Consider the following 70,552-nt stretch of genomic DNA (forward strand, 5'->3'; position numbering starts at 1 on the left):
CGGCCTCCTGAAGTGCTGGGATTACAGGCATGAGCCACCGCTCCCAGCCAAGCATAGACTTATAAGGTCTATGAAATCAAGAATAGAAAATAGAGAATGGAGGGGAGGTGATATTTGTTTAATGGGTATGGAGTTTCATTTGGGAAGATAAAAAATGTTCTAGAAATGGATAATGGTTGCACAACAATGGGAATGTAATTAATGTCACTAAACTATATACTTAAAAATGTTCAAAATATTTTTTAAAAAGGCATATTTGACCACCTAAGCATAAGGATATGGAAAGGGTGAGCTTGAAAAAGTTACACCAAAAGCAAGGTGGTATTTCTGCATTAATAACCAAACTTTAAGACGAATCATGGTGAATTATGCATGTAATCCCAGCACTTTGGGAGGCTGAGAAGGGAGGATCACTTGAGCTCAGGAGTTCGAGACCAGCCTGGGCAACATGGGGAGACCCCATCTCTACAAAAAATCAAAAATTAGCCAGGCGTGGTGGTGCAGGCCTGTAGTCCCAGCTACTTGGGAGGCTGAGGCAGGAGGATCACTTTAGCCTGGGAGGTCAAGGCTGCAGTGAGCTGTGATCATGCTACTGCACTCAGTCTGGGCAACACAGCAAGACCCTGTCTCAAAAAGACCAAATTAATAACAAACTTTAAGACGAACAACATTATTAGTGTAGAGGTGGTCACTATGCAGTAATAATAAAGTGATGACAATGTTTAAAAAAAATTCACCAGCTAGATATAACCATCTAAATTAATATGTGCCTAATAAAATAGCCTAAAATATTTAAAGCAAAAATAATTAAAGCTACAGGGGAAAATAGACACATCTATCATTATGGTGTGAGATGTCAACAAATGTCTCTGAACTATGGCTACATCAAGGCAGCAAAACATCAGGAGCTGGCGGCAGCAGAGACCACTGGCCTTGGTAGTAACTGAAGTATAGAGCACTAGATCAAAGCGAACCGATAAGCAATTTGATCCCTAGGTCCCCTCCTCTACTCCATGCCACTGGCCAACTGCCCCTTTCTTAGTCTAGCATAACACTGGAGATTCATTCTCTGGAGAAGGCAAAACAGAAGGTCTTTGGGCCAGTAGCTGAATAAGGGGGTTAAGTGATTGTATACACACTGAAATCCGAGACCTCCAACCCTCTTCTGTCACTTGTCAGCCAAAGTGGCAACTCACTCAGTCACCAGGAGGGTAAAGACAGACTTTTACCCTCCAGACAGCCCCTCTATGGGACTCTGGCCAACCCAAGAAGAGAGATCTAAGACGAATGTTACCCAACAAAATATCCATCCAGCTCAAAGTCAACATGCTTGCCATCAGTTTTTAAGATCTCGCTCTTAATAATGAGCAATCAAGGATTATCAGACAACTAAGGAGAACCTCTACCTTAAGAGAGACCAAACCCAGTAAGCAGAAAAAAAGCAACTTGCAGGAAACAGAGCCTCTGTAGAAAAAAGAAGAGGAGGTGAAGAGGAGGATGAGGAGAAGGAAGGCAAGGAGGAGGAAGAAGGAGAGGCATTAATAACCTCAGGATGAGAAAAGAAGGTATTGCATTCATGAAATAATAACCTGATTCTATGAAAGTAAACATTCACAGAACAACAAAAACTACTGGAAAATAATATATTATTTAAAAGCATGATGGTAGAAATGAAAACAATGAGTAAGGTTGGAAGACACAGTTGAGGGAATATCCTTCAGAAAGAAAGAAATGGAAAATAGTGAAAAGATTAGAAAAGTAGAGAATCAATTTAGGAGATTCAATATCTGAATAAAGAAGCAACAGAAGAAAATGAATGAACTGGCCAGGCATGGTGGTTCACACCTGTAATCCAAGCACTTTGGGAGGCTGAGGGAGGCAGATCACAAGGTCAGGAGTTTGAGACCATCCTGGCTAACACGGTGAAACCCCGTCTCTACTAAAAATACAAAAAATTAGCTGGGCGTGGTGGCGGGCGCCTGTAGACCCAGCTACTCGGGAGGCTGAGGCAGGAGAATGGCGTGAACCCGGGAGGTGGAGCTTGCAGTGAGCCAAGATCTCACCACTGCACTCCAGCCTGGGAGACAGAGCAAGACTCTGTCTCAAAAAAAAAAAAAGAAAAGAAAATGAAGGGGGTAAAGCATCAAATAAATAATTCAAGATTATTTCCCAAAACTGAAGTATATGAGTTTTCAAATTGAAAAAGACCACCTTAGCTGGACATGGTGGCTCACATCTGTAATCCCAGCACTTTGGGATTCTGGTTTATAAAAAAATTAGTGTTATACTGTAAGATTTTTTATTTGCTTATATCAGGCTTCAAAAATATCCATGTTAATAGTTCATTCATTCAGCAGTTATTTGTTTGGTATTTCTTTGCCTGACAGTCACTCTTCCAGGCACAGGGTGTATAGCAATGAGCAAAACAAGGCCCTGCCCTGTGAGGTTTACATTCTAAGCTTTATAGGGCTTACAATGTAATAAAAGACATTAAAAAGAAATAAAAGACACAAATAAAAGAGAAATCAAAGACATAAATAGAAAATAGTGATAAAGTCTTCTAGAACTTTTTTTTAACTCAACATTATATCCAAGACTTACCTTATTTTATGTAACTATAGTTCTTTTTTTTTTTTTTTTTTTGAGACGGAGTCTCACTCTATCACCCAGGCTGGAGTGCAGTGGCACAATCTCAGCTCACTGCAACCTCTGCCTCCGGGTTCATGCAATTCTCCTGCCTCAGCCTCCTAGGTAGCTAGGATTACAGGCTTGCACTACCATGCCCAGCTAATTTTTGTATTTTTAGTTGAGACAGGATTTCACCATGTTGGCCAGGCTGGTCTCAAACTCCTGACCTTGTGATCTGCCTGCCTCAGCCTCCCAAAGTGCTTGGATTACAGGTGTGAACCACCATGCCTGGCCAGTTCATTCATTTTTATTGCTGTATAATATTCCATGATAGGACCATAACTGTGGTAGGATAAAAATGGCCTCTCAAAGATATTGAATCCTAATCTTTGAAAACTGTAAATGTTACCTTATATGAAAACAGAGTCTGTAAAGATGTAATTAAGTTGAGGACCGTGAGATGGGGAGATTATTCCAAATCATTGGAGTAGACCCTAAATGCAATCACATGTATCCTTATAAGAGGGGGGCAGAAAGAGATCTGACACAGACAAAAGAGGAAAAGGCACAAGATGGAGGAGTGTTGTGGCCAAAAGCCAAGGAGTGCTGGCAGCCACCAGGAGCTGAAAGAGACAAGAAATGGATTCTCACCTGGAGCCTCCAGAGGGAGCATAGATCTACTGACATCTTGCTTTAGGCCCAGTAATACTGATTTTGGACATCCTGGCCTCCCGAATGGTGACAAAATAAGTTTCTGTTGTTTAGAGTCACGTAGTTTGTGATAATTTGTTACAATTATCATTAAAAAAAGTAATGCAGATTTTGGAACCAAGAGTGGAGTGCTGCTGTAACCAAAACCTAAAAATGTGGAGGTAGCTTTGAAATTGGGTAATGAGTAGAGACGAAGAATTTTGGGGAGCATGACAGAAAAAGCCTAGGTTTCCTTGAACAGAGTGTTAGTAAAAATATGGATATTGGCTGGGTGTGGTGGCTCACGGCAACATGGCAAAACCCTGTCTCTACTAAAAATGCAAAAATTAGCTGGGCATAGTGGTGTGTGCCTGTAGTCCTAGCTACTAGGAAGGCTGAGGCAGGAGAATCACTTGAACCCAAGAGGTGCAGGCAGCAGTGAGCCAAGATTGCGCCACTGCACCCCAGCCTGGGTAACAGAGCAAGACCTTGTCTCAAAAAAAAAAAAAAGAAAAGAAAAAGAAAGATGGCTATTAAGGCTCTACCAGTGAGGACTCAGAACAAAATGAAGAAAATGTTACTAGAAACTGAAGGAGACGAGGTCCCTGTTCTATAGAGGTAGAAAGTCTAGCTATACTTTGTCCTACAGTTGCATGGAAAGCAGAATTTGTGAGTGATGCACTTGAATATTTAGCTGAGATGATTTCCAAGCAAAAGAGATGGGATCTTCTTTTGTCATCCAGGTTGGAGTGCAGTGGCACAATCCTAGCTCACTGCATCCTCAAACTCCTGGGCTCAAGTGATCCTCCTACCTCAGCCTCCCAAAATGCTGGAATTACAAGTATGAGCCACTGTGCCTGGCCTGAGTAAATATATATACACACACACACACACACACACACATACATACATACACATATATGTATATATATACACAATATATATAGTGTGCATATATACATATATTTGTATATATACATATATATGTGTGTGTGTGTGTGTGTGTGTGTGTATATATATATATATATATTCTATGCCTAAAGAAAAGGATCAGATGTCAGTGCAAATGGTATAGTAGAAAACTTCAAAAGTCCCTAAGGGCTTTGAAAAGCTCCTACATAGTCCAGGGAATAGAGGTGCACATGCGTGCCTAGGGCTGGGTGCATGCTCAGAAAAGACCTGAAGGGGTCCTAAATTCCCACCTCTACCTGATCTTCAGGCTCTCTGTAAGCAGAAGACAAAGGTTAAGGCACAGTTGTAAATTGCCTGGCTTAGAGTTGAAGGTATGTGCCAACACACATACAGAGCCATTCTGCAAAGACTGGAAGATTTTTACCACTGTTCTAGGTATTTAAGAAAATCTCTGTCAAGTCATTAGCTGATCACTAAGCTAATGAAACAAAGACTTCAGTGGATATACACAAGAAAAAATACAGACTTTACAAAATTAGTTCAGAAAAGTCACCAAAAAACAAAACAAAACAATACAAAAAAATCCCAACAAGTACTACAAGCCTCAATAACAAACTCTGGGGTGCTGGGAGATTTCAGATTTGATTTCCAGAGTTGCTACATTTAAATATTAAAAATGTCCAGTTTCAAACAAAAATTATGAGACATTCAAAGAAACAAGAGAGCATAGTTTATGTGTGGGGAAAAAATAAATTAATAGAAACTGTTAGGTCAGGTGCGGTGGCTCACGCCTGTAATCCCAGCATTTTGGGAGGCCATGAATCACGAGGTCTGGGGTTCAAGACCAGCCTGGCCAAGATGTTGAAACCCCATCTCTACTAAAAATACAAAAATTAGCTGGGCGTGGTGGCACGCACCTGTGATCCCAGCTACTTGGGAGGCTGAGGCAGGAGAATCGCTTGAACCCGTGTGGCAGAGGTTGCAGTGAGCTGAGATTGAGCCACTGCACTCCAGCCTGGGTGACAGAGCAAGACTGTGTCTCAAAAAAAAAAAAAGAAAGAAAGAAACTGTTTCTGAGGAAGCACAGACATTAGACTTTATAGATAGACTTTAAATCAACTATTTTATTGTATTAGTTAATTAATTATTTTTTGAGATGGAGTCTTGTTTTGTCACCCAGGCTGGAGTGTAGGGGCACTATCTCAGCTAACTGCAACCCCCACCTCCCAGGTTCAAGTGACTCTACTGCCTCAGCCTCCCGAATAGCTGGGATTATAGGCACCTATCACCATGCCTGGCTAATTTTTGTATTTTTAGTAGAGATGGAGTTTCACTATGTTGGCCAGGCTGGTCTCAAACTCCTGGCCTCAGGTGATCCACCTACCTCGGCCTCCCAAAGTGCTGGGATTACAGGGGTGAGCCACCACACCTGGCCTAAATCAACTATTTTAAATCTATTCAAAGACCTAAAGGAAACCATGAGAACTATATCTCACTAAATATAGAGTATAAATAAAGATAAATTATAAAAAGAAAACAAATAGAAATCCTGGAGTTTTAGGTATATGCCAAGAGGAACATTTAAAAAAGAAAAAGAAAAAAGAGAAAAATAAATTCTGGAGTTGAAGAGTATAATAACAAATAAAAATTCGCTAGAGGAGGTCAATATAGATTACAGCAGGCAAAAGAAACAATCAGCACACTTGAAGATAAGTCCACTGAGATTAACAATCTGAGAAACAAGAATGGAGAAAAGCAAATGGAGTTTAAGAGACCCATGGAATACCATCGAGCATAACAACATATGCATAATGAAAGTCCCAGATGGAGAGGAGGCAGAGAAAGAAGAAGACAGAATATTTGAAGAAATAATGGCCCAAAACTTCCAAAATGTAATGGAAGATTCAGTCTTCACATTCAATAAGTCTAATGAATCCCATGTAGGATAAACACAAAGAGATCAAAACCAAGATACATTAGAATCGAACTATTGAAAGACAAAGATAAAAAGAGAATCTTGATTTTTGTTGTTGTTGTTTTGAGACAGAATCTCACTTTGTTGCCCAGGCTGGAGTGCAGTGGCACGATCTCAGCTCACTGTAACATCCGCCTCCTCCGTGCCTGGCTAATTTTTGTATATTTAGGGGAGACAGGGTTTCGCCATGTTGACCAAGCTGGTCTCAAACTCCTTACCTTAAGTGATCCACCCACCTCGACCTCCCAAAGTGCTGGGATCACAGGCGTAAGCCACCATTCCCTGCCTGAAGAGAGAATCTTGAAAACAACAAGAGAAAAGTGACTCATCACATATAAGCTAATCTCAATAAGATTAACAGTTTATTTCTCATCAGAAACCATGGGGGCCAGATAGTGGGATGATATATTCAGAAAATGCTGAAACCAACAAACAAAAGAGGATTAAGATTTCTATATCTATCTATATATAACTAAGATTTCTATATCTGGCAAAGCTATCCTTCAGGAAAAAAAGGAGAACTCAAGACATCCTCAGATAAACTAAAGTCGAGAGAGTTTGTCGCTAGTAGACCTGCCCTATAAGAAATGCTAAAGGGAGCTGTTCAGGTTGCTACTAAAGGACACTAGATAGTAACTCAAAACCACATGAAGAAATAAAGAACATCAGTAAAATAAATACATAGGTAAATATACATAGATAAATATAAAAGTTAGTATTACTGTATTTTTAGTTTAAACTCCTCTTTTTTCTCTTATATAATTTAAAATACATCTACAATGACCATAAATCTATGTTGATGGGCATGTAAGGCATAAAAATGTAATTACTGACAATAAAAACATGAAAGGTAGGGGATGAAGCTATAGAGGTTCAAAGATTTTGCATGCTATTGAAACTAAGTTGGTACTAATTAGAATTAGATTGTTAAATATTATTATTTAAATTTTTTGTTGTAGTTGCAGTTTTTGAGACCAGGTCTTGCTCTGTTGCTTGGGCTGGAGTGCAGTGTTGCGATTATGGCTCACTGCAGCCATGAACTCCTGGACTCAAGTGATCATCCCACCTCAGCCTCTGAGTAGCTGGGACTACAGGTGCACATCACCACATCTGGCTAATTTGGTGGGGGGGTGGCTAGATATGGGGTCTTTCTTTATTACCCAGGCTGGTCTCAAACTTCTGACCTCAAGCAATCCTCCTACCTCAGCCTCCCAAAGTGGTAGGGCTTGAGTCACCATGCCCAGCCAAATTGTTCAATATCCAAGACAACCACTAAGAAAATAACTAAAAGAAAAGAAAAGAAGGGAATCAAAAGAAAAAAAGAGAATCAAAATGGGGCACTAGAAAATATTTAACACAATAGAAGGCAATAATGAAGGAGTTGAGGAACAAAAAAACAAAAATATATAATGCATATAAAAAATAGCAAAATGGGAATAAATCCTTATCAGTAATTACATTAACTGTAAATGGATTGAATTATCCAATTGAAAGGCAGAGATTAGTAGAATTGATTTTTTTTTTAAAAAAACATGATCCAGTGCTCACTTCAGCAGCACATATACTAAAATTGGAATGATACAGAGAAGATTAGCGTGGCTCCTGTGCAAGGTTGACATGCAAATTTGTGAAGCTTTCCATTATAAAATTAAAAATTTTTTTTAAAACCCACATGATCCAACTATATATGCTGTCTACAAGAGCTTCGCTTTAGCTCAAATGACCCAAATTGTTGAAAGTGAAAGGATGGAAGATATTCCAGGCTAGGGGCAGTGACTCACGCCTGTAATTTCAGCCCTTTGGTAGGCTGAAGTGGGAGGATTTCTTGAGGCCAGGAGTTCAAGACCAGCCTGGGCAACAAAGTTATGCTATCTACTAAAACAAACAAACAAACAAACAAAAAAACCTGGTATGGTGGCACACACCTGTAGTCCCAGCTACTCAGGAAGCTAAGGTGGGAGGATGGATCCCTTCGGCCCAGGAGTTTGAGGCTGCAGCCACTGCACTCCAGCTTGAGTGACAAGGGACTCTGTATCTAAATACTACATATATTCCACGAAAACTAACAAAAAGAGGGCTGGAGTGGATATCCTAATATTATAAAAAATAGACCTTAAGGCAAAAATTGTTACAAGGGACAAAGAGAAACATTTTGTAATGATAAAAGGTTCAATTCATCAAGAAGATAAAACAATTATATATTTCACCTAACAGGAGAGTCCTCAAAGTATTTGAAGCAAAAATGGACAGAATTCAAAGTAGAAACAGGCCAGCAAGAATAGCTGGAAATATCGGCCGAGCACAGTGGGTCACGCTTCTAATCCCGGCACTTTGGGAGGCCGAGGTGGGCAGATCACCTGAGGTCAGGAATTCAAGACCGGTCTGTCCAACATGGTAAAACCCTGTCTCTACTAAAAATACAAAATTTAGCTGGGCATGGCAGTGTGTGCCTGTAATCCCAGCTATTTGGGAGGCTGAGGCAGGAGGATGGCTTGAACCTGGGAGGTGGAGGTTGCGGTGAGCCAAGATTGTGCTACTGCACTCCAGCCTGGTAACAGAGCAAGACTCTGTCTCAAAAAATAAAAAAAAGTAATAAATAAATAAATAAATAAATAAAAAGAATAGTTGGAAACGTCAATACTTCACTTTCAATAATGGCTAGAACTACACACTAGATAAGGACATAGAAGACTTGAACAGTGTTAACTCTACCCAACCATAGCAGAATATACATTCTTCTCAAAGTACACATAAAACATTCCCCAGGATAGACCATATGTTAGACCACAAAATAAGTCTTAATAAATTTTAAAGATTTGAAATCATATGAATTATCTTTCCGACCACAAAGGAATGAAATTAGAAATAACAGAATTAAAAGTGAAAAATTCACAAATATGTGGGAATTAAGCAACACACTCTTAACTGCCCCACAGATCAAAGAAAAACTCACAAGAGAAATTAGATGAGATGAATGAAAATGAAAATACAGCATACCAAAACTTATCGAATACCGCAAAAGCAGTACTCAAAGGGAAATTTATAGCTGTAAAAACCTACATCAAAGAGAAGAAAGATCTCCAATTAATAACCTAAATTTCCAATTTAAGGAACTAGAAAAAGTAGAATAAACTAAACCCAAAGCAAGCAAAAGAAAGAATAAAAATTAAGAGTGGAGATAAATGAAATAGAAAAGAGAAAAACAACAGAAAGAATCAATGAAAACAAAAGTTGATTCTTCAAAAAGATCAAGAAAATTGATGAAACTTTAGACTGACCAGAAAAAAAAAGAAGACTCAAATTACTAAAGTTAGGAATAAGGCTGGAGTGGCTCACGCCTGTAATCTGAGCACTTTTGGAGGCCAGTGCGGGGGAATTGTTTGAACTCAGGAGTTCAAGACCGGCTTGGGCAACATAAGGAAACCTTGTCTCTGCTAAAAATAAAATATTAAAAAATTAGCCAGGTGTGGTGGCACATGTCTGTAGTCCCAGTTATTTGAGAGGCTGAGGCAGGAGGATTACTTGAGCCCAGGAGATTGAGGCTGCAGTGAACTATGATCTTGCCACTGCACTCCAGCCTGGGCAACAGAGTGAGACCCTGTCTCAAAAAAAAAAAAAGGAATGAAAGTAGAAAAATTACTACTAGCTGGACATGGTGTCTCGTGCCTGTAGTCCTAGCTACTGGGGAGGTTGAGGCAGGAGGATTGCCTTGAGCCCAGGAGTTCAAAGCTGCAGTGAGCTATGATCGTACCACTTCTCTCCATCCTGGGTGATAGAGCAAGATGCTGTCTCTAAAGTAAATACATAGGCTGGGTGCAGTGGCTCACGCCTGTAATCCCAGCACTTTGGGAGGCCGAAGCTGGCAGATCACCTGAGGTCGGGAGTTCGAGACCAGCCTGACCAACATGGAGAAACCCTGTCTCCACTAAAAATACAAAATTAGCCAGGCATAGTGGCGCATGCCTGTAATCCCAGCTACCCGGGAGGCTGAGGCAGGAGAATCACTTGAACCTGGGAGGTGGAGGTTGCGGTGAGCCGAGATCATGCCATTGCATTCCAGCCTGGGCAACCAAGGGTGAAACTCTGTCTCAAAAAAAAAGAAAAAAAAAAAGTAAATACATAAATGAATGAATAAAAATTAAAAATAAAAATGTGGCCAGGCATAGTGGTTATGCCTGTAATCCTGGCATTTTGGGAGGCCAAGGCGAGAGGATTCCTTGAGCCCAGGATTTCGAGACCAGCCTGGGCAAGATGGTGAGACCCTATCTCTACAAAAAGTTTAAAAGTTAGGCTGGGCGCGGTGGCTCACGCCTGTAATCCCAGCACTTCGGGAAGACGAGGTGGGCGGATCACTTGTCAGGGGTTTGAGACCAGCCTGGGCAACATGGTGAATCCTTGTCTCTACTAAAAATACAAAAATTAGCGGGGCATGGTGGCACTTGCCTATAGTCCCAGCTACTCAGGAGGCTGAGGTGGGAGAATGACTTGAACCCGGGAGGTGGAGGTTGCAGTGAGCCGAGAATGCACCACTGCACTCCAGCCTGGGCAACACAGCAAGACTCCATCTCAAAAAAAAAATGTAAAAATTAGCCAGGCACTGTGGCACGTGCTTGTAATCCCAGCTGCTTGGGAGGCTGAGGCAGGAGGCTCCCTTGAGCCTAGGAATTCAAGGTAGCAGTGAGCTATGATCACACAGCTGCACTCCAGCCTGGGTGATAAAGTGAGATTCTGTTTCTATAAATAAATAATAAAATAAATAAAACATTTTAAAAATAAAAACTACTACCAACCTTACAGATAGAGAAAGAATTATAGAACACTATGAAAAATTGTATGACAACAAATTAGATAACCTAGATTAAATGAACAAATGCCTAGAAACCAAAACTTCCTCAAGAAGAAACAGAAAACTTGAATAGACCTCAAACACAAGATTGAATCAGTAATCAAAAAACTTCCAATAGAGAAACGATTAGGAGCAAATAAAGAATAAATGCCAATCCTCAAACTGTTCCAAAAAATAGAGAAGAATATACTTCATAACCCATTCTCTTGTGCCAGTATTATCCTAAAACTAAAGCCAGACAATATCTCACAAGGAAAGAAATATAAAGACCAGGCTGGGCGCGGTGGCTCAGGCCTGTAATCCCAGCAATTTGGGAGGCTGAGGCAGGTGTATCACAAGGTCAGGAGATCGAGACCATCCTGGCTAATGTGGTGAAACCCCATCTCTACTAAAAATACAAAAAATTAGCCAGGTGTGGTGGCAGGCACCTGTAGTCCCAGCTACTCGGGAAGCTGAGGCAGGAGAATGGCGTGAACCCAGGAGGCGGAGCTTGCAGTGAGCCGAGATCTCACCACTGCACTCCAGCCTGGGCAGCAGAGCAAGACTCCGTCTCAAAAAAAAAAAAAAAAAAAGAAGGAATATACTGACCAATATCCCTTATGAATATAGATGCAAATATCCTCAACCAAATACTAGCAAATCCAATCCAGCAACATGTTAAAAAGATTATACATCCTGTCCACGTGGGATTTATCATGGGAATGCAAGCAAGGTAGTTGAACATATGAAAATCAGTGTAAAGGCCAGGCATGGTGGCTCATGCCTATAATCTTAGCACGTTGTGAGGCCTAGGCGGGCAGATCACTTGAGGTCAGAAATTTGAGACCAGCCTGGCCAGCATGGTGAAACCCCGCCTCTACTAAAAATACAAAAATTAGCCAGACATGGTGGCATGCTCCTGTAATCCCAACTACTTGGGAGGCTGAGGCAGGAGAATCGCTTGAAACCAGAAGATGGAGGTTGCAGTGAGCCATGATCGCACCACGGCACTCCAGCCTAGGCAACAAGAGCAAAACTCCGTCTCAAAACAAACAAACAAACAAAAAACACCTGAGCTCAAACAATTCTCCCTCCTTGGTCTCCCCAAATGCTGGGATGACATGCATGAACCACTGCACCTGGCAAATTATGACATGATCTTATATGTAGTAAACCCTAAAGAATCCACACAAAAACTATTACAGCTAGTAAATAAATTCAGCAAAGTTACAGGATACAAGATTAATATACAAAAATCAGCTGTATTTCCATACATTAGCAATAAACAATCTGAAAATAAAATTAAGAAAATAATGCCATTTACAAAATGGAACTTTATTCTTATTAAAAAGAATAAGAGACTTAGGAATATTTTTAACCAAGAAGATGCAAGACTTGTACACTGAAAACCCTACGACAGTGGTAAATGAAACTAAAGAAGACCTAAATAAATGAAAAGACATCCTATGTTCATGGATTGGAAGACTTGATGTTGTAAAGATGATTAAGTGATCAACAGATTCAGTATAATCCCCATCAAAATTCCAACTGCGTTTTTTGCAGAAATGGGCAAGGCGATCCTAAAATTCACATGGAATTGCAATGGACCCCAAATAGCTAAAACCATCTTGAAAAAGAACAAAGTTGGAGAACTTACACTCCTGGTTTCGAAATTCCTACGTAGCTACATAATTCAAACAATGAAATATTGAAGTGACATATAGCTCAATAGAATTGATAGTCCAGAAATAAACCCATATATGTATTATCAATTGATTTTCAACATGTATGCCAAGACAAGTCAATAGGAAAGAATATGCTTTTCAACAAATATACATGGACACCTGGATAGCTACATGCAAAAGAAGAAAGTTGGACCTTTACCTCAAATGATACATAAAAATTAACTCAAAATAGGTCAAATTCCTAAATGTAAGAACTAAAGCGATAGAATTTTTAGAAGAAAATGTAGGGGTAAATCTTCATGACCTTGGATTTGACAGGGTCAAAATTTATCTAAATTAAAATTTTAATGTTTAAAATTCAAAATGAATTAAAAACTTTCATGCATCAAGGAACCTCCTCAAGAAAGTAAAAAAGATGATCTACAGAATGGGAGAAAATATTTGTAAATCACGTGCTTGATAATGGTCTAGTATCCAGAATATATAAATAATTCTAACAGCAACAAGAAGGCAAACAATCCAACTGAAAAAATGGGCAAAAGACTTGGATAGACTTTCTCCAATGAGGATAAACAAACAGCCAATAAGCACATGAGAAGATACTTAACATCGTTTGCCATCTGGGAAATGAGAATCAAAACCACAATGAGATACTACTGCACACCTACTAGGATGGCTTTAGCATCAGTAAATATGTAAACACTACATACATAAGTGGAAAAGGTGAATTTTACAGGACACGGATTGCCCCTCAATATTAAAATTATAAAAAAAAGACTGGAAGGAAATACATCAAAATGATAACCTTGTTTGGGAGTTTGTTTTGTTTTGTTTTAAACTGCTCTGTAGTTTCCTAATTGTTTATAACAAGCATTTAGTCCTTTTGAAGTGTAAGCAATAGTCTTAAATCTCTCTTATAGTTGTATAAAGCAGGCATACATGAATCTTCCTCCCCTCCCCTCCCTTCCTCCCTCCTTCAAAATAAATTAAAAACTTTTGTGCATCAAGGAACCTCCTCAACAAAGTAAAAAAGACGACCTACAGAATGGAGTCCTCCCTACCTCCTTCCCTTCCTTCCCTTCCTTCCTTCCTTCCCTTCCTTCCCTCCCTCCCTCCCTCCCTCCCTCCCTCCCTCCCTCCTTCCTTCCTTCCTTCCTTCCTTCCTTCCTTCCTTCCTTCCTTCCTTCCTTCCTTCCTTCCTTCCTTTGTTGAGACAGGGTCTTGCTCTGTCACCTAGTCTGGACTGCAGTTCTGAGCTGGTGTGATCATAGCTCACTGCAGCCTCAAACTCCTGGGCTCAAGCAATCATCCGACCTCAGCCTCCCAAAATGTAGGGATTATATGTGTGAGCCACTGCACCAGGGCAGATTCTGCATTGGTAACAAGCTTCCAAATGATGTAACTGGGCCCCAGACCTCAGTTTGAGAAGCCAGGTTCTAGAAGTCAGCAGCAGGAAGGAATGGACCAATTAAGCAAATCAGCAAAGCAGAGGGACCACAGAAAAAAGGACGATGCTCCCGGGCCCCTCCCCCGGGACATATTTACACTAAAAATTATTCACTTTTCTATCTGAAGTTCTTATTTGCCCGACTGTCCTGTAGTTGTTTTGCCAGGATGTCATCTAATGTTTGTTTTTGTTTTGGACACGGAGTTTCGCTCTTGTCAACCAGGCTGGAGTACAATGGTGCAATCTTGGCTCACTGCAACCTCTGTCTCCCAGGTTCAAGTGATTCTCCTGCCTCAGCCTCCCCGAGTAGCTGGGATTACAGGCATGCGCCACCATGCCTGGCTAATTATCTTTGTATTTTTAGTAGAGACGGGATTTTGCCATGTTGGCCAGGCTGGTCTTGTATTCCTGACCTCCCGTGATTCACCCGCCTCAGCCTCCCAAAGTGCTGGGATTACAGGTAGGAGCCACCACGCCTGGCCTGGCCTGTAGTTTTATTGGCTAAGTCTGGTAGCCCTAGCATGGGTGGAGAAGGCTGTAGCTGTGGAAGCCCAGCCAGTCTGCATCTGAGGCAGGGAAAGGCAGCTAAGGCAGCCTGCCATCAGCCCATTGACCTGACAGATAGGGGCCAATGTGGCTTACTCCTCATCTAGCCTACCCTTGTGCCGTCCTCCCCCACATCCATCCACCATGACAGATGGATGACCCTTCCTCTTCCCCAGGGGTTGTTTTGATGAGTAGATGACATTTCTAAAGAGCGCTTAGTGCACTGCCTGACACCTGGTAAGTGGTCAAGATGGGGAGAACTGATTGTTTCTACTATTCTTTCCCTCTCACAGTGGCCACCGCAGCGCTAAACACGGTCGGTCGGCATTCAGTGCTCGCCGTGGAAGCGAACCGCAGGAGCATCCTGGGGCAGCGGGGAGTTGCTGCACTCACCTAGACAGGCGGCCTACTGTGACTTCATGCAAGTCATTTTCCTTCTCTGTGCCTCAGTTTCTTTGTCTGCAAAACGAGCAGCTGGACGAGAAACTTACCATTCTTTCACAGCACGTCAAACTCAACATGCCCATTTGAGCTGAAGACACTGAGGCTACTCACTGGGTGTGAACCTTTGACGGCATCCAGGCCCTGCACAGTTGTCTAGGAGAAGCCTGACCCATGATGTCCTTTCTGATACCCACCTGCCACGAGCCCCAGTTCTGAGCTGGAGGGGTGGGGGTGGGTGGAAGGTGGAGAGTGGTCAGTGCCTCACCTGGCCGACTACAGCCTGGCAGAGTCCATGGGGGACCTCGCAGCACAGTGGATCCTCTTGCCTCGTGTCTCTAGTTGGTCCAGCTCTGGTCTATTCCATGCTATTCCGTTGTCATGGGCAGGACTGGGTTTGATGAAGTTGGACCTAGGTGTATCCCAGCCTCTCCTGGTTTCTGCCGTCTTTCTGTGGTGCCCAGGGCTTATGTTTCTATCTCTTTGAATGTTGAGTTTACTCCACCCTTCAGGGATCAGGGCTGCCTGAGCTCAGGGTGGAGGTGCTGTTGTCTGTCTGGCTTCCGGGCCCTGGACTGGCAGTGTCCCCCAGCACCCCTGTCCAGCTATGCCAAGCCCCCTCCTTTTCTTTCTTGGCCTCTGCCCTATTTGTTCTGTGACTGGCCCAAGAGAGGGGTGTGGGCTGGCAGGTGTCCCACATAAAGCCTGGAGGCAGCATCCAGGCCTGGCTGACTTACCCCGGGGCCCCCTGCCTACTGCCCCCAGCCAAGCTGGGTCTCCTTCTTCCTGCCCAGCTGAGGCAGGGCCTAGAAGGGCACCGAGGCAGGCCCTCTGTGATGCTCCTGTTGCTATGGTAATTCTAGATGAGAAGGCCATAGCATTCTGTGTCTGGCACCCCCGCGCATCTCCCCAGCTCTGCCCTGCTGCCCCAAGAGATGGCTCTCTGCTGGGAAGCTCGAGAGCTTGGAATCTGCTGCAGTCAAAGTCTCTTCCATGCGGCCAGGCACAGTGGCTCATGCCTGCAATCCTAGCACTTTGGGAGGCCGAGGCGGGTAGATTACTTGAGGTCAGGAGTTCAAGACCAACCTGGCCAACATGGTGAAACCCCATCTCTACTAAAAATACAAAACTTAGCCGGAAATCACTTGAACCCAGGAGGCAGATGTTGCAGTGAGCCAAGATCATGCCACTGCACTCCAGCCTGGGTAACAAAGCGAGACTCCGTCTCAAAAAAAAAAAAAAAAGTATCTTTCATGCAGGCCCCATCCTTTGGACCTCCCTTCAACCCCAAGAGAGACCACTACCCTAGCAGGTAAGACTCTATCTCTCAGAAACTGACCTTTACTGTAGAGCTGATAGTGGGAAAGGGCTCAGGATCCAAAATCAAAAGACCTAGATCCTAGTCTCAAGCCATTTATAGCTGTGTGACCTTGGACAAGGCAGGCCTTGAGCTTCAGTGTCCTTCTTTGTAAAATGTGGATAAACATGCGATACTGAATCATCCTTCAGGAATAGCTCTATGACTTTCCGTAGGTTGTTCCCCTGATGTGTAATGCTCTTCCATTCTTCTCCGCTCCATGAACTCCTACTCATGCTTCAAGACCCAACCGAAATGCCCCATTGTCTGTAAAAATTTCCCTGACCTCTGTGCACTTGGCACAGATCTTAGGCCTTGCCATTCTGTGTTAGAGTTGTTATTTAAGTGTTTCCAAATTTTTTGACTATGAATACGTACAGGCAGGAATCAGATTAGGCTCAGTTCTGGAAGGAGAAATGGTTTGGCGAATATTTTCTTTGCGGAACAGAAAGCAGAAGAGGGCGACCTTGACTGGGTTGGGTGCCATCTCTGCAGGGGTCAATCCTGGGACTCTTGTTCCAGGCACGGCTTGGGTCAATCAGCACTCATGACTTTGCTGTGTGCCTGAGCCGTGCCTGGCTAACTGGGGACATTTTCATAGCTGAGACCCAGTAGGAGAGACCATGACTTGTGCCAGGGTGTGCCTGTCTCAGCTCTGGGGCAGGGCCAGGAGCAGCTGCTCATGGGATGTCTCTGGGGACATGCTGGGGCCTCTGGGAGGGGAAGGGAGACTGGGCATGCACTGTCGATGGTCCTGGTGGTACTCCTGGGATATTGCCAAGGAGCCTGCGGTTCAGGGAACAGGGAGGAGGGACTCTAGTGTCTCCAACTCCCTCTCATGGCTCTATGGCTGCTGGTCGGGGTCAGGGAGATGAAGCAGTGCCAGCTCCGTGGTCTACACTGATCCTGACCAGTGAACCAGGCTTCCCCAGCCAGAGCCAGCTAGTCAAGCACGCTCTCTAGTGGCCACCACAGGGAAGGCAAGAACTTGTCTCCACAAAGGCAGGATTTTCATTTATTCCTTCAGAGAGTACAGAATGAGCATCAATGTTCCAGGCATGGTGCCAGGCATGTGTGTTAACTTTAGTTAAAACATACTTATTGGCCGAGTGTGGCGGCTCACTCCTGTAATCCCACCACTTTGGGAGGCCTAGGTGGGAGGACTGCTTGAACTTAGAGCTCAAGACCAGCCTGGGTAATGTAGTGAGACCCTATCTCTATAAAAAACAAAAATAGCTGGGTGTGGTGGTGTGCGTCTGTAGTCCCAGCGACTTGGGAGGCTGAGATGGGAGGATTGCTTGAGCCTGGGAAGTGGAGGTTGCAATGAGCCAAAATCACACCCATTGCACTCCAGCCTGGGTAACCTTGTCTCAAAAATATACTTATATATTTACTTATATATTTATATGTATAAATATATGTGTACATACAAATAAATATATTTGTAATATTATAGACATATTAATACGTATTTACATATGTTAATATATAAATATATATAATATATATTTGTTTATCATCTTCTAAATGGAAAACTCTCTCTTGAGTTTCAGGATGTGTTGGTTGGGAAGGGAATACAGGATAGGGAAATAATCCATTAAGCAATGACTCAGCACAGGCCATAAAATCAGAATCACCTGGAGAACTTGAACAATCCCAACACCTGGGGTCCATCCAGACCAATCAAATCAGAATTCGTAGGGGTCAGGCACAGGCACCATTGGTTTGGAGAGTTGACGGACACATGTCCCATCCATCATTCTCATTCGGCTGCCAAGGTAGGCATCGTTGTCCCATCTTGCATATGAGGAGACTGAGGCTGAAGTGAACCTGCTTCTTTCCCCATATCAGTTGAGGACAGCGATGGGGCAGCGGGGAGGCAGTAAATACTCCTACAAGGCTGCCTCTAAAGAGATTCTTATAATAACAACAGCTTTATTGTTTGCCATGATTAGAAAAGTATTCAAGGTCATTGCGAAATAGTGTTTTTTTTTTCTAGGCAGATAATTATATAAAGGCAAAAATGGTGTGTGGGGGTGGGGGACAAGGGGAGGGAGAGCATTAGGACAAATACCTAATGCACGCAAGGCTTAAAACCTAGATGATGGGTTGACAGGTGCAGCAAACCACCATGGCACATGTATACCTATGTAACAAACCTGCACATCATGTATACCTATGTAACAAACCTGTACATTCTGCACACATATCCCAGAACTTAAAGTGAAAAAAAAAAGTGGTGTGTAGAAAAATCACCTGCAATCTCAGCATAGTTAACGCTTAGTACATTTCAGAGAGAGAGGGTGACAGGAAAGGGAGGATGAGAGTGGGTTTATTTTAAGACACAAGGTCATATTATAAAATCAGGGCTTCTGGAAGTTTAGTCCCAAAACCACACACCTCATAAACCCCTGCAGTGCTTGATTAAAATGCAACATCCCTAAGGCCACAGACTCAGACTCTGGAGAAAGATTCAGAAAACTGCCCGTTTAATAAACATTTGGGCGATTCTTACGGCCTCTAAAGACCAAGAACCACTGCTGCCTAGAGCTCTGCTCTCTTCATTGAACAATACAAGAGGAGTGTGTAGGTAGACACCCATCACTTCCAACAGCTTAGGAGAGCCCTTGAGTATGGATTGATGTATTAAAATTTATTGAATCACATGCTGAGATTTTCACCAGCTGCCCGTGGGGATCTGGGCATTTATTCCCATATTGCACTGGCTGGCTGGAAGCCAGCAGCATAAATTCCAGGGCTGTTCTGTCAACCCCCACCAGACTCACCCCCCTCCACCAGCCCCGGCAGGCTTCTCCTTCCATCTCTCTGAAGCAACCTACTGATGGGCCCTGCCAGCCAATCACAGCCAGAATAACGTATGATGTCACCAGCAGCCAATCAGAGCTCCTCATCAGCATATGCAGAATTCTGTCATTTTACTAGGGTGATGAAATTCCCAAGCAACACCATCCTTTTCAGATAAGGGCACTGAGGCTGAGAGAGGAGCTGAAACCCACCCGGGGTCACCACACACAGGTGGCAAGGCTGGGACCAGAAACCAGGACTGGTGACTGCAGCCCGGTATTCATTCTTTCCATAGCCCACAGGGCTGTCAAAGACCCCAGGGCCTAGTCAGAGGCTCCTCCTTCCTGGAGAGTTCCTGGCACAGGAGTTGAGGCTCAGCACAGCCCCCTAACCCCCAACTCTCTCTGCAAGGCCTCAGGGGTCAGAACACTGGTGGAGCAGATCCTTCAGCCTCTGGATTTTAGGGCCATGGTAGAGGGGGTGTTGCCCTAAATTCCAGCCCTGGTCTCAGCCCAATGCCCTCCAAGAAGAAATTAGAGGGGCCATGGCCAGGCTGTGCTGGCCGTTGCTTCTGAGCAGATTACAAGAAGGGACCAAGACAAGAACTCCTTTGTGGAGGTCCTGGCTTAGGGAGTCAAGTGACGGCGGCTCAGCACTCACGTGGGCAGTGCCAGCCTCTAAGAGTGGGCAGGGGCACTGGCCACAGAGTCCCAGGGAGTCCCACCAGCCTAGTCGCCAGACCTTCTGTGGGGTCATCGGACCCACCTGGAACCCCACCTGTGAGTACAAGGTGCCCCAGGTGGACTGGGCTGGGGCTTTGAGGCCTTCAGGGTTGGATGGCCATCTTGCGTATTTGTGTGGGATGTGCACACACAGGCAGCACATGCGCAGGTGTGTGGGCACCTGTGTGTCTGTGCAAATGCCCTGAGGTGGGAATGAGCTTGGTGTGCATCAGGCACAGCCAGCCAGTGTGGCTGCAGCAAAACACACAGGGAAAGAATGGAGGGGGCATCAATCACTGCTTCAGTAAATTTTTATTGAGCGCCTTCTACGAGAACACAAGAGGAGCTTCCATTCTGAGGAGGAAACAGGCAGGAAACAGGCAGATATCCTGTATAATTTCAAGTAGTGATAAGTGCTCTCTAGAAATATCAAGCAAGGTGAGGAGACACAGAGCACCGGTGGCAGTGGGGCTCTATTTCCAGGTAGGATGGTTGGGAACATCCTTTCTAAAGGGAACCTGGAGTGGGAAGGAACCATGCAGGTATCTCAGGAAGAGCTTCCTCCAGGCAGGAAGATCAGCAGGTGGAAAGGCCCTGGAGCCACCATTCAGTAAACATCATTTGAGCATCTCTACCAGCTAGGTTCCATTATGGGAATGGGAATATGGTGGTGGACAGGGCTGCCTGGTCCCTTCCATACTTCTCACACTAGGGTGGTTGAGAGAGCTTGGGAGCTAACGAACAAGATGGGCTGAGAACACTGCCTAGCCCAGAGGACCTGAGCTTAGTGTGTAGACATTGCTGCTGTTACTGCCTTTGTCATTGTATTATTTATTTATTTATTTATTTATTTATTTTTAGACAGAGTTTTGCTCTTGTTACCCAGGCTGGAGTGCAATGGCGTGATCTCAGCTCACTGCAACCTCCACCTCCTGGGTTCAAGCGATTCTCCTGCCTCAGCCACCTGAGTAGCTGGGATTACAGGCACCCACACCACGCCTGGATAATTTTTTGGTATTTTTAGTAGAGACAGGGTTTCACCATGTTGGCCAGGCTGGTCTCGAACTGCTAACCTTAGGTGATCCACCTGCCTCGACTTCCCAAAGTGCTGGGATTACAGGCATGAGCCACTGCGCCCAGTGATTATAGAAAGTTAAAGGCACATGGCAATGCACACGCCTATCTACGTCTTCCCTGCCAAAGCAAAGGGCAGCCTCTGGGCTCACTTTCTTGGGTTTCCACTTCCAAAAGGCAGTCAGAACTGGCAGGGCCTTGGAGACCACTTCATCCACCTCCTAGGATCCCTATGGGAGAGTTGAGGTCTAGAGCAGGGAAGGGTCCTGACAGGCTCTGACCAGGGCCTCTGATCCCTACAAACCCCCAATCGGTGTCCCTCTCTACCAGGACCCAAGCCCACCTGCTGCAGCCCACTGCCTGGCCATGACCATCACCTACACAAGCCAAGTGGCTAATGCCCGCTTAGGCTCCTTCTCCCGCCTGCTGCTGTGCTGGCGGGGCAGCATCTACAAGCTGCTATATGGCGAGTTCTTAATCTTCCTGCTCTGCTACTACATCATCCGCTTTATTTATAGGTAAAGCTGGCAGGGCTGGGCCGGGGGGCCTGGGAAGGATGTGGCTGGGGCTGGGAGCTCCTGGGGGCCTCCCAGCTCAGGGGCCAGTGTACCAGTTCACTACAAGACTAAGCTGAGCTCCTGACCAGGTCCTGGGCACTGGAGCTGAGGCTGGGGCTGGGGGCTGGGGAGAGAAAAGAAGTCAGACTGAGAGGCTGCTCAACCCAGGCCAGCAGGGTTTTAGCCACCCTTCCTCCAACCCCAGGAGGACCCCTGGAGCCCAGGCTTTGTCTGGCCCCACTCAACTGGCCTGTTTTACTGAATCCCACACAGACTCATAGGCCCACATAGTACATTAAAAGAGAGAGAGAGAGAGAGAGAGAGAGAGATGGAGTCTCACTGTGTTGTCCAGGCTGGTCTCGAACTCCTAGGCTCAAGCAATCCCCCTGCCTTAGCCTCCCAAGGGGCTGGGATTACAAGTGTGAGCTACTGCACTTGACCAACCACATGGTACTTTTTTTTTTTTTTTTGAGACAGGGTTTCACTCCATCACCCAGGCTGGAGTGCAGTGGGGGCAATCTTGGCTCACTGTAACCTCTGCCTCCGAGGTGCAAGTGATTCTCCTGCCTTAGCCTCCTGAGTAGCTGGAATTATAGGCACACACCACCACGCCTGGCTAATTTTTTTTTTCTGTATTTTTAGTAGAGACAGGGTTTCATCATGTTGGCCAGGCTGGTCTTGAACCCCTGACCTCAAGTGATCCACCCACCTCGGCCTCCCAAAGTGCTGGGATTACAGGTGTCAGCCACCATGCACAGCCCACATGGTACATTTTTTAAAATTATTTTTTAATTAAAATGTTTATCTAAGGCCAGTAGCAGTGACTCGCGTCTGTAATCCCAGCACTTTGAGGGGCCAAGGTGCGGGGATCACTTGAGCCTGGGAGTTCAGCGTGGGCAACATAGTGAGACCCCGTCTCTACCAAAAATTTAAAAAATTAGCTGGGAGTGGTGGCATTTGCCTGTGGTCCCAGCTACTTGGGAAGCTGAGGTGTGGGGATGGCTGAAGCCTGTGAGGTCGAGGCTGCAGTGAGCTATGATCGCACCACTGCACTTCAGCCTGAGTGACAGGCTATCTCAAAAGCAAACAAAATAATGTTTATCTAAACAATAAAATATAATCACAGAATATATGATAGCATTTTAAATTGAAAAAGCATTATGATTACATGGATTGTAAAATATCAAATACATGAAATTCTTGTGTTCTTAATAATGCTAGCAACAAGGCACATTTGGTTTTTACTAGGGCACCAAGGTACTTTAAAAAAAGTTAGGGCCAGCCACAGGGGCTCACACCTGTAATCCCAGCACTTTGGGAGGTCAAGGCAGGAGGATCACTTGAGCCCAGGAGTTTAGGACCTGAGCAACATAGGGAGATCCTGATCCTGTCTCTATAAAAAATTAAAAAATTGGCTAGGCCCTTTGGCTCACACCTGTAATCCCAGCACTTTGGGAGGCCGAGGTGGGTGGATCATGAGGTCAGGAGTTCAAGACCAGCCTGGCCAACATAGTGAACCCAATCTCTACTAAAAATACAAAAATTAGCCGAGTGGGGTGGCACGCACCTGTAGTTCCAGCTACTCAGGAGGATGAGGCCGGAGAATCGCTTGAGCCCGGGAGGCAGAGGTTGCAGTGAGCCGAGACCATGCCATTGCACTCCAGCCTAGGTGACAGAGTGAGACTCCGTCTAAAAATAAAATAAAAATCAAAAAATGATCTGGGCATGGTGGCTTATGCCTATAGTCCCACCCAGCTCCTCAGGAGGCTGAAGCGGGAGGATTGCTTGAGCCCAGGAGGTTGAGGCTGCAGTGAGTCATGACTGTGCCGCTGCCCTTGAGCCTGGGTAACAGAGCAAGACCCTATCTCAAAACAAACAAACAAACAAACAAACAAAAACCAATAAACCAAAAACATTTATCTAAACAATAAAATAAAGGACAGATATAATCACCGAATATATGATAGCATTTTAAATTGAAAAAGCACTAATGACTACAATGGATTATAAAACATTAAATACATAAAATTCTTGAGTTCCTCCTAATACCAAATACAAAGCACATTGGTCTTTGGTTTTTACTTGGGCACCAATGCATGCTGAAAAAGAGTCAGACTTCATTTTTTAGAGTAGTTTTAGGTTCACAGCAAAATTGAGCAGAAGGTAGAGTTCTCATGTGTCTCTTTGCTCCTCACCCTGCCCCCAGCCTCCCCACTATCAACACCCCCACACTACAGTGGTAGATTTATTACAATCCCTGAACCCACAGTGACACATCACTATCACCCAAAGTTCATAGCGTACAGCAGGGTTCACTCTTGGGCTGTACATTCCATGGGTTTGGATAAATGTGTAATGATGTCTCCACCATCACAGCATCAGGCAGAGTAGTTTCACTGCTCTAATAAAATCCTCTGCCTATTCACCCCTCTCATTAAAGCCAAACACTCTGTTTCTTTTTTTCTTTTTAGAGACAGTGTCTCGCTCTGTCACCCAGGCTGAAGTGCAATGGCAATCACAGCCCATTGCAGCCTCCAACTCCTGGGCTGAAGTGATCCTCCTATCTCAGCCTCCAGTGGCTACGACTGCAGGCATACGGCAACGGCACCCAACTAATTTTTTGTAGAGATAGGGTCTTGCTATGTTGCCCAGGCTGGTCTTGAACTCTTGGTCCTGCCTTAGCCTCCCACAGCTCTGGGATTACAGGCGTGAACCACCGTGCCCGTCCCAAACACTCTGTTTCGACCTGCTTTTAAACAACTGACCCTTGGCTGCTTTCAAAGGATCAGGGTGTCTGAAACTGGCCTCTGCAGCAGGACCTTCCTTCCTACACATCTCCCAGTGGCCAGTGTGAGGATTCTCCCCACAAGAAACCACTGGAGGGGGCCTCCTCCTGTCCGGGTTTGGGGCTGTACAAGGAGCATCATGGACCTGGCTCAGGCCTCAGGGGGGGCCCTGGGCTGGGGAAAATGTGGGATAGCATCGAGGCAGTCCCACTCCTACCCAGGGCCGGGCTAGACCTGGGGACAGTCTCAGCCATCTCCTCGCTGCGACCACACAATTCCACCCCCACCCCCACCCTCAGGCTGGCCCTCACGGAAGAACAACAGCTGATGTTTGAGAAACTGACTCTGTATTGCGACAGCTACATCCAGCTCATCCCCATTTCCTTCGTGCTGGGTGAGTTCCCCCTTCTGGCTGTTCCGGGTCCCTGTGGCCGCCCAGGCTCCAGACAGGCCAGGGGAGGATCACGAGGAGCTGCGGCAAGGGGCTGGGGAGGGGGCGGGGGAGCGCCAGCGGCAGGTCGGCGCCTCTCTGTAGGGAAAGGTGCGGACTGCAGCCAGAGAAACTGAAGTTAGACGTTAGGTGAGACGTCCTGCCGTTAGCAATGAAAACCCCATTTTCTGAGGGAAGCGCTGACATCATGGTCCCTGGAGCCCCTGCGCGGGAGGGGAGGGGGTCTGGCGGATTTCTGGGACCAGAAGGGGGACCCCCGGGTGACAGAACCCTTGGGGCTCTCGCGCCTCCATGCGAGGCTCTGCCTGCCTCTCGCTCCCGAGCGCCTTCCAAGAGGGCTGGGGGCTAGGCCCGCTCGCAGCAGAAAGCTGGAGGAGCCGAGGCATCGCCGGGCGCTGGGCCCTGGGCTCTGGCCGCAGCCTGGCCCCTCGCCCCTCGCCCCCCGCCCCTCCTGCCCAGGCTTCTACGTGACGCTGGTCGTGACCCGCTGGTGGAACCAGTACGAGAACCTGCCGTGGCCCGACCGCCTCATGAGCCTGGTGTCGGGCTTCGTCGAAGGCAAGGACGAGCAAGGCCGGCTGCTGCGGCGCACGCTCATCCGCTACGCCAACCTGGGCAACGTGCTCATCCTGCGCAGCGTCAGCACCGCAGTCTACAAGCGCTTCCCCAGCGCCCAGCACCTGGTGCAAGCAGGTGGGCAGACCGGGAGCAACGGGGAGGCACCGGGCAGAGCCAGGGGCCGAGATGGGCGCGGCAGGAATGGAAGATGGGTGGAGCCAAAGTCCCCCGGACTCGGGGGATTGGGTGGAGCCAGGAGTGGGGTGTTGTCAAGATTTGGGGGTCCAATTGGGCGGGACAGAGTCGGGTGTCTGAAGGTGGGGCGAGGCCAGGAGCCCACCCTCCGAGAGTAGGAGTCTGAGGCAGGGCTAAGGACCCTTGAGGGATAATGGAAAGAAGGGTGACGGCTTGGGAACTGGTGAGGTTCTAGGGTCTACTTCCCTCTGCCCTTGCCCCTCTTGATCTCCGGTTTCCACTCTGGAGGTATGGGACATTGGTCTCTGACACCCCCTCAGCCTGGCCTGACCTGGTCCTGGTTAATAAGACAGACCCAGGCTAGGCGTGGTGGCTCTCGCCTGTAATCCCAGCGCTTTAGGAGGCAAAGGTGGGAAGATCGCTTGAGCCCAGTTGTTTGAGACGCCCCTGAGCAACATAGCGAGACCCCCATCTCTACAAAAACATTAAAAATTAGCAGGGCATGGTGGCGTGTGCCTGTAGTCTGAGGCTGAGTATCGGGAGGCTGAGGCAGGAGGATCACTTGAGCCCAGCAGTTCCAGGCTGCAGTGCGCTAAGATCGCACCGCTGCACTCCAACCTCGGTGACAGAGCCAGACCCTTTCTCTGGAAATAAATAAATACCCTGCCCACATGCTCAGCCCAGAACAGCACCTAGTAGGTGCTCAGAAATTTTTTTGTTGTTGAAAGAAAGAGGATGGCAAAGGAGTGCTGAGGTTCCTATAGGTCAGCAGGTGCCGGCCATCCCTTCTGCAGGTTCTCCCACCCACCACCTTCTTCACTCCACTCTGCAGGCTTTATGACTCCGGCAGAACACAAGCAGTTGGAGAAACTGAGCCTACCACACAACATGTTCTGGGTGCCCTGGGTGTGGTTTGCCAACCTGTCAATGAAGGCGTGGCTTGGAGGTCGAATCCGGGACCCTATCCTGCTCCAGAGCCTGCTGAACGTGAGCCCACTGTACAGACAGGGCTGCCGCAGAGTGGGAAGGGTTGTGGTCCACAGGAAACAAGGTTTCCTACAAAGAGAAGCCTCGGGCCCCTGAGGGTCTTCCGAGAGCCTGAGGTGGGGTTGCAGAATCTTTTCCAACAGCAATCCACAGCCCGAGGTGGTCCCTTCTCAGAGGACCCTCCCTCTTCTCCGAGTCTGTGAGGTCCTGGTTCCCTTTTGATAGATGAGGAAGCTGAGACACAAAGAGGTTTAGTGAGCTGCCCATGGCCACACAGCCAGGAATGGACCATAGGTACCAGGCCCTGGTACCTGGAGAAGAGCGGGGGGCGAGCCCAGGGTGGGGGCAGGTGGTGTTCAGAACCCCATCCCCCTCTTCTGCCCCCCAGGAGATGAACACCTTGCGTACTCAGTGTGGACACCTGTATGCCTACGACTGGATTAGTATCCCACTGGTGTATACACAGGTGAGGACTAGGCTGGTGAGGCTGCCCTTTTGGGAAACTGAGGCTAGAAGGACCAAGGAAGCAGCTGGGGTGGGAAGGGCTCACCTAGAGGCTAAGTGGCTCCCCTGGGAGTTGGGTCCACACTTTGAAGTTGGGTCTGGACTTCGAAGTGCCAAGTTCTAAGAGTCCAGGCTCCTGCCTGGCCCAGTCCAGTAGAGGCAATGTGATTATCCCTATATTAAAGAGAGGTTGGCCGGGCGCAGTGGCTCATGCCTGTAATCCCAGCACTTTGGGAAGCTGAGGCAGGTGGATCACCTGAGGTCAGGAGTTCGAGACCAGCCTGGCCAACATGGTGAAACCCCATCTCTACTGAAAATACAGAATTAGCTGTGTGGTGGTGCACGCCTGTAATCCCAGCTACTTGGGAGGCTGAGGCAGGAGAATCGCTTGAACCCGGGAGGTGGAGGTTGCAGTGAGCTGAGATCATGCCACTGCACTCCAGCCTGGGCGACACAGCAAGACTCTGTCACAAACAAACAAACAAACAAAGGGGTTAACAGAGACCCTAAGTCACATGAGTGTGCAAGTCAGAACAAGGCCTTGGTCTCCTGTCTCAGACTCCCAGCCCCGGGAGCATCCTGATTTCAGGGTTCCCACCTAGCCCTTTGCTACCACATCCTCCTCCTCCTCCTCCTCCTCCTCCCAGGTGGTGACTGTGGCGGTGTACAGCTTCTTCCTGACTTGTCTAGTTGGGCGGCAGTTTCTGAACCCAGCCAAGGCCTACCCTGGCCATGAGCTGGACCTCGTTGTGCCCGTCTTCACGTTCCTGCAGTTCTTCTTCTATGTTGGCTGGCTGAAGGTGGGCCTCTCCAGGGCCCTGCTGGGCTGGAGGCATGGCCAGAGGGGTCATGGCCAGCAGCTGCCTGAGACGAGGATGCAGTGTCAGGAAAGGAAGGTCTCACGGGTAGAAAGCAGCCAGGCGTGGTGGCGCACACCTGTAATCCCAGCTACTCGGGAGGCTGAGGCAGGAGAATCGCTTGAACCCGGGAGGCAGAGGTTGTGGTGAGTTGAGATCGTGCCACTGCACTCCAGCCTGGGCAAAAGAATGAAACTCTATCTCAAAAACAACAACAACAACAAAACAAAGCCCTAAGGTTCAGAAGCCCCTGCCCTTTAGAAGGCAGATTGGCACCACCTATCCTTATTCAAGATGCCTGTTGGGCTGTCTTGTTCCTCACCTCAGGTGGCTTGTCCAGGTATTCCCTCCCACCACAGCCAATACTCCGAACAGATGTTCTGAATCACACAGTTTTCTCTCCACCTCTTTATCTTTCCTTCCTTCTGTTGCCCACCCACTCTCTCTCCCTTCCTACCTTCCTTTATTTTTTGGTAATGGGGGTGTAAGTCTCTGTCTCTGCCCTTCCTGTCACTGTGACACACACACACACACACACACACACACACACGCATTCCTATTCCTCTAAATTCCCCCTGCCCCCCCAGTTATCTTTGGTTTCTGCAGATCAAAACAAATCACACTTTTATGCTTGAAATTCTCCAGGGTGCCCCAGTGGCCTGCAAGATGTCCCCTGGACCCCTAAGGCAGACGCGTGTCACCTCTTCGGGGCTTTGTTAGGGCATTTTAGAGGTTGCTATCCAGGAATCTGCCCACCTAGACTGCCCTTTAGTTCAGCCCAGCTTCAGTATGTATCTCTGTTGCATGAATGAATAAAATTATGCAACTCCAGGTAAGATACATGAGGTGAGATAAAGGCAGTGACTCAGCCGAGTGATACACTCAGGGACAGCTGTGGGTGTTCAGGGAAGGACTGGCTCAGAAGAGTTAGAGGGGCTGTGTCCAGAAGTGTGTGGGTGCCCACAAGTGTGGGGGGCTGGAGCCCTAAACTCTGCCTTTGAAGACAGTGGTCAGGCAGGAAGGGCGTCATGGGGTGTGGAAATAGCAGCAGCTGAGGTTTAAAGGGGGAGGCTGGCTTTGAGGAGTTCTGCCTGAGGGTTTACAGAGCCTCACCTGTCCCCAAGGTGGCAGAGCAGCTCATCAACCCCTTTGGAGAGGATGATGATGATTTTGAGACCAACTGGATTGTCGACAGGAATTTGCAGGTATGGGGAGAGGGAGAGAGACCATACCATGGACCTTCCCCAAAGTGGACCCAAAGAGAGGTCCCCACTGTTCTGTAGGGAGGCCTCACAGTGAATGATCACCCCTTCCCCTCCTCCCTCCTGCAGCCAGTCATTCACTCACAGGATTCTCACCTCAATCTTTGAGGCTGCAGGCAGGCACCCATCTCCCCATTTCACAGGCAGGGAAACAGGTCCAGAGAGAGGGAGAGATTCCTCCAAGTCATCAGGCACATACAAGGTCCTGCCTGGGATGATCTTTCTGTGGGACTTCTTCTGTCCCTGGTGACCAGGTGTCCCTGTTGGCTGTGGATGAGATGCACCAGGACCTGCCTCGGATGGAGCCAGACATGTACTGGAATAAGCCTGAGCCACAGCCCCCCTACACAGCTGCTTCCGCCCAGTTCCGTCGAGCCTCCTTTATGGGCTCCACCTTCAACATCAGGTGTGGCCAGAGCCAGGGGGCTGGGTGGGAAGCCCCTCCTAGTGCAGGGGTCTGCCTAGGAACTTAGAATAGCACTAGTTAGTACATACAGGTTGCTTCAGTAAGTGTCAGGCACTGTACTATGCTCTTTATAAACATTAACTATTTTTTTCCTCCCAATAATTCTGGTTTGTTATCCCAAGTTTTCAGATAATTCAAGTACAGGTTCAGAGAGAGTAAGTTGTCCAAGGCCACATAGCTACCAAATGGTGCATTTGCTGCTCGAAGGACAGCCTGTGATCAGTGATGCAGTGGAACGTTAGGACCTGGCTCTTGTCATCCAGAGCTATGTTTTCTTTTCTTTTTGAGACAGAATCTCGCTCTGTCGCCCAGGTTGGAGCGCAGTGGCGTGATCTTGGCTTACTGCAACCTCCGCCTCCTGGGTTCAAGTGATTCTCCTGCTTCAGCCTCCCCAGTAGCTTGGATTACAGGTGCCCACAACCACAACTGGCTAATTTTTGTACTTTTAGTAGAGATGAGGTTTCACCATGTTGGCCAGGCTGGTCTCGAACTCCTGACCAGTAATCTGCCCGCTTTGGCCTCCCAAAATGCTGGAATTATAGGTGTCAAAACTATGTTTTCTGATAAGCTAGGGTGCTTGGATGGGAAGTGGAAGTGGGGTTCCCTGGGATGGGGGAGGGGCAGCAAAGTCCCAGCAGGCAGCCAGGCCATCACAGGTACCTCCTGAATTGACTTTGTCCTACCGAGTAAAGGGCTCAGGCCACCCACAGCAGCCAGACTTATCCCCACATGGTCCCACTTCCCTGATTCCATCTGAATCCCTCTTGAGCTGCAGTGGGCTGAAGGGCTATCCCAGCTGGTCCTTTCTCCCCAGGACAACAGAGTTGAAAGTGCCTTGGAGAGTGTTGGGCACATGTCAGGCTTCATACTCAAGGGTTTCTTCCACGGTATCCAGTGCTGTTCTCGCTTGTTCTTTTCTTTTTTTTTTTTAAACGGAGTTTCACTCTTGTTGCCCAGAGCTGGAGTGCAGTGGCACAATCTCGGCTCACTGCAACCTCCGCCTCCCAGATTCAAGCAATTCTCCTGCCTCAGCCTCCCGAGTAGCTGGGATTATAGGTGCCAGCCACCAAGCCCGGCTAATTTTTGTATTTTTAGTAGAGACAGTTTCACCATGTTGGCCAGACTGGTCTCGAACTCCTGACCTCAGGTGATCCACCCTCCTCAGCCTCCCAAAGTGCTGGGATTACATGTGTGAGCCACTGTGCCTGGCTGCTTGTTCTTTTAAGAACCAAATATCCTACTAGACTGCAATCGAGTTTAACTACAGTCTATAGATAGTGTGAGGAAGGGTTGGGAAGGTGATCAAATGAAGGCTGGAGGCTTGCTTAGGTCAGAAACATTTCTGGAGGATGACTTTGAGCCCTACATGGTCTGTACCCCAGCAGCTGAAGGTTGTTGAGGGGTGGGGAGGGCTGAAAACAGAACGATAAAGCATAGACCTTGTCTCCAAGGAATGCACAATTTATGGAGGGAGCTCAAACCCAAGCCTCAAACTCTGGATACAAGGTACAAAGTACTGGATGTCCAGAAAAGGGACAGAACATGGAACACAGTCATCTTTGTCTGCCTGGGAGGCGGCTTCCAGCTGGGTCTGGAGCTGGGCCATGGAACATGGGAAGAATCTGAACTTGGGCAAGGGCAGGCCATACTCTCTGGTAGATAAGCTTTCCCTTGCAGGGTAAAGGTCTGGGGCTCTCGGGATGCCTGTTGCTAGGAAGCCAAATTTCTCTTTGTGGATGTCACTCCCAGTTGGAACCACAAATTCCTGGCATTGCCCAGAGTCACTCATGGGCCTCATCTGAACCACTCATGCCAGGGCACCAGTGTTTCTGACTGCCTGGAGTGAGGGGTTTTACAGGGGAAGTGAATGATGAGGAGGCCTTTACACGCCAGGCGGGGTGGTTGCGGGGGCTGGATGTTAACTCTGGTCAAGAGGGAATCAACAAACAGTGAGGTGAGCTGGGCCTGGAGGGATCACCGGGAGGTACAGGACAGATCAGGAGAGAGGTGAGAGCTGGGGCATGGTGAGGAAGACGGTGTGGCCTTGGCTTGGGCCAACTGAGAGAGAGGAGCGGGGGTAAGGGAGAAGTATGGCCAGGTGTTGGTCCTTTGTCCACTGGCTCAGCCCTGCATCTCCTGTTTCTTTCCAGCCTGAACAAAGAGGAGATGGAGTTCCAGCCCAATCAGGAGGACGAGGAGGATGCTCACGCTGGCATCATTGGCCGCTTCCTAGGCCTGCAGTCCCATGATCACCATCCTCCCAGGGCAAACTCAAGGACCAAACTACTGTGGCCCAAGAGGGAATCCCTTCTCCACGAGGGCCTACCCAAAAACCACAAGGCAGCCAAACAGAACGTTAGGGGCCAGGAAGACAACAAGGCCTGGAAGCTTAAGGCTGTGGACGCCTTCAAGTCTGCCCCACTGTATCAGAGGCCAGGCTACTACAGTGCCCCACAGACGCCCCTCAGCCCCACTCCCATGTTCTTCCCCCTAGAACCATCAGCGCCGTCAAAGCTTCACAGTGTCACCGGCATAGACACCAAAGACAAAAGCTTAAAGACTGTGAGTTCTGGGGCCAAGAAAAGTTTTGAATTGCTCTCAGAGAGCGATGGGGCCTTGATGGAGCACCCAGAAGTATCTCAAGTGAGGAGGAAAACCGTGGAGTTTAACCTGACGGATATGCCAGAGATCCCCGAAAATCACCTCAAAGAACCTTTGGAACAATCACCAACCAACATACACACTACACTCAAAGATCACATGGATCCTTATTGGGCCTTGGAAAACAGGTCTGTCCTCCACCTGAACCAGGGGCACTGCATTGCCCTGTGCCCCACCCCAGCTTCCCTTGCTCTGAGCCTACCCTTCCTCCACAATTTCCTAGGGTTCCATCACTGCCAGAGCACACTGGACCTACGCCCAGCACTGGCTTGGGGTATATACTTGGCCACCTTCACAGGGATCCTAGGGAAGTGTTCGGGACCTTTTCTCACTTCACCCTGGTATCACCCAGAAGACTTCTTGGGACCAGGTGAAGGAAGATGAGGTTGTGCTGACCAGAATGCTGCTGGAGAACTGCCCCAGGGCTGACAGGCCAGGCTTAGCTGAGCAGATGTTATCACTGGCCCCAACTTACTTTGAGCAAGGGTGGCTGACCCAAAACCATGAGGTGGCAGTCAGCTGGATGACAGATGAACACTTCCCCCATAACTATTTAGGGTAGTATCCAAGCACTACAGGAAAAGGTGGCAGGAACTGCCTCACTCCTAGGAACTGGTAGATGGTGAGGTTGAGGGTGTCCAGGGCCCTTAGGTCATTTTCTCACTGCCTGGGGACCTCACCGAAATACTTCTTGCTTCCTTGGGGTCAGCCCAAAGCTGTCACAAAATCAGATATTTCCCTTTATTCCAGATTTCCTGGACACTTTCACCCAATTATAAACACCCCACTTCAGCCCCAATCATGTGGGAGGAAGTGTAACTTCCCTTTTCTGGATTCTCAAGCAGTTACTTTCACGGTCAGAACACGCAGCTATTATGATTGAAAACTTAAAAGGGCAACAATTTCAGTCTTGCTTCTAGGGCTAGACAGGAACTTGGCAAACATCTGTGGCCTGTTCAGCAAAGGATGTTAATATTTAAGAATCTTGTCTTGGGCTGGGTATGGAGGCAAGTGGATCATAGGAGCTCAGGAGTTTGAGACCAACCTGGCCAACATGATGAAACCCCATCTCTACCAAAAAAAATACAAAAATTAGCTGGGCGTCGTGGTGTGCCTGTAGGCCCAATGCAGGAGGTTGAGGGGAGAATTGCTTGAACCCAGGAGGTGGTGGTTGCAGTGAGATTGAGCAACTGCAATCCAGCCTGGGCGACGGAGTGAGACTGTCTCAAAAAAAAAAAAAAAAAAAAAAGGATCATCTCAACCTTTGCCCTCCTACTGCAACATTTTGGTATTTGAAATGAAGGTACCTTCCATACTTACGCTGTTAATACTTTCATTCTCACTAGGGATGAAGCACATTCCTAATCTGCTTCCTAATGGGGATGCTTCGCCAGCCAGGTCCTCACCTGTGTGTACACCAGCAGGACACTGATCCAGTCACAGCCATACAGCTGTCCACACTGAAGAACATGTCCTACAACAGCCTGAATCAAATGGTTAGCTTAATAGATAAAAATCCCAGACTACTTCAGCCTTTAATGCCTTTTATTCATAAAAACTGTGAAAGCTAGACTGAACCATTGGAAACATTTAACTCAGACTCTGGATTCAGAGTCGGGAACCCTTAGTTCTGTCTGAATCCAAGACAGCCACACCTTAGTATACTGCCCAAACTAATGAGTTTAATAAATACAAATACTCGTTTCTTTTTGATTAGTGTGATTAGAACTGAACAACAGCACTTAAGGAATCTGGAAGATAGCCTGGATAGATTTCTGATTCATCCCAAGACCTCAAAGACAACACCTGGGTACCAAATTTCTTTATTTGAAGGAATGGTACAAATCAAAGAACTTAAGTGGATGTTTTGGTACAACTTATAGAAAAGGTAAAGGAAACCCCAACATGCATGCACTGCCTTGGTGACCAGGGAAGTCACCCCACGGCTATGGGGAAATTAGCCTGAGGCTTAGCTTTCATTATCACTGTCTCCCAGGGTGTGCTTGTCAAAGAGATATTCTGCCAAGCCAGATTCGGGCGCTCCCATCTTGCGCAAGTTGGTCACGTGGTCACCCAATTCTTTGATGGCTTTCACCTGCTCATTCAGGTAATGTGTCTCAATGAAGTCACACAACTGCAAAACAATGGGGAAGACAGTTAGTGGGCAGCTTTCCCAATCCCTAAGGCAAATGATTTCCTCCATTTATTTCCTGGGGTTCCAATACTCACATGGGGGTCATTTTTGTCAGTGGCCAGTTTGTGCAGTTCCAGTAGTGACTGATTCACATTTTTTTCCAAATGTAATGCACACTCCATCGCATTCAGCCCGCTCTCCCAGTCATCACAGTCTGGTTTCTGAATGAGAATAGGTTAATGCATCTCTACCAACTAACCTAGAAGTCAGCAAGCCCATCATCTCTAACCACCACGTTTTGGCAAAAGGGACATTACTATTTACCTAATTTAGTTTAGATGGTAAGCCTAAAAAAGCACAAAAGGCAAAAGCCCAGTGTATCATCACTTTATAAGGGCAATTGCTAGTTTAAGTGATTTCTGATACCCGAACACTGCCAGATGATGAAGTATGACACCCCTAGGATCTTTTGTTCACCTTGATATCCTGAAGGAAGATTCGGCCACCTCGTTGGTTCTGCAGCTTCATCAGTTTCTCAGCATGTTCTCTCTCCTCATGAGATTGGTGAAGAAAGTATTTGGCAAAGTTCTTCAAAGCCACATCATCGCGGTCAAAGTAGTAAGACTGAAAGGGGAACACTGAATGTGTTATACTAGGGATCCCCAGAAACAGGTAGCTGTGACGGTCTACAGGGAGGCAAGATGGTCTCGTCAGCCTAGGCTTCCTTTCTCAAAGCACAGCATGAAGGAATCAGTGCCTAAGGAGACTGGGGGCAGATGAGCTACTGGATTGAACCCAAGAGTAATGTTTCTATTCTAAAATAGAAAACTGAAACTTGATCCTTGAAAGTTAACTTCAAGGAACCTTTAGGATATTATGGGCATTGCCTGGGGCAATGTCTTAAGGATCTGTATTACTGCACAGAAAACTTACAGCCAGTGTCAGAATTCATTGTCTGATGAGAGGGCGCTGGAGTACTGACCCTGCACTTAGTCCTTTTCTCCTCCCTGCTCCTGTATTAACCATGTTAAAGCAAGGTTAAAACTGAGCTCAGGAGTCTGCCAGCTGTACCACATATTTATTTATAAAATTAAAAACCCCTGCTGGGTGCGGTGGCTCAGCCTGTAATCCCAGCACTTTGGGAGGCCGAGGCAGGCGGATCACGAGGTCAGCAGATCGAGACCATCCTGGTCAACATGGTGAAACCCCGTCTCTACTAAAAATAAAAAAAAATAGCTGGGCGTGGTGGCGTGCGCCTGTAATTCCAGCTACTCAGGAGCCTGAGGTAAGAGAATCACTTGAACCCAGGAGGCGGAGGCTGCAGTGAGCCGAGATCGCGCCACTGCACTCCAGCCTGGGTGACAGAGCGAGACTCTGTCTCTCACACACACACACAAATTAAAAACCCCCATGCAAGGTGGCAAATGTGGACAGTATGTTGATGTAAACATACTTTTATAATAGTTATATCACAAAAATTTGATTTTCAGTTGTAGACATTTGATGTAGTCAAGTGTTTGTGAAAGGCAGTGACAGTCACAGAAATACAGGCCTGTTTTCAAATCCATTTGGAACACATTTATTCTTGGGATAGTTTGGACAATCACAAGGCAATTCTAAGGAAGACTCCCACGACACTGCCTAAGACCAAGATTTGGGAAAATTGATTCCACTGATCACTGAAAAATTTCTTGCCCAGTAACTGTCGGTGGACTTTATCCAAGAACTGGGGGTTCAATTAGTAGGCCAAACTCCACACCTCTTACGGTAAGATACATAAAAGATAAATTAAGTTCCCTAGGCGCAAGGTCAGGTGACACTTCGGTGACTGCAAAAGGGGCGATTCCTAGAGATATGCTTCAAAGCAAGTGGGACTTAGAGATAAGCAGAGCCGAGAGGTGGATACGGCTGCTCGAGAGGGATCTACCCACAAGATAAGCCACCTCCCGCCAGCCCCCAAGGTTTGCTATTCGACACCGTTACCCAGCAGCTCCGCCACACACAGGCGGACGGGAGCTGGATACCTAAGCAAAAAACGCTGGCATTTAGGGCCAAATGCCGGAGGCAGAGGAAAAGATGGGAAAGCAAAACTCCACCTTCCTAACCGCAGGATTGATCACACAGGCTGGCAGTCTTGCAACCCCAGGATTTCAGGACACCAAGCTCTCCTTAAAAAAGAAGGGTGTGCAGAGGCGGCCCTGGCCTAGGAGGGAGCATTCTCAGGATACAGCCGAGAAGAACCAGCTGCCCCGACTTTCTGCGCCAGAGAAGTCCTCGGAAACCTCGAGCAGCCTCCATTTTCCAGAAGGGCGCAGGGAGGCGGGGGAGCCCGCGGGTGGCCACACCCCCGACCCGCCCCAGCGCGCGCCCCGGGAACCGCGCCCGGCCCCCGCCACCGCTTAGGCCCGCCCGCGCTCACCATGGACAGGTAAACGTAGGAGGCGTAGAGCTCCAGGTTGATCTGGCGGTTGATGGCGGCCTCTGAGTCCTGGTGGTAGTTCTGGCGCACCTGCGAGGTGGACGCGGTCGTCATGGCGGCGACTAAGGAGAGGCGGCGGCGGTGGCTGCGCGGCGCTGGAGCGGCGGCGGGGGCCTTGGGGCAGTCCGAGGGTGCGGTGAAGAGGTGACGGAGGGCTGGCTGTGGGCGGCCGGCCGGGGTGGGGGATGAGCGCCGGGTTCCGTCCAAGCACTGTTGAAGCAGGAAACCCCGACGACTCTCGGCGAAGAACGTCTGGCCCTGCGGGTCGCTTTTGGTCTCTTATAGCCGCGTCGGCGTCAGGCCCGCCCCGGCCAATCAGCGCTGCCCGCCCCGAGCCCGCTCCTTCCGGTGGGCGCGGGACCCCGCCCCTGCTGTGGGGGAGGGGCGGCCGCTGGAGGCCCTCGCGCGCTCTGGCGGAGCTCGGGAGCGGGGACCGGTAGCCGACTGCCTCTGGGACAGCGGTGGCGTCTCTGTGCCCGTTTAGTGGAGTTGGAGGGAAGCTGCGAGGAGGCGCAGGAAGTCCACCTCAGAACCCCCCCCCCGGTCTAGGGGCGCCCGGGCGTTGGAACCGGCGGGGGAAGGGTGCGGGGGCGCATGGGGTGATCCTGATTCGGCTCCCATTTTCCCGAACGGGCACCCTGAGGCTCCTGGCCCGGGGCATGGTGTTAAAAATCATAGCTGCGGAGAAGCCCTTGTGACACCTTGCTGCAGATTGGGAAGCTGCAGATTGGGAAGGTGGAAGGTGGAGACGCGGTCCTTAGGTGGTCGAGCGCATTTTCTCTTCCTCAGAGTCCAGGAAGGAGCGCGATGGAGAAGTGGGGCGCACGGCGGGTTTCGGGTCCGCCCCTGCCCTTCCGACTCCTCCGACCACGTCTGCCTTTGCCTGAAAGCAAATATGGCTCCGTGTACAGTTTCTGCAACAAAGGCTGGGCGGGCCGGGTTTCCCTAGGGATGGGGACCGCCTCCCCGGGGAGTCGTGGGGGTGAGCCACCGGGGCCTCCGAGAGAATCGCTGGTGTCGCTTCGCACCCAAGGGACACATCTCGGGTTAGAAAGGAGAAACGACGTGGATCTAAAGGCGAAGCCCATGCTGAGGACTTTTCAAAATGGCCTCTTATCGGCCCCACTCACAGGAGCTTCAGGCTTCGGTGGCCCTGTAGGACAACCCTAGGGTGTCATTGGAGAGAAGCTGACGGGGTTAATGGCGGGTGACAGGTGAAAGAGACCCCGGAGGGGTGGGGCCAGTGTGTGTGGCTTGCAGCTGAGTCCCAGGCACAGGGTGGATGTGAATTTATGGGTGGCAGAGCTAGAGCTAGGCCCTAACCTTACCTAGGTCCTGGCTTCGAGGTCCACTGTTCTGTCGCGTCTTTTGACGCATCGGTGGAAGAACTGAATTTCAGGATGCTCACAAACTGCAGCTGGAAGCTAGACTTCCAAACCTTAGTTTAAAAAAGCAACTCTCCTGAAATACTAAAATAAATTGCCGACGGAATTAGGGTGATTTCTTTTTCACGGTTTCATTTAAAAATGCACCTATGTTATTTACAGGAAAAACGTTTTAGTGGTGCTAGAGCTACAAGAATAAGGTAAACAGAAGGATGCTGCTAGACCAGGAGAGTACCTTACCCAGTCTGGGATAGGAGGAGGTCGGGGAAGCCCTCCCTAAGCAAGACACGTGAGCTGAGTTTGAAGAAAAAGTTAAAAGGAAGGTGAAGTGCGGGAGAGAAACAGGGAAGGGAATTTGGAGCAGAGTGAACAGCATATGCAAAGGTGTGGCAATGTGGAAATGCATGGCCTGTTAAAGCTGCCTTAAGAAAATATGTTGCCTGGGGCTGGGCGCGGTGGCTCATGCCTGTAATCCCAGCATTTTGGGAGGCCGAGGCGGGCGGATCACTTGAGGTCGGAGTTGGAGATCAGCCTGGCTAACTAACAAGGCTAAACCCTTCTCTACTGAAAATACAAAAATTAGCCGGGTGTGGTGGCATGCGCCTGTAATCCTAGCTACTCTGGAGGCTGAGGCAGGAGAATCGCTTGAACCTGGGAGGCGGAGGTTGCAGTGAGCCGAGATCGCGCCTTTGCACTCCAGCCTGGAAGACAAAACAAAACTCCGTCTCAAAAAAAAAAAAAAAAGAAAGAAAGAAAGAATGTTGGCCTGGAAAGTACAGTTTATGTTGGGGGATGCTGGTTAGGGTGGAGAATAGGGGCAAGATCGGGCAGGGTTGTGTTCCATAAAAAGAGGTTAAACTTGATCCTAGAGACAGCATAGAGACACCTCATTAGCTTTGTTTTTAGAAACCTTACACTGGGAATCTCTTAGGATAAGAGTATAGCAAAGTCACCATATATAGGATCCAAAGCTTTCCTTTATAACAGTAACCACCAGTTAGAAAATAGGGGGAAAAAGAATGGAAAAAAAAATGTTTTTCACTTACATTGACAACAAAAGCTTAAAGTACCTTGGAATAAAGTTAACAAGAAATATATAGAAAAAACTATAAATGCTTACTGCTGGACAAAAAAAAAAAAAATTCAAAAAGCCTAGCATAAATGAAGAGGTACCATATTCCCAAATGGTCGGTCAATCTTCATTCTGTAAAGATGTCAGTTTCCCCAAATAAGCATAAATTCACTGCAATTTCCATAAGAGGCAGTTTTTTGTTTTTGTTTTTCCTCAGCCATTACGGTCTCTGGGACAGTATTTTTTTTTTTTTGAAACTTCACAAAATGATTCTAAAGTTCACTTGGAGGAGTCAGTGTGTTGATAGATTTGCGTTTAGTGCTATAATAAAGGTACAGTAAAGTGCTATAAGCAGTATGGTACTGGCACAGGAAGAGATGACTAGATTAATGCAACAAAATAGTCCTGCCCCCCTATTATGAGAACTTGGTATATGCTAAACTGTTGTGTCAAATTAGGGAAGAAAGAATGGGTTTAACAAATTATGTTGAAACAATTGAGTCATGTGGAGAAAAATGACTCACTCAGTATTTAAAAATACATTCCAGATAGATTAAAAATCCAAGCCTTAAAAAAAGTATAAAGTTTTGAGAAGAATATATACAAGATTATTTTTATAATTTTGGGGTAAGGAATGTTCTTCTGAGGCTGTCAGAAGCTGTAAAAGTACAGTTGGCAGGTTTGCCTATTTAAAAATGAAAAGCTGTAAGACAAAAGATGTTGTAAACAAGGTTAAAACAGAGATGACAAATTGGGATGATATTTGTAGCTCATGTAAGTGATGAAGATTAGGAACTATAATATATATTTGTATGTTTAATGAAGTACTATGTATGTGTCACACCTTTTTTTTTTTGAGATGGAGTTTTGCCCTTGTTGCCCAGGCTGGAGTGCAGTGGCTTGATCTCGGCTCACTGCAACCTCCACCTCCTGGGTTCAAGAGATCCTCCTGCCACAGCCTCCCAAGTAGCTGGGACTACAGGTGCCTACCACCACACCTGGCTGATTTTTGTGTTTTTAATGGAGACGGGGTTTCACCATGTTGGCCAGGCTGGTCTCGAACTCCTGACCTCAAGTGATCCACCTGCCTCGGCCTCCCAAAGTGCTGGGATTACAGGCATGACCCACCGCACCTGGCCTTATGAGACCCTTTTGATTGCCTGCACTGGTGCTGTAGATGGTAAGCTCCTGGAAGGCAGGCATTGTTTCTGTCTTGTCTCTGCACTCCCAGCTTTTTGCAAAGTGCTTGTTACTTGGTGCCCAGTATCTGTTGCATGAACAGATGGATTCACGATTGAATGTGGAGGATGGATGAGAGTGAGGCTAGAGGGCTGGGCACCAGTCAGGAGGCAGCAGCCTTAGTTATTAGTGAGCAGAGAAGATAGAACACAGATTTGACAGATCTGGAGAAGATCAAATGAACAGGCTGATTGGCGAAAGTCGGGGGCCAGGGGTGGGCAGTGTGTAAGAGATCTCCCAGCTTTATGATTTGGTAGGCCTGGCTGCTGCTGCCATTCCCTGAGCCAAGGAGCACAGGAGGAAATGAAGGTTTCGGGGAAAGCCCTTGGGGAAGGCCTGCTTGGTTTTGGACTAGATGTGCTGAGTTTCCAGGCTTCCGGGATGTCCAGGGGGACAAAGCCAGCATGAAGCTGTCGGACCCACTGGAGGGAAGTCGGTCTGCTGCAGGGAGTAGGTTTCCTGAATCAGTGTTGGCTCCATGCTTGGCTAAACATGCATGTAGCTGCAGTGAACATCGCAGCAAGACTGAGGGACAGCTTGTGCTGTAGAAGGTCATTGGGAGGAGGCTGGCTGGGAACAATGGAAGGGAAATCTATTGGTAGGGGAGTGTGAGTGTGTGTGTGTGTTTATGATTGTTTATATGATTGCTTGTGTCCGTTCCCTACTTTCTGGTAACTTGAGGTGTCAGAACTGCAATGTCCAAGCCTTTAGATTCTTCTGAAGCTGTGGCCTGGTCTTGGGACCTTTGTTGACCAGGGTTCTACCTCCCCCACCCTCCAGCTCAGCTCCTCGTGACTTGGAGGCAGCAGAGAGTTTGGCTGGTCTCCCAGGACAGCCGCCTCCCAGGGCCAGGAGTGGCGGGAGGGACCTCAGATGAGAGAAGAGCCAAGCCGGTGGTTTCTGGAGGTTCAGCACATCCTGGAGCAGGAGGGGGCGGTGGTGGGGGTTGCGGTGGAGAGTTGCTGTCCCACCGTGACTCAGCACTCTGCTAGGCTGGGCTTGGGCTCAAAAAGTGCTTTGTCATGGAGGAGAAGAGCAGTCATAAGACCTGGAGGGCTGTGGCTTCACTGTGGAGGGAGGGAGGGAGGGAGGGAGAGTGTCCCCCTCCCCTCATTTCCTAATGGGACAAAGTCCAGAGGCCGGACTGGGAACAAAGGGGTCTGAGATCACTCAGGGGGGCCTCTGATGGTGTTTTTGCTGGCAAGCCTAGGTGTCACTTTTCCTACCTATCCCTCGCTCAGTGCCTTCCCGCCGCATGGGGAATTCTCAATAGATGTTGGGTCCCTTTCTCTTCTATGGATTGTTATTGTGTAGTCACAATTTAGGATCCACAGCTAGGAAATCATAGACCCCCCACAAATTTTAAGGCTTTGGAAAGGACGTTAGAGCTTCCAAATTATCATGTTTTACAGATAAGGTGAGACCCAAAAAAGGTTAGGCTTGCCCAAAGCCGTAGAGTCACTGGCTGAAACACAAGCTGAAAACTAGGACAGGGCACATGATGGAACCCCGCATGGCCATTAAATACAGTAAGTGTGTTTAATAAGTGTGTTGCTGGAATGTGTGTGTGCAGGAATGCTATGTGAAAAGGCCAGACCCCAAACCGTTCCACAGGCTAATTGCAACAAAGAAAAACCTCAGGGCTGGAGACATAGATGAGGATTGGGAGAGAATGGGTTACGTGGTATTTTAACTGAAGAGCTGATGTTTTAAATGTCTGGGATTTCCCCTGAAGTGAAGTGAAGTAAAGCAGGAAATTCGAGTTTTGAAATTCAGACCAAAGGAAAAACAATACTAAATCAGTATTTGGGTACATTTCTGGATGATGCAATCATACTCACAGAGCTTGTCCTGTAATCATTTCTTGAAAACCCTTGAGGCCATGTAAACTCAGAGTCTAGGTACTTGGAATCCCCCCCTTCCAGAAGGTTTACGAGAGCCACAGCCTGCGATGTTTGAGGACAACTGTGAATGGAAGGCAAGGCCCATTTTTGAACGCTAACTCAGGCCTCACTGCACTCCAGACTTCTGCCAGAGACCTTATCACATGCCCTAGCTATGTGTTTACCTCCTGGCTGGACTTTGAACTTTTAAGCTGTGTCCCCAACCCTGGCACAGCCCGGGGGTCCCTCCAGTTGTAGCAGTTTGCAGCTCTGTACCTCTTCTCTGGAATGGTCATGCCCAGCAGAGCATCGGCTCTCTACCTTTGGACTAGCGGCTCCTGGAGATCAAGGGTCTTGCCTTTAACAGTCCCCAGCTGTATCCTTCCCAGGGAGCCCCTGGGATATGCACACAGTGAAGAGGCCATGTGGCCTCTCTGAACTTTGATTCCTGTATTATTTATGGTATCTGAAGCCAGCCCTCTCCCATGCTACCTTGAGTACCCGCTCTGGGCGCCCTCTTTACCACAGTTCCCGTTGCACCCCGTCAGCTGGGACCCAGCCACATGGCATCCCCACATCACCCCATCCAGGCTCAGCTGTGCTCACCCTGGCCAAATCAGGGGAGGCCCAGCTCAGCGCAGGTGACAGGTGGGAGCCATGGCTAGCAACCTTGGGAGGAGGATGAAAAAACAGAAAAATGTCTTGCAAGTCTGGGCAGGGACCTCAGCAGCCAGAGGCCTTGGCAGCCAGGGGCTGGGAGTGCCTCCTCGTGGAAATGGGAACTATGCCTCAGGAGTTTTCACTGTGTAGACACTCACTATGGTGGAGGGGAACGATGGCTGCACAGCACAGTCCCTTGAGCACCGGGTCGGAGGGAGTAGGGATCAAGAGGATCTGAGAGATCAGCAGCCAGGAACTAACCCAGCTGGGAGGCAGCAGAATGAAGCAGCCGGAAGGAGCGGCTAGGGCTTTCCTGCCCCCAGAGAAGGGGCACAATCCAGGAGAGCTAGTGAGTCTTGCTGGGCCAGCAGATGGGGCCTCGGTCAGCAGAGGGAAATCCTGAGTGTCCTATGAGAGGGTCAGGACCCCAAAGATCTCACCCTCAGCATGGATGAGGCCTCCCTCCAGCCTGTGGCTGTTCCCACTGTCCCAGGCTCCCTATTTCCTGCCTCTACCACCTCCTGCAGTCCCACTCTCTCTAATTTGTCTCTTTTCTGTCTGTCCCAGCATTATGAAATACAAAGATAAGCACTTTGTGATTACAACTCCTTAAAGGAGGCCGGTACAGTGGCTCACACCTGTAATCCCAGTACTTTGGAGGCCGAGGTGGGTTGATTGCTTGAGCCCAGGAGTTTGAGACCAGCCTGGGTGACATAGCAAGTCCCTCTCTCTCCAAAAAAAAAAACACAAAAATTAGCCGGGTATGATGGCACAGGCCTGTAGTCCCAGCTATTCAGGAGGCTGAGGGAGGAGGATTGCTTGAGCCCAGGAATTCGAAGCTGCAGTCAGCAATGATTGTGCCACTGCACTCCAGCCTGGGCGACAGAGCCAAACCTTGTCTCTAAAAAAAATAAAAAATAAAATAAAACTCCTTAAGTGCTCTCCACTGCCCTTGGGATATAATTGTAATTCCAGGGTATGGCCCAGCCACTCACCCCCAGGCTTCTCTCTAGCCCTCCAGGGTTCCCCTCACACCTTGGGACTTGGCACAGCTGTTTGATCTGCCCAGACGGCCTGCCCCTCACTCTTCTGCATGAAAAAGTACCCAGCCTTCAACACTGAGCTCAAATATGCTCCCAAAGCTCCCTGCACTGCCCCGCAGAGCTGAGAATTTCCATTCTTTGTGCCCTCCAGCACTCCGAGCCGTGGTCTCCACTGCCACGCAGTATTACAGTGACCTGCTCCATACCCACCTCCCCCACAGCAAGGGAACTTCTGCCCTGTTTATCTTGGCCATGCCTTTGCCTTTCCCACCTCAGCACCTGGCAAAGTACTCACAGTTTCACAGGCTCCCAGACTACCGACAAATATGGGCTGGATTTAACTTGGACTTAGCTCTTAGCCCAACTCTTATTCATCTTTCCTGTTGCTGAGCGTTAGGCTGCCCCACCACTACCCTGTGCCTCATAGGTTTTTTGTTTTTTTGACAGTCTTGCTGTGTTACCTAGGCTGGAGTGCAGTGGGGCCATCTCAGCTCACTACAACCTCTGCCTCCCGGGTTCAAGTGATTCTCCTACCTCAGCCTCCTGAGTAACTGGGATTACAGGCATGCACCACCATGCCCAGCGAATTGTTGTATTTTTAGTAGAACAGGGTTTTGCCATTTTGCTCATGCTGGTCTCGAAGTGCGGCCTCAAGCAATCCGCCCACCTCAGCCTCCCAAAATGCTGGCGTGAGCCACTGGGCCCGGCCAGGTTTGGTTTTTCCATCTTTACTTAATTAAGACCACCAGCTGTTTCTACCTCCCGTATGGAAGATGCTGGGAATTGGTGAGTCTTTCTGGGGTTTCAGGATTATTCCTAGGCAGAGACCTGAAGACACTGTGAGGCAGTCGGGGCTGGGACCAGTGCGGCCATGGGGATGGAGATGTCACAGTCACAGGCTCTGTGGCTCTGAGGACCAATTCCTGTGGCTTGCTTTTGTGGCCACAGAGTGTTTCCTCAACTGGAGGAATCTGTGGGCTGTCACTAGGGACCAATGTGGGAGGAAAGCAAGAAGGGTTGGTATAAAATCAGCTTGCTACTACAAAACAATGTCCTATCCTTCCTGGCGGTGGGCCAGTGCATTGTTGGAGTTTTCATTCCATAAAATAACAGATTTTTACATAAAGTAAGTTGACACCTTCGGGGCTGACACTGACAGCACCTCTGAGTAGGTAGGGCAGGTAGCCCTTGCTGGCAGCAGAGGTTTCCTTTATCCAATGAGGAAACTGGAAGTCAGAGAGGTTAAGAGATGGCCTTGCCTAAGATTGCGCAGCTGGTAAGAGACAGGGCTCTGACCAGAATCTGGACTCTGATTGTGGTGCAATTTTCTGAATCTGGTGCCCTGACACAGCCATGACGGCAATTCTTAAACTCAGCACATACATTACCCTTAATCTCGAAGCATGCAGGAAGAAGAGCTCCAAGATTCCACTTGCTGAGGCTTCTGAAATATCCCTGCAGGTGGAGAGCACTTCCTGCAGCCCTGAATCCTGAAGGCGAGCTAGCACCCAACTTCGGTGGGCTTCAAGCCACTGGAGTTGGCCGAGGGTGCTTTCAAAGTAGTTGCTGTGATTCTACCAGCAGCAAAGCTGTCACGGGTGATCTTTGAAATTAATGGGCTGATTTGATTAGTAACTGAACTCTGTTTGCTTGGTGGGAGTTTTGTGGTTCTTTGGATGGCACTCTTGGAGATCTCGTGGCAGGGCTTAGCGAATTGGACTTGGTCTTGAGTTATCTGGACTTGGTGCTAATGGCTGGCAGGCCCAGGAGATGCCTGGGCAGCCTGTAGACTGGGGCTGTCCAGTGGCATTCTGAGCAGGGCAGTGGGTCTAGGCCCACATGGGAGAGCTAAGGGTATTTCTGGAGCATGTAATTCCCAGGGACCATGGCTGGCTCCTCAGACCCCCATTACTCCCACTGTGCTGGGCTGGTCCTCCCAGGGGCTGGGGGCCTCTGCTCAGCCACAAGACACACCATATTAGGGAGTGGTGGGAGATGCTTCCCTGAGGGTCTCATGGTACCTCCTTCGTATGTAGGATCTGAGAACCATATAAACTTGCCTAAAAGAGTCTCGGGGCCTCTGGAGCTGAAGCTGTTCACATGCCGGGAAGCATAGGATGACCCACCTCCAAACTGGGGCAACACCAGCTCCTCCCCTGGGGCCTTAGCCCACCCTTGGTTTTCTGTGCGGAGGGCTCACCCACCTTTCTGACAAAGCTTCTGATGGCTCAGAAGCCAGTTGGCCTGAGTCAGAGCCAGGAGAGCCTTCCCATGGGAAGGGGCTTTACATGCTATTACCTTTCTCATCTGTTTCCAGCTGCACGGATGATATGCTAACCCCCTGTCAAACATCCCTGCCTTTTGTAATTCTTTGAAAGCATTAGTTGGAACCAAGTGGCTCTCGTTTTTCCCCACTATTTACTCACCTATCCAGCTGCCCTTTCAATATCGTGGGTGTGTATGTGGGTGGACAGGGGTATGTATGTGTAGTGGCAGGAATCCGGATGTTTTGCTTTTTGCTTTTTTCTGGAATTGATTTCTCCAGATCCATACCTACTCCCCAATATCCACCTCTCTTCTGGACACTAGATCCAGATTTTCCTCTGGGGAACTATTTCCCTCCCTCCAACCTCTGTGATGTGCTATAATTGGAACTGCCTCCATCCCTAGATTCAGGGATAGACATGTTTTGTTTTACTTGCAACAAATTTTTCAGTCAACTTACCTTTTACATCAGGGGTCCCCAACCCCTGGTCCATAGACTGGTACCGAAGGTGCATAGACTGTGCAACTCCAGGCTGCATGGCAGGAGGTGAGCAGTGGGTGAATGAACATTACCTCCAAGCTCTGCCTGCTGGTTATCCCAGCTCTGCCTCCTGTCAGATCAGCAGTGGCATTAGCTTCTCATAGGAGTGTGAACCCTACGGTGAACTGCACGTGACAGGGATCTAGGTTGTGCGCTCCTTATGAGAACCTAACTAATGCCTGATGATCTGAGGTGGAACAGTTTCATCCTGAAACCATCTCCCTCCCCCACCCCTTGTCCATGGAAAAAATTGTCTTCCACAAAACCGGTGCCTGGTGTCAAAAAGGCTGGGGACCACTGTTTTACATCATCTAAATGGCAACTGATTCCTGCATGGGTCTCAGAATTTTCAAGACAGGAAGGAGCCTTTGAGACTATCTAATACTTTCAATCACTCAACTAATGTTTTTATTTTGTTATTATTTTTTTAAAAGTAGAGACAGGGTCTCAACTCTGTCACCCAGGCTGGAGTGCAGTAGCACGATCGTAGCTCACTGCAGCCACCAACTCCTGGGCTCAAGTAGTCCTCCCACCTCAGCCTCCTGAGTAGCTGGGATTACAGGTGCATGCCACCACACCTGGCTAATTAAAGCAATTTTTGATGGGGTCTCACTATATTGCCCAGGCTGGTCCCAAACTCCTGACCTCCAAAGATCCTCCTGCCTCAGCCTCCCCAAAGCTTGGGATTACAGGCCTGAGCCACTGCACCTGGCTTCAAACATTTTTAAATGCCAGCTCTATGCCAGTCCTTGGGTTAGATGAAGAAAATGATATCTGGGGCTGGGGATTTGGGGTGACCAGATCAGGGTTACAGGGAAAGTCAGTGGCTGAGCCAAGGACCAAAACCTAGGCCTTCTGACTCCCACACCAGCCTTCTTTCCTCATGCTTCTCTGCTTCCTGAGATTAAATTCTTCTGGCAGTGCTCACGTACGGTTATGTGATTATGAAAAAACACAGGGAACTCTGTGCCAAGCAGCTATCATTGGTTTCCTGGGCAGGGTTGCAGAGAAAGAGGAGAAGGACAAAGGAACTTCTCCCACCCCTGTGTGCCAGCCTCAGCTCTCTGGCGGGGGGCAAAACAGGCTCGTGGGGCTGCCTGAGGGCTTGTCCTCTGGTGTCCCTCCTCTGGGCCCCATCAGTCCTCTGCTTCATCCACACCAGCCCCTGGGGTGCCCCACTGCACCCCTGGTCCCCCGCCTCTGTCCTTTGTTGAAGTCTTTCCTCCCCTAGCTGTTCACTTTTATCTATCAAAGATCCACCCTTTCTCCAAGCTGCAGTCCAGATCCTGCCTCTGCCGAGAAGTCTTCCTGGATTCAGAGCTTGTCTCTTATTCCTGCTAATGTTTATTCCTCCGGCCTTTACTGAGTGACAGGAGGCCCTGTGCCATTGCATCATCACAGGGGAGGCTCGTAGGAAGGCATCATAGGAGGCTTGTAGGAAGCTGGTCTTCATCTCTGCTCCCAGGAATGGGACCAGGCCCTGGCACCTGGCAGGGCCTCAGCTAAGACTCTGGTTGGATGTGATTGAATCATTGTGAGAAAGGGGAATCCTTGCCCTGCTGGGGGGCAAAACAGGGGGTAAAGTTAGGACCCCCTGCCCTGCCCCATCTCACAAGCATTGTGAAAAGGTCTTGAGCTTTGTCTGACTGGGTCTCGCTTGAGCCAGTACTGCCCCGTGAGAGATGGTTCTTTGCACTTAACTCCAGGTAACGGAGGGCCCGTCCTGCAGTTTCCCCTTAAGAGCCTGGAATGGGAGCCTCAGGAGTTGGAACTGGTCTCTGGAGTTTGCCTTAAGCCCAACCAGCTTGGTCAGCTCTTTAGCCCAAAACTCCTGTATTCCAAGGGCAGGGGTCCTCAGGCCCAAGCTCCACCCAGCTGGGTGGGTTAGACTCAGACTCTTTTCGTAAAAATGAATCAAGTAAGAATAAAAACTAATACTTATTAATAAAAGCAGATACTTCTTGACCCCTTACTACATAAGCCAAACATGTCATTTGACAGATGAGGAAACTGAAGCACAGAACTACAAAGTACCTTGCCCAAGGACACACACCTGCTGTTCCAATCCAGAGCCCACACTCTGAACCGCTCCTTGTCCCCACCCACTGCCCAGATCATTCGGCTCCATCCTGTTATCCACTTGTCATTCCACTGTTTGCCCATGGTGCCTCCCATATGGGGATTTAGTAAATGCTTATCAAATGGGGGTGCTTATTGAATTTGAGATTTGTTTGTTTACCAGGTTATCCCTAGCAAGGCATGGAGGGAATAAGGGGGAACAACAAAAATGCTGGATGCTGGGCTGGGCGCGGTGGCTCGCGCCTGTAATCCCAGCACTTTGAGAGGCTGAGGCGGGCGGATCACCTGAGGTCAGGAGTTTGAGACTAGACTGGCGAACATGGTGAAACCCCGTTTCTACTAAAAATACAAAATTAGACGTGGCGGCATGCACCTGTAACCCCAGCTACACGGGAGGCTGAGGCAGGAGAATCGCTTGAACCCACGAGGCGGAGGTTGCGGTGAGTTGAGATCGCACCATTGCACTGCACCCTGGGCAAAAAGAGTGAAACTCCGTCTCAAAAAAATAAATAAATAAAAATGCTGGATGCTGCAGCTCTGTCTTGCTGTGTGATCAGTCCTTGGCACAGATATCCCACCCGAGCCAGGCTTCTTGCATGTCCTTACTCTCTGCCGTTCCCAGGGAAGGAGGATATTTCTGAAAAGGTCCTGAATTTCAGATGGGCTGTCATCACTGTCAGTGTTAGGATGGAAGGGCTGAGTGCAGTTGCCTCCAGACCAACCCCTGTGAAAAATACTCCAGGGAAAATCGCTCTGGAGAAACATGGCTTCTGAGATGGTGCCCTGGGTGGATGGAGGAGAGAGCTGGGAGGTCTCACATCAGTCGGGATGATTTTGCTTTCAAGCAACAAAACCCAACCCACAATAGATTAAGCAACAAGGGGGATTTATTGACTTGTGGAGTTGAAAAGCCCAGACGAGGTGGACTTTAGACGTGGTTCCATCAGGGCTTGGGCCCCGTTTCTCTGTGAGTCTCTCAGATCCGCTCCCATCCACCGGGCTTCATCCTCCGGCTGTCTTCCAGCAGCCTCCAGAGCTGCAGGCTTCCTTCTTCCAGGGGTAAAGTTAGGACCCCCTGCCCTGCCGCATCTCACAAGCATTGTGAAAAGGTCTTGAGCTTTGTCTGACTGGGTCTCGCTTGAGCCAGTACTGCCTCTTGGCGTGTCTAAATCTTAATGGTTGTTTAAGCAAATTAAGGAAATGGAGTTGATGAGCACTTCTGAATGGCATTGGGCCCCAGGGCTCACTGGAGACAGGAAGAGTTTTTACCAATTGCTCTCTGCTCTCACTTGCTGGTGTCTGATTTTACCAGAGTACAGTGACCTCAGCTGGGACACTCAGGCCTGCACCATTCAGAGTTCAGAGCTGTATGTGGATCTGTGTGAAGACCTCTAGGAGCCCAGCACTCAGATTTGGGAGGCCCCACTGCACATCAGGGCAAACACGTTAAAACATGCCCACATTCCACATGCAACATTGTAACCAAAACACAGGTTCAGTTGCCTGCCACTTGCAGAGTCCAAATAATAAGAGTGAGGTCTGGTATAAGTAAAGTGACTTTTTATTTCAAAACTAGCTTAGGGGAAGAGGTACAGGCTTCTTACCTTAAGAGTACCACCTTGGGGCTGGGCGAGGTGGCTCAAGCCTGTAATCCCAGCACTTTGGGAGGCCAAGGCGGGTGGATCATCTTGGTCGGGAGTTCAAGACCAGCCTGACCAACATGGAGAAACCCCTTCTCTACTAAAAATACAAAATTAACCAGGCGTAGTGGCGCATGCCTGTAATCCCAGCTACTCGGGAGGCTGAGACAGGAGAGTCACATGAACCCAGGAGGCGGAGGTTGTGGTGAGCTGAGATCACGCCATTGCACTCCAGCCTGGGCCACAAGAGAAAAACTCTGTTTCAAAAACAATCAAAGCAAAACAAAGCAAAAACAAAAAAGGCTACCACTTTGGGCTGGGCGCAGTGGCTCATGCCTGTAATCCCAGCACTTTGGGAGGCACAGGCAGGCAGATCACCTGAGGTCAGGAGTTCGAGACAGCCTGGCCAACATGGTGAAACCCTATCTCTACTAAAAATACAAAAATTAGCCAGGCGTGGTGGCAGGTGCCTATAATCCCAGCTACCCAGGAGGCTGAGGCAGGAGAATCACTTGAACCCAGGAGGCAGAGGTTGCTGTGAGCTGAGATCATGCCACTGTACTCAGTCTGGGCAACACAGCAAGACTCCTTCTAAAAAAAAAAAAAAGAGTATCACTTCACTTTTGGCGTGGAAGGTGGGTACTTTTAAAGGGTGCCTGGCACACAGACATGAATGGCACACGGGAGGAAGCAGGCAGGTGGGGGGCTGTGTACTTGCTTTGGTGCCTTATCTACCAGGTGGCCGAGAGTTGGCGTCTCTGAGGACAGAACTGGGTTGTGAAGGTGGCCAAAACTCTCCAGGTGGGAGAGAGTTTCATAGCAGGCATGCTTTGGGTTGTAAATGGACTGTTGTCTCTCAAGGCAGTCCCCTGGTGGGACAGAGTTCCACCCTGCAGCTTCTAAGCACGAAGTTAGATAAACTTGCCCTGTAGGGAGTGTCTGGTGAAGGGAAAGTGAAAGATTATAACTGCATTTCTAAAGGGACAAGTGGGACGTAGATAATAGGGAAATAGAGGAAAGAGAAGAGAAAAAAATAATTAAAAATAACTCCTTCTTGCTTCCTTCCTCTCTCTCTGTCTTTCTTCTTTCTTTGTTTTTTTTTTTTTTTTTTTTTAGATGGAGTCTTGCTCTGTTGCCCAGGCTGGAGTGCAGTGGCACAATCTTGGCTCACTGCAAGCTCTGCCTCCCGGGTTCACACCATTCTCCTGCCTCAGCCTCCCGAGTAGCTGGAACTACAGGTGCCCGCCACCATGCCCAGCTAATTTTTGTATTTTTAGTCGAGATGGGGTTTCACCTTGTTAGCCAGGATGGTCTCTATCTCCTGACCTTGTGATCCGCCCGCCTCAGCCTCCCAAAGTGCTGGGATTACAGGCGTGAGCCACTGTGCCTGGCTTTTCTTTTTTTTTTCTGACAGAGTTTCACTCTCGTTCCCCAGGCTGGAGTGCAATGGCGTGATCTTGGCTCACTGCAACCTCTGCCTCCTGGGTTAAGTGATTCTCCTGCCTCAGCCTCCCAAGTAGCTGGGATTACAGGCGGCTGCCGCCACACCCAGCTAATTTTTGTATTTTAAGTAGAGATGGGGTTTCACCATGTTGGCCAGGCTGGTCTCGAACTGCTGACCTTAGGTGATCCACCCGCCTCGGCCTCCCAAAGTGCTGGGATTACAGGTGTGAGCCACTGCACCTGGCTTCCATTCTCTTTTTCATAGAAAAATGGGGGCACTTGGTTATAAGCGAAAAATAAGTAAAGAAGACCTGAGCTCAACTGCAGATGACAGCTTTACAGCTCATAAACATTTACTTTTATTAATTTTGCTGTTTTGTTTTTAAATTTAGGAGCCAGTACATTTTCTTGGACCCTTGTAAAGCTCATAGGCACTAGGCCTGGGCCTGTCTTGCCTAATAGAGAAATCTGCCTGTTTGAGGGCAGTGATGGTGATTTGTGTGTGTGTCCCTGAAGGAACACCAGGCCTGGAGCCAGGACTGTGGAAGCTGGTCCCAGCTCTGCCATTAACTAGCTGGGTGACCTTGGACAAGCTGCCAACTTCTCTGGACCTCTGTGTAGTCACTTGTCAATTGGAGATAATGTCACCTCTATTTCTCCCCTGTGTTCTTTGCTGAAGGGGCATTTCTTCCAGCTGGGGAGACTGGAGGGGCTTAACTGAGTCTTGCCATTGAGCCGAGTAAACCCGATTTCTTTGGGATCCATTTGACACTGGTTGGCTGCCCACTCTAAGCCAAGCTTGCAGCCAAGCTCTGGAAGAGTAGAGATGGCTAAGCCAGAGCTTGTGTTCACAGTAGCCCAGAAAGATAGGCTCAGCAGAGACGTGTGGAAGGGGCACAGTGGGATTCAGATGAGCAGCCTGAGAGCCTGAAAGAGCCATGGAAGAGCCTGCCAATGGAAGTGCCCTTTCCTTGCTAAGGAAGGTAAAATACCCAAACCAAGTCAATTCAGCAATGATCCTGGGGTGCAAGAGTGAAAGGGCCAGGGGCTGTAGCTGCCTCTTAGCCTCAGTGTGGTGACTCCCTTCTGTTATTATTATTTTTTTTTTCCTTTTTTGAGACAGGGTTTAGCTCTGTCACTCAGGCTGGAGTGCAGTGGCACATACATGGCTCACTGCAACCTCGACCTTCTGGGCTCAAGCAATCCTCCCACCTCAGCCTCCTGAGTAGCTGGGACTACAGGTGTGTGCCACCACACCTGGCTAACTATTTTTATTTTTTTATTTTTGAGATGGAGTTTCACTCTTGTTGTTCAGGCTGGAGCGCAGTGGCGCGATCTTGGCTCACCGCAACCTCTGCCTCCCGGTCAAGTGATTCTCCTCCCTCAGCCTCCCGAGTAGCTGGGATTATAGGCATGTGCCACCACGCCTGGCTAATTTTGTATTTTTAGTAGAGACAGGGTTTCTCCATGTTGGTCAGGTGATCCGCCCATCTCTGCCTCCCAAAGTGCAGGGATTACAGGCATGAGCCACCGCGCCTGGCCTCTTTTTTGATTTTTAGTAGAGAAGAGGTGTTTCCATATTGCCCAGGCTGTTCTTGAAATGCTGGGCTCAAGCAATCCTGCCGCCTTGGCCTCCCAAAGTGTTGGGATTATAGGCGTGAGCCACTGCACCGGCCCTCTCTTAACAACTTTTAAGTGTACGTCACAATATTGCTAACTATATGTACATTGTTGTACGAGAGTTCTCCCAGACTTTTTTCTCTTCCATGGCTGAAACTCCATCCCGTTGAGCAACAACTCCCCATTTCCCCTCCCCTCAGCTCCTGGAAACCACCATTCTGCTTTCTGTCTCTATGAATTTGATTACTTTAGGTACTTCTTATAAGTGGAATCATGCAATATTTCCTCTTTTGTGATTGGCTTATTTCATTTAGCATGATGTCTTCAGGGTTATCGTTGGTATAGTATATGACAGGATTTCTGGTTCTTAAAAAAGACTGAATGACATTTCATTGTATGTATATACTACGTTTTTTAAATCCATTCATCCATCCACAGAAATTTAGGTTGCTTCCACATCATGGCTATTGTGGATAATGTCATAATGAACACGGGGATGCAGATATCTCTGAGATCCTGTTTTTTATTCTTTAGGATATATACTCAGAAGTGGGATTGCAGTATCATATGGTAGTTCTATTTTTAATTTTTTGAGGAGCCTCCATATCATTTTTCATAGCAGTACACCATTTCACAATCCTACCAACAGTTTGCAAGAGTTCCAGTTTTTCCGCATCCTCACTGACACTTGACACTTTTTTTTTTTTTTAGACAGAGTGTCGTACTGTTGCCTGGGCTGGAGTGCAGTGGCTCGGTCTCAGCTCACTGCAACCTCCACCTCCCGGGTACAAGTGATTCTCCTGCCTCAGCCTCCCAAGTAGCTGGGATTACAGCCACCCACCACCACACCCACCTGATTTTTTTTTTTTTTTTGTAGTTTTAGTAGAGACAGGGTTTCACTATGTTGGCCAGGCTGGTCTCAAACTGCTGACCTCATAATCTGCCGACCTGGTAATCTGCCTGCCTCGGCCTCCCAAAGTGCTGGGATTACAGGCGTGAGCCACTGCACCCAGCCCACTTTTTGTTTTTTTGATAGTAGCTATTCCAATGGGCATAAGGTGATAGCTCATTGTGGTTTTGATTTGCAATTCCCTGGTGATTAGTGAACATCTTTTCATATGCTTGAAAAAAAAGACGGTGAGCATCTTTTCATATGCTTTTTGGCCTGACTGTTAAAAGAAAAACAAACAAACGGAAAGAAAAAACAAAAACAGCATCAACAAAAAAGTCCCCACGCAAACCCCATCCAAAGGTCAGCAGCCTTGAAGCTCGAAGCTAGATAAACTCATGAAGATGAGAAAAAAATCATGAAAAATTGCTGAAAACTCAAAAGAGCCAGAGTGCTTCTTCTCCTACAAATGATTGCAACACCTCTCCAGCAAGGGCTCAGAACTAGGCTGAGGCTGAGATGGATGAACTGACAGAAGTAGCCTTTAGAAGGTGAGTAAGAACAAACTTCGCTGAGCTGAAGGAGCATGTTCTAACCCAATGCAAAGAAGATAAGAACCATGACAAAACATTACAGGAGCCCTTAACCAGAAAAACCAGTTTAGAGAGGAACATAAATGACCTGATGGAGCTGAAAAATACAACATGAGAACTTCACAGTGCAACCACCAGTATCAATAGCTGAATACACCAAGCGGAGGAAAGAATTTCAGAGCTTAAGACTATCTTGCTAAAGTAAGACAGTCAGAAAAGATGAGAGAAAAAAAGAATGAAAAGGAACAAACAAAACCTCTGAGAACTATGGGATTATGTAAAAAGACTGAACTTACAAATGATTAGGGTACCTGAAAGAGACAGGAGAATGGAACCAAGCTGGAAAACATATTTCAGGATATCTTGCAGGAGAACTTCCCCACCCTAGCAAGGCAGGCCAACATTCAAATTCAGGAAATCCAGATAACCCCAGTAAGATACTCCACGAGAAGATCAACCCCAAGACACATAATCATCAGATTCTCCAAGGTCAAAATAAAGGTAAAAATATTAAGGGCAGCCAGAGAGAAAGGCCAGGTCACCTCAAAGGGAAGCCCATCAGACTAACAGTGGACCTCTCAGTGGAAACCCTACAAGCCAGAAGAGATTGGGGGCCAATATTCAACATTTTTAAATAAAAGAATTTTCCAACCCAGAATTTCATATCCTGCCAAACTAAGCTTTATAAGTGAAGGAGAAATAAAATCCTTTTCAGACAAGCAAATGCTGAGGTAATTCATCACCACCAGGCCTGCCTTGCAAGAGCTCCTGAAGGAAGCACTAACATGAAGGAAAAACCCATTACCAACCACTACAAAAACACACTGAAATACAAAGACCAATGAAACTATGAAGCAACAACATCAGCAAGTCTGCAAAATAACCAGCTAGCATCATGATGACAGGATCAAATTCACACAATCTTAAATGTAAATGGGCTAAATGCCCCAATTAAAAGACACAGAACAGCAAGCTGGATAGAGTTAAGACCCATAGGTATGCTGTATTCAAGACACCCATCTGACGTGCAAAGACACACAGGCTCAAAATAAAGGGATGGAGGAAAATTTACCAAGCAAACAGAAAGCAGAAAAAAGCAAGGGAGGAAAATTTACCAAGCAAACGGAATGCAGAAAAAAAGCAAGGGTTGCAATCCTAGTTTTTGACAAAACAGAGTTTAAACCAACAAAGATAAAAAAAAAAAGACAAGGACATTACATAATGGTAAAAGGCTCAATTTAATAAGAATAGCTAACTATCCAGAATACATGTATGCACCCAACACAGGAGCACCCAGATTCATAAAAAAAGTTCATAGCGATCTATGAAGAGACTTAGACTCCCACACAATGATAGTGGGAGACTTTAATGCTTCACTGTTAATATTAGACAGATCATCGAGAGAGAAAATTAACAAGGATATTCAGGACTTGAACTCAGCTCTGGATCAAGTGGATCTGTTAGAGATCTACAGAACTCTCTACCCAAAAACAACAGCATATACATTCTCCTCAGCACCACATGGCTCTTACTCTAATTTGATCACAGAATTTGAAGTAAAACACTCCCTGGCAATGGAAAAGAACTGAAATCATAACAAACAGTCTCTCAGACCACAGCGTAATCAAATTAGAGCTCGTGATTAAGAAACTCATTTAAAACCACACAACTACAGGGAAACTGAATAACCTGCTCCTGAATGACTCCTAGGTAAAGAATGAAATTAAGGCAGAAATCAAGAAATCAAGAAGTTCTTTGAAATCAATGAGAACAAAGAGACAATGTACCAGAATCTCTGGGACACAGCTAAAGCAGTATTAAGAGGGAAATTTATAGCACTAAAATATCCACATCTAAAAGCTAGAAAAATCTCAAATCTACACCCTAACTTCACAACTGAGAGAACTAGAGACCCAAGGCAAACAAACCCCAAAGCAAGCAGAAGAAATGAAATAACCAAGATCAGAGCGGAACTGAAGGAGATACAGACACAAAAATCCCTTCAGCCAGGCGCGGTGGCTCACACCCCTTCAGCCAGGCGCAGTGGCTCATGCCCTTTCAGCCAGGCGCGGTGGCTCATGCCTGTAATCCCACACTTTGGGAGGCTGAGGTGGGCAGATCATGAGGTCAAGAGATAAAAACCATCCTGGCCAACATGGTGAAACCCTGTCTGTACTAAAAATACAAAAATTAGCTGGGCGCGGTGGCATGCACCTGAAGTCCCAGCTACTCGGGACGCTGAGGCAGGAAAATCGCTTTAACCCAGGAGGCGGAGGTTGCAGTGAGCCGAGATCGTGCCTCTGCACTCCAGCCTGGTGACAGAGCAAGACTCTGTCTCAAAAAAAAAAAAAAAAAAAAAAAACCTTCAAAAAAATCAATAAAGCTGGCTTTTTGAAAAAATTAGTAAAATAGATCGCTAGCTAGACTAATAAACACAATAAAAAATGATAAAGGGGATACCACCACTGACCCCACAGAAATACAAACAACCATTAGAGAATACTATAAACCCCTGTATGCAAATAAACTAGAAAATCCAGAAGAAATGGATAAATTCCTGGACACATACCCCCTCAAAGACTGAACCAGGAAGAAGTTGAATCCCTGAATAGACTAATAACAAGTTCTGAAATTGAGGCAGGAATAAATAGTCTACAAAATGGCTTTACAGCTGAATTCTACCAGACGTACCAAGAGGAGCTGGTACCATTTCTTCTGAAACTATTCCAAACAATTGAAATGGAGGGACTCCTCCCTAACCCATTTTATGAGGTCAGCATCATTCTGATACCAAAACCTGGCAGAGATACAACAAAAAAAGAAAACTTCAGGCCAATATCCCTGATGAACATCAATGTGGAAATCTTCAATAAAATACTGGCAAACCGAATGCAGCAGCACATTAAAAAGCTTATCCACCATGATCAAGTTGGCTTCATCCCTGGGATGCAAGGCTGGTTCAACAGATGCAAGTCAATAAACATAATTCAACAGAACTAAAGGCAAAAAACATATGATTATCTCAATAGACGCAGAAAAGGCCTTCGATAAAATTCAACATCATAAATGGCTCTTATTATTTTGTGGTAAAACTAAGTATTGAAGGAACATACCTAAAGATAATAAGAGTCATTTATGACACGCCCACAACCAATATCATACTGAATGGGCAAAAGCTGGAAGCATTCCCCTTGAAAACTGGCACAAGACAAGGATGTCCTCTCTCACCGCTTTTATTCAACATAGTATTGGAAGTTCTGGCCAGGGCAATTAGGCAAGAGAAAGATATAAAGGGTATTCAAATAGGGGAAAAGAAGAAGTCAAACTGTCTCTGTTTGCAGACGACATGATCCTATATCTAGAAAACCCCATCGCTTCAGCCCAAAAGCATCTTAAGCTGATAAGCAACTTCTGCAAAGTCTCAGGATACAAAATCTATGTGCAAAAATCACAAGCATTCCTATACACCAACAATAGACAGAGAGCCAAATCACGAATGAACTCCCATTCACAATTGCTACAAAGAGTAAAATACCTAGGAATACAGCTAACAAGGGAAGTGAAGGATTTCTTCAAGGAGAGCTACAAACCACTGCTCAAGGAAATCAGAGAGGACACAAACAAATGGAAAATCATTTTATGCTCGTGGATAGGAAGAAGCAACATCATGAAAATGGCCATACTGCCCAAAGTAATTTACAGATTCAATGCTATTCTCATTAAACTACCATTGACATTCTTTGCAGAATTAGAAAAAACTACTTTGAAATTTATATGGAACCAAAAAAGAGCCTGTATAGCCAAGATTATCCTAAGCAAAAAGGACAAAGCTGGAGGAATCATGCTACCTGACTTCAAACTATACTACAAGGCTACAGTAACCAAACAGCATGGTACTGGTACAAGTACAGACACACAGACCAATAGAACAGAATAGAGATCTCAGAAATAAGACTGCACACTTAAAACCATCTGATCTTTGACAAACCTGACAAAAACAAGCAATGGGGAAAGGATTCCCTTTTTAATAAATGGTGCTGGGAGAACTGGCTAGCCATATGTGGAAAACTGAAACAGCACCCCTTCCTTACACCTTATACAAAAATTAACTCAAGATGGATTAAAGACTGAAATGTAAAGCCCAAAACTATAAAAACCCTAGAAGAAAATCTAGGCAATACCATTCAGGACATAGGCACGGGCAAAGATTTCATGATGAAAATGTCAAAAGTAATTGCAACAAAAGCAAAAACTGACAAATGGGATCTAATTAAACTAAAGAGCTTCTGCACAGAAAAAGAAACTATCATCAGAGTGAACAGACAACCTGCAGATTGGGAGAAAATTTTTGCAATCTGTCCATCTGACAAAGGTCTAATATCCAGAATCTAAACAAATTTACAAGAAAAAAAAACCCCATTAAAAAGTGGGCAAAGGAATGAACAGACAGACACTTCTCTAAAGAAGATATTTATGTGGCCAACAAACGTATGAAAAAAAGCTCAACTTCACTGATCATTAGAGACATGCAAATCAAAACCACAATGAGATTCCATCTCACACCAGTCAGAATGGCGATTATTAAAAAGTCAAGAAACAACAGATGCTGTTGAGGCTGTGGAGAAAGAGGGAACGCTTTTACACTGTTGATGGGAGTGTAAATTAGTTCAACCATTGTGGAAGACAGTGTGATGATTCCTCAAAGACCTAGAACCAGAAATACCATTTCTGGTTATATACCCAAAGGAATATAAATCATTCTATTATAAAAATACATGCATGTGTATGTTCATTGCAGCACTATTCACAACAGCAAAGACATGGAATCAATCCAAATGCCCATCAGTGATAGACTGGATAAAGAAAATGTGGTACATATACACCAAGGAATACTATGGAGCCATAAAAGGGAACAAGATCTTATCCTTTGCAGGGACATGGATGAAGCTCGAAGCCATTATCCTCAGGAAACTAACGCAGGAACAGAAAACCAAACACTGCATGTTCTCACTTATAAGTGGGAGCTGAACAATGAGAACACATGGACACACGGAGGGGAACAACACACACTGGGGCCTGTGGGGTGCAGGGGAGAGCGAGAGCATCAGGATAAATAGCTAATGCATGTGGGGCTTAATACCTAGGTGATGGGTTGATAGGTGCAGCAAACCACCACGGTACACATTTACCTATGTAACAAACCTGCGCGTCCTGCACATGTATCCCGGAACTTAAAATTAAATTAAATTAAATTTAAAGAATAGCTTAAAAAACCAAAAACAAACCAAAAAATGCCTTTTAAAAATTTTAATTTGTTTGAAACAGGATTTAAAACGTTCTGTGGACATGGTGGCTCACACCTGTAATCCCAGCACTTTGAGAGGCCAAGGCAGGCGGATCACGAGGTGAGGAGTTCGAGACCAGCCTGGCCAACATGGTGAAACCCTGTCTCTACTAAAAATACAAAAATTAGCTGGGCGTGGTGGCAGGCACCTGTAATCCCAGCTGCTCGGGAAGCTGACGCAGGAGAATCATTTGAATCCTGGAGGTGGAGGAGGTTGCAGTGAGCCGAGATCGTGCCATTGCACTGCAGCCTGGGCGACAGGGTTAGAAAAAAAAAAAAGTTATGTGGCTGGTTGATATGTCTCTTTAGACTCTTAACAGACTTCCTGGCCGGGCATGGTGGCTCACGCCTGTAATCCCAGCACTTTGGGAGGCCGAGGCGGGCAGATCACGAGGTCAGGAGATCGAGACCATCCTGGCTAACACGGTGAAACCCCATCTCTACTAAAAATACAAAAAATTAGCTGGGCGTGGTGGCGGGCACCTGTAGCCCCAGCTACTTGGGAGGCTGAGGCAGGAGAACGGCGTGAACCTGGGAGGCAGAGCTTGCAGTGAACCGAGATCGTGCCACTGCACTCCAGCCTGGGTGACAGAGTGAGACTCCGTCTCAAAAAAACAAAAACAAAAACAAAAAACAAAACAAAACAAAACAAAAAAACAGACTTCCTCCCCATCTTCTTTCTCCACCCCCACTCCTTGATCTGGAGCTTGCTATCTTTGTGGCATTTAACATGCTCCTCTGTCCCCTGAATTTCCTGTAAGTTGGTAGTTAAATCTAGAGGCTTGATCAGATATTTGGGGCATATTTTTTTTGGCCCAGTTACCTTACAGGTGGTGTTTTGTTCTTCCATCAGGAGGTACGTGTCTGTCTTTCTGCTTGTTAGCAGTTGTTGCTGTCTTTATTTATTAGGATTTGCAAAATGGTGATATTCAAACCTATCATTCCATCTTCCCTTACTATGTGAAATATTTCTGTAGAGAGAATCTTCCCTTTATGAACCATTTGGCTAGCCTGAAGAATAGTTCTTTTAAAAAGGATGAAGAGGCCAGGCATGGTAGCTTACGCTTGTAATCCCAGCACTTTGGGAGGCCGAGGCGGGCAGATCACCTGAGGTCAGGAGTTTGAGACCAGCCTGGCCAGCATGGCAAAACCCCATCTCCACTAAAAATACAAAAATTAGCCGGGTGTGGTGGTGCACGCCTGTAATCTCAGCTACTTGGTAGGCTGAGGTGGGAGAATGTCTTGGAGGTTGCAGTGAGCTGAGATTGCACCATTGCACTCCAGCCTGGGAGAATGAGCAAGACTCCATCTCAAAAAAACAAAAACAAACAACAACAACAACAACAACAACAACAAAAATGGCTGAAGAAATCCTTGATTTCCCCACTTCCTTCCCCCACATATAAGTTAGTTTTCTAGTATCCAGTAAATTTAAAAAATTATGAACTCCTGGATTTAAAAGTATTTGATTAACGATAATTCAATTAACTATAATTATTGTCTGTATTGATTTTCAAATTATCTCAATTTGGGTCCAGTAGCAGCCTATTCACCTTGACCGTGAGTCCTTTTGACATGGCCTCTATAATAGAGATCTTTGATTAGTTCTTTGCTTTCTGGTATGATGACCTGTTCCAGGCTTAAGCTCACTTTGTACATTTACTTCTACTCCCCAGGCTTGCAATCAGCCATTTCTCCAAGGAGTCCTGGTTCCTTTGGTGGAAATATTAGGTTAGTGTCAAAGTAATTGCATTTTGCCAAAGTAATTACTTTTGCACCAATCTTAATAGCATTTATAAGTCACCATCTGGGTACCAGAAGCACTCATTGTTTCTGTGTTCAATAATGCTAGACCTTTTCAGAGGACACAGATAGGACCGTTTAAAAAATTTTTTTTAAGAAAAATGAGTTCATTCTGAGACTTTCATTTCAAATTCAGAAGTCTAGGGTTTTTGCTTCATCTTAAAGATTTTTTTTTTTTTGGGCGGGGGAAGGAGTCTCGCTCTGTCGCCCAGGCTGGAGTGCAGTGGCGTGATCTTGGCTCACTGCAAGCTCCGCCTCCCGGGTTCACGCCGTTCTCCTGTCTCAGCCTCCCAAGTAGCTGGGACTACAGGCGCCTGCCACCACACCCACCTAATTTTTTGTATTTTTAGTAGAGACGGGGTTTCACCATTTTAGCCAGGATGATCTCAATCTCCTGACCTCGTGATCCACCTGCCTCGGCCTCCCAAAGTGCTGGGATTACAGGCGTGAGCCACCGCACCCGGCCTCATCTTAAAGATTTTACATCCGAATTGTCTTTCTTCTAATGCCCCAAATATCTGTTCTCAAGTACAATTACAGAATTAAGTATAATTACAGAATTATTTATTTATATTTTTCTCCACGACATACACAGCAGTGTTAAAGTAATAATCCCTATACTACCACCAAACAATTATTATTGAAAACAGCTTAATATTTTGATCTTGTAGTTTTCTTCATATAGTAAATCCCACGAGGAATATACAGTCAAATGAATGTACTTTAAAGCTCCTTTGGAAGAGCTCCTCTCTGTGTTTTTGCTACCAACCCATTCAACCCATTACACAGTTAGGAGCATTTACTTCATTTTGCTTTCAATTTTTAGAATTGCTTTTAAAAGTTTAATTTAGTTTTATAATTATGTAAAATATGTGCATGGTCAAAGTCAAATGTGTAAAATAAGATATATTTAAAAGGATCTAGACTGGGAATGGTGGCTCATGCCTGTAGTCCCAGCACTTTGGGAGGCTGAAGTGGGGAGGATCACTTGAGCTCAGGAGTTCAAGACCAGCCTGGGCAATGTAGCAAGACCCCATCTGTACAACAATTAAAAATTTTGTATTAAAAAAAGCTAAATGTGGTGGTGCATGCCTGTTGTCCTAGCTACATGGGAGGCTGAGGTGGAAGGACCGCTTAAGCCCAGGATTTTAGGGCTGCAGTGAGCTATTACGATGCTACTGCATGGGTGACAGAGCAAGACCCTGTCTCAAAAATAAATAAATAAATAAATAAATAAATAAATAAATAAATAAATAAATGGATCTTGTGTCTATTCTCCCCCCACTGTATTCTTTCTTTCTGTTAAACTATCAATGTTTGGTATTTAATTATAAGAAAGTATTTACTTTTATTTTTTTAAGACAGAGTCTCGCTCTGTCGCCAGGCTGGAGTGCGGTGGCGTGATCTCAGCTCACTGCAACCTCCGCCTCCCGGGTTCAAGCGATTTTCCTGCCTCAGCCTCCCGAGGAGCTGGGACTACAGACCACGTGCCACCACGCCTGGCTAATTTTTTATATTTTTAGTAGAGACGGGTTTCACCGTGTTAGCTAGACTGGTCTCGATCTCCTGACCTCATGATCTCCCTGTCTCAGCCTCCCAAAGTGCAGGGATTACAGGTGTGAGCCACCGCGTCTGGCCCTGTATTTACGTATTTTTGTTTATATCTTTCCTTCTTAGAGAAACAGATCCTAAGGTGTCCTTAGGATCACACTGTATTAGTTTGTAGAGATCTTCCTTGTTCTTTTTGTGGCTGCAAAGTACCCCATTGTGTAGATGTGCTATTGTTTATTTCTCAAAGTCCTTATTGATGGATTTTTGGCTTTTTCCCATGCTTTGGTTTTTACAAACAGAGCTGCAATAAACAGCATATCTCTGTGTCTTTTTGTATTGTTTGCAGCGTATCTTTAGTATAGATTCCTAGATGTGGGATTGCAGGATCAAAGGGCAAATGCGCTCATAATTTTGCTAGCTATTACCAAATTCTCTTCTACAGTGACCGTACCATTTTGCATTCCCACCAGGAATATGTGAGAATGTTGGTTTTCTCACAGTTTGGAAAAGAGAGTATAGAGTATTAAGCTTTTGGATTTTGGCCAATCTGATCAACAAGAAATAGTTATTTGGGGCAATTTGTGTTTCTTTTACTGTAAGCAAGGTTGAGTGTCTTTCCGTATAGTTTTGAAATATTTGCCTTTCTTTTTCTGTAAACTGTTTGTATTTTTAGGGCATTTTTCTTTCAGGTTGTTGGCCTTTTTAATCTATATTAGGAGCTCTTCATATACTAAGAATATTGGCCCTTTGTCCGTGATGTAGGTTGTAAGGTTGTTGTTTTTTGTTAAGCCACTCTATCATTTGTCTTTTTAATTTCGCATATGTTTAAAATTTTCATTTAATTTTTTTCCATACAGAACTTTAATTCCTTGAGACTTGTTCATCTTTTCCCCTTATTGTTTCTAGGTGTTGAGTCAGAATTAGGAAATTTTTCCCCACTCCCAAATTATAGGAGAATTGGTCCATGTTTTCTGTTAGACTTGTATGGTTTCATCTTTACATTTAAATCTCCAACCCCGCCGGGCACAATGGCTCCCACCTGTAATCCCAGCACTTTGGGAGGCCAAGGCGGGCAGATCACTTGAGGTCAGGAGTTCAAGACCAGCCTGGCCAACATGGTGAAACCCTGTCTCTACTAAAAATACAAAAATTAGCCGAGTGTGATGGCAGGCACCTGTAATCCCAGCTACTCGGGAGGCTAAGGTAGGAGAATTGCTTGAACCTGGGATGCAGAGGTTGCAGTGAGCCCAGATTGCACCACAGCACTCCAGCCTGGGTGACAGAGTGAGGCTTCGTCTCTAAATAAATAAATAAATAAATAAATAAATCTCCAACCCCTTTGGAATGCACTGTGGTCCACAGCATGAAGAGTGCTTCCAGCTGGTTCTGAGTCCACGAGGCTCTCCTGCTATCCTGACACCAGCTATGAAGTCACCCATTCTTTCTGTTTTATGTATTTATTTATTTATTTATTGTTTTGAGTCAGAGTCTCACTCTGTCACTCAGGTTGGAGTGCAATGGCACAATCTCTGGCTCAATACAACCTCTGCCTCCCGGGTTCAAGCAATTCTCCTGCCTCAGCCTCCCGAGTAGCTGGGATTACAGGCGCCTGCCACCATGCCCGGCTATTTTTTGTGTTTTTAGTGGAGACAGGGTTTCACCATATTGGCCAGGCTGGTCTCAAACTCCTGACCTCGTGATCTGCCCACCTCGGCCTCCCAAAGTGCTGGGATTACAGGCTTGAGCCACCACGCCCAGCCCATCTTTCTGTTTTTTTTTTTGAGACAGAGTCTTGCTCTGTCGCCCAGGCTGGAGTGTAATGGCACAATCTCGGCTCACTGCAACCTCCACCTCTCAGATTCAAGGGATTCTCCTGCCTCAGCCTCCCGAGTAGCTGGGATTACAGGCGCATGCCACCAGGCCCAGCTAATTTTTGTATTTTTAGTAGAGGTGGGGTTTCACCATGTTGGCCAGGCTGGTCTCGAACTCCTGACCTCAGGTGATCCACCCGCCTCAGCCTCCCAAAGTGCTGGGATTACAGGCATGAGCCATTGTGCCCTACCAAAGTCACCCATTCTTTCCCATGACTTGGGATGCTGTCTGTATCAGACATCAGCTTTCCGTAGGCCATGGGAGCAATTTCTGGATTTTATGCTGTGTTCTTCAGAAGGATCGCTTCATTTTATTCATCCCTCCCTGCCAATGTCCTCCCAGCTTCTCCAGGATAGTAGGGTGTCAGGCAGAGCATCTGTAGCGGGAAGCGCTGTGGGGCTGGCTCTAGGGCTGCGGAAGGCTTTCACCTGACAACAAAGCCCTTTGTTCCAGGCTCAGAGATCAAGCTTTGGAGGCAAATGGTCTTGAGAGGGAGATCTGCCAATCCCTACTAAGCCACACTTTGCAGATAGAGAGGCATTTCTGGAGAATGACCTTCAGAGAAGAAGAGTGGGCATTGGAGGGGCCTCTGGCAGGAGGAGACCCCTATTCTGTCCCTGGGGAAAGGATGGATAGGACCAAACATTCTACATTTAGAACCAGTGCTGGGGCCTGCAGGGAATCAAATCCTGGCTAATGATGGCCCTTGAGGGATGACTTCTTCATAAGCAAGACAGAACCATCATCTATGCAGCTACCTACCCATCCACTCGTCTTAATATTAAGATGATATAATATTTATATTAATATAAATATTCACTTAATATTTAATTCACTCCATAGCAAGCACAATGCTCTGTGCTGTGGGGGAGAGAGTCAGCACTCTGTTCCTGCCCCTTGTTTAGGGAGATGAGAGCAGAAGCTCCGTGGGTCTACAAGATAAAAATACCATAAAAAGTCTGGGCACAGTGGCTCACACCTGTAATCCCAACACTTTGGGAGGCCGAGGTGGGCGGATCACGAGGTCAGGAGATCAAGACCATGCTGGCTAATATGGTGAAACCCCGTCTCTACTAAAAATACAAAAAAATTAACCGGGTATGGTGGTGGGCACCTGTAGTCCCAGCTACTCGGGAGGCTGAGGCAGGAGAATGGTGTGAACCTGGGAGGTGGAGCTTGCTGTGAGCCAAGATCGCGCCACTGCACTCCAGCCTGGGCGACAGAGCGAGACTCCGTCTCAAAAAAAAAAAAAAAAGAAAGAAATCATAAAAAGAGGCATGGCCTTGTTTTCTGAGCAATGTTCAACACATGTGTTCTTTTCTTTTGAGACAGGGACTCACTTTGTCACCCAGGCTGGAGTGCAGTGGCACGATCTTGGCTCACTGCAACCTCTGCTTCCCAGGCTCAAGTGATCCTCCTGTCTCAGCCCCCCAAGTAGCTGGGACTACAGGCACATACCACCGTACCAAGCTAATTTTTGATTTTTTGTCTTTTTTGGTTTTTTGTTTGTTTGTTTGTTTGTTTGTTTTGTAGAGACACGGTTTTGCCATGTTGCCCAGGTTGGTCTCAAACTTCCGGAGCTCAAGCAATCCACCTGCCTCGGCCTTCCAAAGTCCTGGGATTACAGGTGTGAGCCACCATGCCCGGCGATTACATCTGCTTAAGTAAATCATTGGTCCCATGTCTCAACTCTGCTGGCTAGAAATACAAATTCTAGGAGGAGAAGAAGGCCAGGGGAATAGAATGACGAGGAAAAATCTTTAATGACATGCTGAGCTGTCATGTTATAAAGTAACAAAAAAATACTTTCTGGGAGACAGGCTTGAAGTGGAGACAGAGAGACATCATTTCCAGCCTAGGGGCTCTAGGGTGAATTTGTCAAATTGATTTTTGGTGGGTTGTTTTGGGGCAGATTGCTTTTCAATAAATTGTCTGCCTGCAGCACGGTATGAAAGGTATGAAAGGTGTCCTTTGGAAGGGTCGCAGCTCCCACTTCCCTCCAGCACTTTTAAGACATAGTGGGCCAGGCACAGTGGCTCATGCCTGTAATCCCAGCTATCCAGGAGGCTGAGGCAGGGGAATCACTTGAAACCGGGAGGCAGAGGTTGCAGTGAGCTGAGATGGCACCACTGCACTCCAGCCTGGGTGACAGAGTGAGACCCTGTCTCAGAAAAAAAAAAAAAAAAAAAAGAAAAGAAAAGAAATGATAAATGGATGTGGAAAGTAAAATTCCTCTTCAAAGTTTCCCTTCTTGTTAAAGAATAAATAATAAATATTAGAAATAATAGTTTATTTTAAAGACTAACTTCCTCCAAAGCCTTCTTGCTTTTGTTAAGCCCTATCCTACGTAGCTGTTAGATATAAGGGAATAAGTATATTCTATGTCCTTGTACTTTAACCAAGATATTTGTTCTGGGCATGCTCAGGCATGTCCCAGCTCACAGCCTTTGCCCCTTCCTTATTTGGAAATGTTGTTACTTCTCTAAGTCCTTTCACAAGCCTCTTTTCCTTTTGTTCTCCATTACCTTTACCTATTTAGGAAAGTCTTAAATTGTTAGCCAGCTGGGTTTAACTTAGACTGTGAGGTCCAGCTCCAACCAATGGAGATAGGACACAGCAGTAAGGACCTAGTGTGTAGGGGATAAATATTCCTGTCTTTCTTTGTTCAGTGTGGTCTCGTGGCAAGATTGCTGACAAGCAGCACCTTTTCTGCAGTAAGTAAAATTGCCTTGCTGTGAAAACTTTTTGTCTGAATGCTGATTTCTCCTTGTGGCACCAAGGAACAAGCATTTTGTTTCTAACAACGGATAAATGTTGGAGAAGATGGATATGCTAATTACCCTGATCTGATCACTAGAAATTGTATATATTGAAATATCACTATGTACCCCACTGATATGTACAATTATGTGTCATTTAAAAAATAAAATAAATAGCTGGATGCAGTGGCTCATGTCTGTAGGCCCAACATTTTGGGAAGCCAAGGCGGGAGGATCGCTGGAGCCCAGGAGTTCTGAGACCAGCGTGGGCAACATAGGGAGAGGTCTTGTCTACTAAAACAAACAAACAAAAAAACTAGCTGGGCCCAGTGGTGTGCACCTGTAGTGTCAGCTACTCAGGAGGCTGAAGTGGGAGGATTGCTGGAGCTGGGGAGTTCGAAGTTGCCATAATCATACCACTGCACTCCAGCCTGGGTGACAGAGTAAGACCCTGTCTCTAAAAAAATTAAAAAGTAGGCTGGGCGCAGTGGCTCACGTCTGTAATCCCAGCACTTTGGGAGGCCGAGGCAGGTGGATTACAAGGACCAGCCTGGCCCACATGGTGAAACCCCATCTCTATTAAAAATACAAAAATTAGCTGGGCATGGTGGCAGGCACCTGTAATCCCAGCTACTCAGGAAGCTGAGGCAGGAGAATCACTTGAGCCCAGGAGGCGGACGTTGCAGTGAGCTGAGATCACACCATTGCACTCCAGTCTGAGCCACAGAGCAAGAGTCCGTCTCAAAAAAAAAAAAATTAGCCAGGCGTGGTGGCAGGCACCTGTGGTCCCCGCTACTTGGGAGGCTGAGGCAGGAGAATGACTTGAACCCGGGAGGCAGAGGTTGCAGTGAGCCGAGATCGCACTACTGCACTCCAGCCTGGGTGATAGGGCAAGACTGTGTCTCAAATAAATAAATAAATAAATAAATAAATAAAATAATAAATAATAAAAATTTAAAAATAGAATAAAATAAAGGCAGACCCTAAAGGCCCAGAGTAGGGTAGGGCCATAGGCAGTGAAGCCCACCTCCTCTCTGGATGTGCATCTGCTTGAGGTCATTCCTGCTCTGCTCACCTCCTGGCGTCCCTGTGAGGATGGACGGACATGAAGACCCTGCAACCTGTTGAGTGTCCCGACAATAACATCATTGATCGTTTGCCTAGATTTTGCAACCCCTGCCCCCACTGCTAAACCACAGTTTATTGCTTAGCAGCTCTGACCTTATACCTCCTTATCTCTCCGAGGTGGCCTTGAAGCCCAAGTGTCACAGAGTCAAACATGGTTAAAGAGTAAAAGTGGCTTTAGAAATCATGGTGTCTGGGAATTCTCAGCAGCTGGAGCTGCCCCCACTCTGCCTCTGTTGAGACTTTCATGGGAAGCCAGGGTTTTTAGGGGAGCATGTCCTGACCCTCGGCTGTGTACAGAAGGAAGAATTACCTGGGTGGTTTGACCAAGTCCAGGCTGCCCCCAGCCCAGGACTCCTCTACATGCAGGACCAGGCTGGCGATGTTCACCAGCTCTCCCGGACCGCCCACCTGGGCCAGGAGAACCAGAGGCTCAGTCCAGGTGGGGTTGGGGGACTCACCATGATGTGGCCCCTTCCTCTGCTGGTCCATAGCAGAATGGGACCCTTCTTTCTGCCTGTTCCTTAACTCATTGCTCCCTGTCCTGGGGAGTAACATCCACAACTTCTGAGTGCCCCCGCTATGACGCAGCCTGCTCCCACTCTGCTCATCGTCTTCGGATCCAGTGTCTGCTTCTTGGGCCTTTGTGCCACGTGGCATGCTTCCCACCTCCTCTCTGTCCTGGTCCCCTCCCCAGCCTTGCTCTCCTGCCTGCCGAAGTGGCGCCCGGTGCAGAGAAGAG

At 47.1% G+C, this 70,552-nt stretch overlaps 2 protein-coding genes, 1 long non-coding RNA gene and 1 other non-coding gene across 8 annotated transcripts; 2 read left to right on the forward strand and 2 right to left on the reverse strand.

Moving 5' to 3' along the window:
* The first annotated feature begins 7,745 nt into the window (after positions 1-7,745).
* On the forward strand, positions 7,746-7,852 carry LOC112441218 (U6 spliceosomal RNA). Its single transcript, XR_003029166.1, has one exon. It is a non-coding gene; the product is annotated as a U6 spliceosomal RNA (small nuclear RNA).
* An 11,576-nt stretch (positions 7,853-19,428) lies between these two features.
* BEST1 (bestrophin 1) lies at positions 19,429-34,096 on the forward strand. 5 transcript variants are annotated; one of them, XM_003828469.6, is made up of 11 exons: positions 19,429-20,090; positions 21,438-21,625; positions 24,750-24,844; positions 25,361-25,594; positions 26,487-26,641; positions 27,030-27,107; positions 27,793-27,945; positions 29,127-29,207; positions 29,519-29,670; positions 31,881-32,519; positions 33,738-34,096. In XM_003828469.6, the coding sequence occupies exons 2-11, from the start codon at positions 21,474-21,476 to the stop codon at positions 33,754-33,756; spliced, it is 1,758 nt and encodes a 585-aa protein (XP_003828517.1). In that variant the 5' UTR covers positions 19,429-20,090; positions 21,438-21,473; the 3' UTR covers positions 33,757-34,096. The 5 variants fall into 5 exon arrangements, with proteins under 5 accessions (XP_003828517.1, XP_063464580.1, XP_057155144.1 ...); XM_063608510.1 differs by having other exon boundaries at positions 19,440-20,090; positions 31,881-34,096; XM_057299161.2 differs by having other exon boundaries at positions 19,462-20,090; positions 27,793-28,148; positions 31,881-34,096.
* LOC134731234 (uncharacterized) lies at positions 26,877-29,558 on the reverse strand. Its single transcript, XR_010113428.1, has 2 exons — positions 29,361-29,558; positions 26,877-28,179 (listed from the first exon to the last, which is right to left on the reverse strand). It is a non-coding gene; the product is annotated as an uncharacterized LOC134731234 (long non-coding RNA).
* Positions 34,097-34,198: 102 nt separating the features above from the next.
* Positions 34,199-39,512, reverse strand: FTH1 (ferritin heavy chain 1). Its single transcript, XM_034932781.3, has 4 exons — positions 36,945-39,512; positions 35,003-35,149; positions 34,621-34,746; positions 34,199-34,525 (listed from the first exon to the last, which is right to left on the reverse strand). Exons 1-4 carry the CDS (start codon positions 37,056-37,058, stop codon positions 34,361-34,363), a joined length of 552 nt encoding a protein of 183 aa, XP_034788672.2. The 5' UTR covers positions 37,059-39,512; the 3' UTR covers positions 34,199-34,360.
* Positions 39,513-70,552: the final 31,040 nt, after the last annotated feature.

Source organism: Pan paniscus, chromosome 9, assembly GCF_029289425.2.
Source record: "Pan paniscus chromosome 9, NHGRI_mPanPan1-v2.0_pri, whole genome shotgun sequence".
Classification (NCBI taxonomy): Eukaryota; Metazoa; Chordata; class Mammalia; order Primates; family Hominidae; genus Pan; species Pan paniscus.

Coding starts and splice junctions, on each gene's coding strand:
- BEST1 (XM_063608510.1), top strand. CDS start 21,474: ATGACCATCACCTACACAAGCCAAGTGGCTAATGCCCGCTTAGGCTCC. Junction 25,595..26,486: donor CCAGCACCTGGTGCAAGCAG/GTGGGCAGACCG, acceptor TCCACTCTGCAG/GCTTTATGACTCCGGCAGAA. Junction 27,946..29,126: donor TCTATGTTGGCTGGCTGAAG/GTGGGCCTCTCC, acceptor CCTGTCCCCAAG/GTGGCAGAGCAGCTCATCAA.
- FTH1 (XM_034932781.3), bottom strand. CDS start 37,058: ATGACGACCGCGTCCACCTCGCAGGTGCGCCAGAACTACCACCAGGAC. Junction 35,150..36,944: donor CCTACGTTTACCTGTCCATG/GTGAGCGCGGGC, acceptor TTCCCCTTTCAG/TCTTACTACTTTGACCGCGA. Junction 34,747..35,002: donor TCTTCCTTCAGGATATCAAG/GTGAACAAAAGA, acceptor ATTCTCATTCAG/AAACCAGACTGTGATGACTG.